We start from the raw sequence: 65,775 nt of genomic DNA, 5'->3' as shown, positions 1-65,775 counted from the left end.
ATAAAAACGACAGAGAGAGAGAGAGAGAGAGGGCAGGAAAAAGCAGGAGGTGGTATGTTTTGGTAAAATGATATAGGGCAGTATATCTTAAATGTAGCCCCGCCCCTTTTCAGCACTGTGCTCATTGTGTTCTGTCTGTTTCTTTTTTCACAACATGAAGGTAAGATCGTACAGATTTTTGTGTTATCAAAAATATAGATATTTCGCTATGTATCAATACTAAAATATCTGAAACGTTTATAGTTAAGAGAAAATGCATGTTGTATAAAAGTATAGACCTTATGCACCAGAGAAACGAGGGAGCCGCCATCTTTAGAATATTGTCTTTGAACTTCCGTTTTTGCGGTTGCTCTGTATATTTCTATGGCATCGCTGTCCAGGAGTAATTAGCTGGTGAAGTTGATTTACTTATTGTAGAGTTAACGAAAGTTATCATGAGCATTGTAATGTTTATGATAAGCATTGTAAAGCATTATGTCTTAACAAATGGACCTTGGGAATTTTTTTTTTAACAAGCCATTCAAAACTACGCAAGATCGCTGTGAAAATACAGACCAGAAGTCAAAAGACAATGAGCTCAGCGCGGAAAAGGGGCGGGGCTACATAAGGTCTATATTGGATCCGTGCATAAGCTCTCAAAGTGACAGCAGCCTAATAAACCTGCCGCTGTCTGTCATCAGAGAACAAAAGTCAAGTTAATTTTAATTTCTGTAGTATTTCTTACCTGAATATACTGTTAGACCCTGTTGTTTATTTGTTCTTATTTTATTACCGACTGTGTACTTGTCTTTTTTTTTTTGTATATGTAGTTCAACGATTCAAATAAAGCTTCCCTGTGCTGTGTGTAAGCGAAGTCTAAGTTAAATGATAAACTATATAAAAAAAATATGAGACAACAAATTATCTGTATGGCAGTTTTCCACGTGGTATCGAAAATGTATCGAATATCGATATTTTTCAAGGTATCGTATCGAAGCTAGAAATTCCAGTATCCAACACTACAGTCTACTGACATTATTATGACATCCGCTTCAAACATTACAATGCCCATGATAACTTTTGTTACCTACAATAAGTAAATCCACTTCAGCAGCTAATTACTCTTCGACAGCGATGTCATAGAAAAATACTGAGCTACCGCAAAAACAGACATTTAAACACAAAATTTTAAATATGGCTGCGCACTTGTTTCTCTGGTGTATAAGGTCTACACACAAGGACAATAGCAATGAATAACTTGCATGAATAATGCTAACCCATGCAAAACTTGCTGTCATGATGCTAGGATACTGAGGTGCATTACCATGCAGTTGCTACGAAATAAGTTTTAGCAGGTAGCTAAGTTGTTGCGATTGATGTTCTGGGTGGAATTTAGATAGTAGCCAAGTCTTTTCACAAATCTTTATGATATTGTGGTCCGTAAATATGACTCAGATCCCTTCTTCAAATCTGAGATTTTCCCACCTGTTGTATAATCTGTTCGCTTAGAAAAGTAACAGCACAACTCTGTTCAACAAGCCACATGATCTGGGGTATCATTTATGCATCACAAACGAGACGGGTTATGAGCTGAAGTTTAATACTCAGCATCTGACTCCGAATATGAGCAATATTAATATTGACACTTGCCTTGCCTTCACATACTGTAGACTGAGATACTAATATGTACTGAGGTCCATGTTGGCCAACTGCGGATTTAAAAATCAAAGCTTACGTTCCTTTTTCTTTTCACGGCTTGATATGGTTCTCAGATTGATGTGACATCCACTGAAGAAACACTACATTAATTCACTTTATCAGGTGGACATTCGCAGAACTCATTAAAGGAACACTTAATTACTGCCATTTGTTGTTCCTGTCCATCCCATTTTATTATCTGAACGTATTTCACACCTATCCAAGGCTGAAAAAAAAAGAATGTGTTGCAATCACAACAACGCAATTAAACGGTTGTTATGGATAATTAAAGGGTGGATTTTAATAAACACTGAAAGTGATAAAGAAGCGGAAGGAAGAAAACATTAATTCAGAGAAATAGGAAGGGTGGGAGGAGGACAGAAAGACATTTAAGTTAATATATAAATAAATACTCGTTCAGAGCCCCAAGATGAGAATAGGTGCTTGTGTTATTGTGTGTGTGTGTGTGTGGCTCCAGGGACTTGATGCATCTTTTTTTCAAAATGAAAACAAATGGCACAATCGACTGGAAGATAAACTGCTCCGGTTAGGCTGCTATATCTGTCATCAATCCTCCTATTCCCTTCAGTTCTGTATGAGCACTCCTAAATTAACAAATGGGACGAGGGCACATCACCTCGCCAGCTGCTGAAGACTGGGACAGCCACTGGACAGAAGAAAATTCCCTCCCTTACACAGTGTCCCCTCACACTCACTTTCTTTCTCTCTGAAAGTCCACTATTCAACCACATCTCCTTATTAACCGCTGTCCCCTCCCCACCCACCCCTGTAACCAATCTACAATGGCGCAGCTGCATAACTTTGCATTCCAAATCTGCCTCAAAAAGCGAATTAAGATTCTGTTTACGTTCCAGAGCCAGAGAATTGCCGTCACTCTCTAAAAGCATCAATTTACTCCTGCGAAGCAGCGAATCAACTCACATCAACTGAGTTAACCCTGAGCTTGCTGAAAGAGCGAACACTGAAATAGGAGTCAGAAAAGAGATTTTATGAGTTCAAATGAAACTACCATCTATTACAATATATAAAATCTAAAGATTAATAGATAGGCTGTCTATCTATACTGATAGATCAACGTATACATCTGCTCTCTGTCCAAGCTGCAACATATAAGCTGATGTAAAACTATTCTTAGTGGTGAGCTTTATGAAGAAAGTCTCACTTCTGGCTAAGTAAGGGCTCTTAACAGCTGGCATTTTATTCTCAAATAACTCTTAATGGTTCGTTTCGAAGGGATAAAAGTTTGATCAAAAAGATATCTTTGAAATGTGATGCCTTTTTATTCATCAAATGTCTTCAAGAAGCAATTGCGCTCATCAAAAGACAAGTGAAATAGCTTTAGCCAGTTCATTAAACACATTCAGAGGTCCAGACTGCTTGCACATCTTGTGTCCTTGCTGTTCGTTTGTCACATAGAGACAAGTATCCAACTTGTGGACACACATCACTTGTTTGCATGTCTGTTAGCATTCTGTTCATTCCGTTCATCACACCCACTGAGACCACGCCATGTGCTCTTAGCAAGCTAGCAACTGGAACCCCAATCGAACAGCGAAGAAAAGAATCACAACACGGCCATATTAATTAGATCACTGGATGCTCTGAGATTAATCCCGCCATATGTGACTAATCAAAATCTCTTAATTAAGGACCGTAGCATTGTCTCGCAATGAGCCTCAATGGTCTGGGCTTCTTGAATTAACTTGTTACTGTATATACCCCTGATTTGCTCTAGTATTGAGATACACTTTTTTAAAATCAATTTTTATTTTTGTTGAAGTTATAGTAATAATTTTGTTGAATGTTTAGTCAATTATTAGCTTTTTTTCAGTTTTAGTGAAATAAAATAGGTTTAAGTTTTTTTTTTTACATTTTATTTCAGCTATTTACTTCAGTAACAAAAGCGTTTTTTATATATTGTTTTAGTTCTAATAACTATAATGCAAAGCACCCTGACGCAAAGGAGTTCTCCATTCGGCCACCTTTTCTATTGATTTCATGTACTATAAGGCAACATGCTCTGAAACACTTCATCAACCTTTGGCATGTGTTCAGAGGTCTTGCGCTCACTAGAGACAGACCGCCAGCTTTCCTTTCTACTTAGCCCTCCTTGGTCAGGGTCACTATCAACATGAACAACAATTTGATTGACTGAGAGCTTTAGAAAGTAATTTTGTAAATACAACACAGAGTGAGTTATATGGTGAAAACTGGACTTGTATTTTTTGTAGTTGGACCCCCAATGAGACACAATCAACTTAAAGGGGCAGTTCATCAAACATTGAATATTCTGAACAAACAAAACAGAACATACTATGAAAAACACTTTAATATGGTGTATGGTAATACTGTCCCTTTTAAATGATTTCAGTTAGCCCCTAAACTGAATATTTGTGTTTAATTTAAGCTTAGTTTTAGCCTCTTTTTTAGATAAAAATGTGGCATACTACAATATATTTAGTCAGTGGCCACCCTATCCGCCTAATAACATGAAAATACCCACAAATCCACAAAAGGCATTTCGTTCACAGAAAGGAACCTTATTACATTGACGTATCTCCATGTCCATCACTATGAGAACATACATTTAACCATCATGTACGGCCATTGTTCCAACTGTGCATATACACACGCTGGGTGGCCAGACTGGCCACTGCAAACATTAGAGTGATTGAGGAAGATAAACCGCAAAGCACGGGATGCATAATCTCTGTTAATATTTCTTCACCAAGAGAAGCCATTTTAATCATCTGCTGCACAAACCCCCTCCCTTCACTCTGCCACATGTTGACTTCAACATCATTAAAGCAGTTTTTATAGTGACTGGATGACATAGTAATCTAAATAGCTTGAAAATTAAATATAAACCACGGGTAGACTTTCTTTCGTTTATTTCATTGCAAGTCCATGTGGAGCAACAAGAAACATCAAAGTGCTACAGTGCCATCTTTTGGTTCAACCCTTTCACCTTGCATGTTCAAAAAGACACTGAACTGATTCAAATGAATGCCATGTAATATGACAACATTTTCTAATACTTTAAAAAGTACTAAAAAAAGTACCCTTTTCCCTAAGTACTAAACTTTGGCACATACTGTAGCTTGTCCTGCCCTACTTGTGCTAAGGACATCAACAATACTTTATTTGAGAGAGGCATGTGACAATCTTAGTTGTCAAAAAAATCGTATACACTTGCCCTTAAAGAAGAGAGGGACCAGAATATCAGAGTCTCAATAACCTAGTAACCACACGTTCAAAACAATCAGAACACCTAAGCTTTTTCTTGAAACTTTTCTTGAATACATTTTTGAATGGACAAGAGCAACTCACATTTACTTGTAAATGTAAATATAAATATACAAATTTGGTCACACTTTAGTTTAGGGTCTAATACTCACTATTAACTATGACTTTTCCCTCAATAAACTCCTAATTACTGCTTATTATAAAACGGTTAGTTCCAATCCTTGATTCTGATTGGCCAATAGCTGTGCTTTATTCATGATAAAACACGGCTATGACCGCTTCACCCAACGGTTCTATTTATCACTGCGCAACACTGCAGTTCCTATGTTGTTTTTGAGCTTTCACGCATATTACGCATTGGAACGTTGTTGCTGTTCACGGTCAGGGACTATTTTTTTTCTAGCGGAAGGAAGGCTTTTAGTGATTTTACTTCATGAAAGTTGCACTAATACATATTTTTTTTTACTTTAATATTTTTATTGTGTGGTAACCGTTTTATAAAAGCAATAAGGTACTTGAGGCAAGTGCTGTATCGTGAATAAGTCACAGCTGAAGGGCGCGTCGTGCCTAACAATGCGTCGTGCCTAACAACGCCCTTCAGCCGTTACTTATTCACGATACAGCACAGCCTCTCGTACCTTTGAATTTTAATGTAGAATGCGGCCTGTTAATTCTTGATAACAGACCGCTGCTAAGTATAACACACCGTTGCCATGAAAAACAGAGCGTTGCCATGGACACAGTTCTGTTCACTATGGAGGATAAACTCCTCTAAAGCAATAAACTCCTTTTTAAATCAATATTTTGTGTCAAATTATTGATTTATTTGGTAGGTAGCCATGTGATAAGCGAGATAATAGCTTCACGTCGGGGGCCTGATCAGCCTGTCGGGGTTGTATTCGCTATAACAACCGCCTCACTCTACATTATCCCTTACTTAATAGTTAGTAAGGTAGTTGTTGAGTTTAGGTCTATGGTTTAGGTATTGGGTAGGATTAAGGGATGTAGAATATGGTCATGCAGAATAAGGCATTAATATGTGCTTTATAAATAACAATAAACACCCAATATCCCAGTAATATGCATGCTAATAAGCAACTTGTTAATAGTGGAATTGGAACCTAAAGTGTTATCAAAAATTCTATTTGAATCTTAATTGATCTTGATACTTTAATATTATGTATTGTTGATTTACTTGTGTTTTATTGTCTGCCACTAATATAATACGACATTCACACAAGACAACAGATGCTTAATATGCAATCGCTTGCCATTGCCAGGAAAAAATAACAGCCATAAAAACAGCCATCATCTGCCTTTTGGGAATCGCAAAACCGCGTTGCATTGTTAAATCTTCTGTTTCTCAGTCAACCCCAGAGGCGGACCAAAATAAAAATGAGCTTTGAGACTTGTGCCTTTGTTCTTCTCTTTGTGGGCTGTCTCTTTCTCACTACAACACTTTCCCATCAAAAAAGATGCCAAAGCACTTGAAAAAGGTGGCGATGAATAAGCAGTTGAGAGGCAAAGACGCTCATTATGGTGGGGTTTTAAGGAAACAGCCCTGGCGAAGTGCTATTTGAAGTAATTATCTGCAATTAAATTCAGCTGATGCATCAACGGCTCATCCCCATGCTGTTAGGTGGCTTGGCGAGGACAGAGCAGAAATGTACAGAAGCTGACGACAAATTGGTCCCTGGATATTTCCTCAACTTTCTGTCACCCCCAACACGTGCACACTGAATTCGATTGGATAAAAGCAGGATGGTCAAAGAGGCAGTTGGGCATGCTGGCATGGCAGGAAGTGAGTAATAGCTAAATAGAGGTCTGGGCTATTTGGCCCTTTGTGGCTCATGTCTTTCTGCCTGGACTGGAGCAGATGAGCAGCTAAAAGCTCAGAGAGTATGCGTGACCATCTGCCATCTCTGTTTTGCTCTCCGCTTCATAGATCTGGGTGTGTATGTGAGTAAATGAGACGGGGAGGGAGGTGATGTGACGAAAAAAAACTAAAAAAATAAGAGAAAAAGCGAAAGCATATCTCGCCTCCTTCATCACGGACTATTTCCCCATTTCCTTATCCGCTTTCACATACATTTACGTGCAGGAGCAAGACAGAGGTAATAGTCTCTCATACCAATGAGCTTATGCTGTGGCATTCTGACAGTTCCAGCTTGTGGCCTGAAATTGACCCCAGACTCCAGCTACAGTCTGAAAACCTCCATTTACAACACCACAGGCTGCTACGCAGAGCACCATCAAACACAACCGGCCAAAGGCAAAAACGTTGCAAAACCACTGCGCTTCTCAAGCGCAACACTGCCACCTGTCGGAGGGAAATCTATCAGCTGCTGTTAAGCGTGTTATTTTTTAGAAGAATCAAACTGTTTATTTCCACACAACCAGGGCCAGTTGCGTTTCCACAACTTTTGACATATACAGCGCCATGAATCTATTACAAGACAATCCCACTGGAGCAACCTGGGGTTAAGTGCTTTGTTCAAGGGCAAGGTGGTAAAACCTTCCCAAACCACAATATCACATCATCATCAAAAGACTATTTTACAAGAGGAAAAAAACAGATCAGTGGCACATGATTTGTTTAGGTGTACAAAGGTGAAAAGGTTTAATTACTGCTTATGGTAATATTATATTAATGCATGCTAAAGGAGAATCTAATTTTCCAGCCCGCACTGTGAATGATTACTCAGTTTATTAAATAAAAGTATAAAAAGTTTTGAGTGTCATTAGTTTAGTCAGATTATGTTTAGCTATAAATGTGAGCTGAATAAAGATCATATCAGATTGTATGGAGGAATCAATGCAGAAATCGAAATATTTTGAAAGGGTTCACAAACTAATTCTTTCCACTGTATATACAGTATATATAAAGGCATTTTTGATATATAAGACTATGGTCCTAAATCATGGTAAACTCCATAGTTCAAGGTGAAGCTGATCGACATCAATGTATACGACTGCACAATACAACACATTAAATAGGCTAAACTTCTATATTGCCCTTCACATCATATTAAATAGTGCATCTAGCCTGACTGAGTTCTAAGAACTAGAGATGACATTTTCCTGACTGAAAGCCTACAACCCTGTAGGAGCACTACCTCTCTTAAATGTGCTACAAGCTCAAACCAGCAGCAGAATATTTAAATGTCAAGGAATTACAGACTATTTGACCCATATTCGCTGCACAGTTGAAAAGACAAAGGTATAAGTGGTATAAATCTATGTGTGTGGCAGAGTAGGAGGTTATTTAGGTGACTAACCAGCCATGTCTTCCTCTCTATTTAGCAGCACATGGAGCTAGAGTGACGCACAGAGCTAAAGTGATATTGTTTTACCTCCTCACAAGCAGACTACTTCACTGACTGCCACAATTTACACAGAAGGGTGCAGAGAAGAGCAGACTGGATTCACTGCAATCTTTCTCAGATCACTGTGAATGAACAAATTAGATATAGACGTAGAATTGATGCTGTGCTCTTGCAACTACAGGAGATTCTGAGTAAGAAGCAAACAAGCTGTGAGAGCTGAGTAACATCAAATTATAACACCTGTTCGACTGTAGGTATATATTTGACATTTTTATGGTGTATATGCACATTTAAAAAAAAGGCCGCATAAAGCAAGGTGAATAAATAATGAAATTTTTAAATAAAAATAATTAGAATAATAAATAACTTGGGTGAACAATCCTGATAACCCAGACACTCACTGGGATATGACAATTAATTTCACCACCATTTCCTGAAATTCATGTTTGAAAGGAAAATGTAAAGGTGTGTTAAGTCATAACAAGTGTATGCAGGTTACCAACCCTAAGAATATTATGGATTTCTTTCCAACGACTAGCCCACTGTTTTGTCAGCTCCTGAACCTGAGAAAGAAAAGAGAGATACTTTGGATTATTTCTATAAGAGAAAATACAGATACAGAAAAAAATAAAATGCTTCTACTGGACTGTGAATGTAAAGCTGCCACATTCTTTCATCACAATAAATGGGACAGAAAACAGCATTCTGAGTGTTGGGATAAATACAGCACTCTAAAATCCCAGTTGCAAGTCATGCATATTTACATCCAAACCTAAGAGGAAGACTAAAGTGCAGCATAACATAAAATAAAGATAAAAACAACAATGCTGCTGCTGACCTCCTCTAGCACAAAGGCTTTAATTATCTCCCTAAATCAGCATGCATCACACTTAAACAGCCATGAGCAGTGGGGAAATCAAGGATTGGTTGGCTGCTATGCTCGGTTTTACCCAACATTTAATCACTAGAAGATCTGTAAAGTAGTCTGAGGATGTGCAGTGAAATTGAGACACTTACTCTGGCTTCATCCTGATGAAGCCTCTCCTCCACACTCGACCCTAAATGCTGCTCAAATGACACCATCTGTAAGGATTTAAGTCATGTGACCACTGAGAAACAAAACAAAGGCTGTACAAAAGTAGGTACTTCTGTGTATATGCCAGTATTACGTTTTAATACGGCATAAAACGTCTGTAGAACTTTTCATACCATAAAAGGCTGTGGGCAATAGTATCCCAAAAAGCATGCAGACTTTGTAACAGTATGTAGTCCGGGCCATTTTGACATTATAATTTCAGTGATATGATTTGGGAGGCACTAAAGAGGAAAAAGTTATGGCTTAAAGGTATGGCTTTCATAGCTCAGGAGAATTGGTTGTGTGTTAATTAGGTAAAACTGATCTCTTAAAATGACTTAGGATAAAGAAAAATACACACAAAAACAATTGCTCATTGATAAATTCAAAAGGCTCATACTGAAATCTCAAACTTTTGTCAAAATCTGAGTAAAGTTTGAGCCATCATTCAAAAACTCAAGAAGAGACTAAGACCCTACTCTGTCTTATTATGAGAGATATGAGAAGCTGGAGATTTGCGATTTTTCATTTCTTTAAACTAATCTTGGCATACCATTTAAAACTGATAATATATAAATTGAAATTCAGCCTGTGATGTCTGAGGAGGATGAAGTCGAACTTAAATCACCTGATTTCCTGCAGACAGCAGCGCTTTCAGGCGGGCAATCTCAGCTCGCAGCTCTCTGATAATCTTTACATTGCTGTCCTCATTCACAGTGGGCTTGTTTAAAATGTTCTTGGCACGGCTGGCATAACGAAGAGTGTTCAGAGTTTCGCTGTAGTTCACGTCAGCAGGTGAGATGGCTAGAGTGAAAAAAAAGATAAAAGGAAATTAATCCTTAATACATAATCAAGGCGAGATTAGCTCAAATCTCCTTGCAATGCAATGTTAATTTCAATCTGCCACTTTTTCGTGGCTTTTTAGAGTTGTTGTATGGAAAAGAGCAGCATGAACGTTTCGCAAAATAAAGTGCGTAACAAAATCTTGCATGTTAGGAGAAGCTTGAGGGTGCGTGGAACTATGACCACAGTGATACGTGTGACCTCTGACATACTGGCTATCATGATGGTTTTGGAGTTCCCACCAAGACTGTCCTTTAGGAGCCAGGTAAGCGCAGAGTCTCGATATGGAACAAAGTTTTGTTTCCTTTTTATTCCACCACCAATGGACAAATCAGCTGTGACAACAGATATAACAAAGAATATCCACTGAACAACCTCATAACCATGTCAGTCAAAGTGCTTGAAACCTTAAGCTGATACGTATTCTTTGATTGTTGGTTTACCTAAAGTGGAAATGACGATGCCCAGAGTAACCAGAGATCTATTGATGTTGGCACCTTCCTTCAACCTAATGCCAGTAGCCTGTGTGGCATCAGCTCTTTCACTTCCTGCTAGGTCAACCAGGTGTACCTTACTCACCGTCTCACTCGGTAACTCTGCATCAAACATGGCCTATAAGGACATATTATGGTAGACGATACAGTCAGATATTTCTCAATCCGAAATTCATAATGTAGAACCATAATGCGACAGGGAAAAGAAACAAGCTAAAATACTTGATTGAAACACAGGAAAGTAAGATTGGAAATGCTTAATGCTGCATGACATCCTATCCCCTGAAGTTTCTGAAATTATTATGAATTTATTAAAATAACTGGATTATAACCAACAGAGCCAACTTATAACCAAGAGAACCCTGTTGAGTTTTAAATATTAGTCTCATAACATGGAAAAACTAAGAAGAGACACAGAATATTGACAAAATATAGAGAAAAAAACTGAAGAAAAAAGGCAATGTTTGGAGCAGCATACTATCATACTACTCTATATCCAGAGAGAGAGATAAACTAGAAGGAATATCAATCTGTTTAAATAAAAACAGAATAAAAAATAAAAATATATATTTTCAAATCCCTTGGAAGCCACTCAAAACATCAAATACATTTCTTGTGGAATGATGCCTCCCGATTCACTTTTTCCTGATTATAAATAACCATCTATTTTTTAATATATGAAATGCTGTCCAAAAGGCAGTAATCTAGTATTCCAAAACATAGCCATTGACACATTAACATCTGTGTATCATTAATACCCAGACATCCCCAACATCCACAGAAAATGGAGAAAGCTCAGTGGATAATACAAACAGGGAGATGATAACTTCAAGCTGCGAAGGCTATCTGCACAAATGTACAAATAAAGAGGCAGATGGCATTCAGCAGAGGGTAAATGGACTTGTGACCTTGATGAAGCGAATAGTGAAGATAGCGTGGGATCGGCTGCTGACATGGTTCATGCCTGTGCTGGCAGTGGCACGCCTCCTGTTGCCCTCGTGCATTAGCTGGCCAACCTCAGTATAGCTCTGCACATGGTGTCTGGAGAGGGCTGGACATAAGAGAAACATAAACAACTGTTTTTACTGGATTTCTGATAACGTTGTTTGAGCAATCAGTAAAGTAACATTAAAAAGTGAGCAAGTTTTCAATCATCATGATGTGAGGTGTTGTTTCTGTAGTAGTCATTTTACCCTCCACATATGCTCCATCTTTAGGATGTTCTCTTACTCTCAGCTCACAGCCTTGTGTCTCTGTGCTGGGAAGAAGGTCTCGAACTCGCTCATTGTAGATTTCAAAGTAGCTGGAAGCACAAAGCATCAAAGACAAGAACAAAGCAGTGATAGTTTGCTCTTGAAACGTTAGCTCCTATTTTAGAATATAATGGGATGAAATTGTGCTGCCACAAAAACTTCAACAGTGACTCAGTCTAGATTAGTCTGGTTTTAAATGAGCCACATTCCAGCAGTTTTGCTAAATACCACTGATTTAGTTTATATTTTGGTTTAATAGCTCATTTGCTAGCTTATTAAATTGCCTTTGTTTTGCTCGTGAAGCAATTGCCTGGAAAACTCAAATCAATTACCTGCCGCTGTTTGAATCTCATTGTACATGAATAAAATTAGCGAAAATGCTGGCTTGATGGAACACAACGACTTGACAAGGAATTAGAGGCTACACATTTTCCCTAAATCTGAATAAGCTCTGTTGTTATATACTGCTGCATATTACAGCAATCGTGTGGGTGAGGGGGAGAAAGTCTCGCCAGTCAGAAAAGAAATAAAATCCCACAAGACGATAAACCTATTTCGAGCTGTCTGAGAAATGTGAATGTTTAAACAGGCTCCTGAAATGAAAGACAGATTGGTCCCTCTTCATCTCCTAATGAAGCTGGAGGGAGAGAGAGAGCGAGACAGTATCAGTTTGAGCTCAGTACAAACCAACAGTGAACTAATTAAAATGTGACAGTCAGACATTTTGAATGCCTCTACTGCTAGAACTGTCCCCTGTGAATGAGCACTGTTTAAAGGAGGGAATCCAGGTAGTTAAACTACAAAAACTCTTGCAGGCATTTAGACACTAATCACATGCAAGAGAAGCCAAGGGTAAAGTATCAACCAGGTTTTTTTTTCAATTGATAAAGACAGGTCTCACTCAGGGGTGTGACTGGGCTATTGGGTTTCAGTCACTGATATGTTTTTCTTTGTTTTTTTCTACTGCAGCAATCCAAACTGCAATGGCAATCGATATAATACACAATAACAGTAATTTAAGACCTCATTTACACCACAAGCAAAAGACATGACTCAGTAGCTTCCTTTATTACACGTCCAAATGTACTGTAGATGCAAACAGTCAATATTTTGCAACATGCAACAGAAAATATATTTTACAGTTAATTATATTTTTTGAACAATATTGTTTCTTGTCAATATTGTTGTTAATCAAGGCCTCTGGGATACTACATAGCTGAATACATTTCATTGTGGACTTTATTAGCTCTTTTGTCAAACATACTAACCTACAGCCAATTTAACAGACATGCACTGCTGTTTAATAGTTTGGGGTCTGAACATTTTGTCTTTTTTAAAATAAATTAACACTTTTATCAATCAAAGAAATTTCTTTTTCAAATAAATGCTGTCCCTTTTGAACTTCTTATTCACCAAAAAATCCTGAAAAGAAGTATCACGTTTTCATCAAAAATATCAAGTAATCAACATTGATAATAATAAGAAATGTTCCTCGAGCACCAAATCAGCATTTCAGAATCATTACTGATGGATCATGTGACACTGAAGACTGGAGTAATGGCTGCTGAAAATTCCATTTTAAAATCGAATTAAAATAGAAAAGTGGTTTTAATAAAAAAAATATTGTGGTCAAATTTTAGATTAAGGTCCAATTCTCACTATTAACTAACTATTAACTACAACTTTGCCTCGATAAACGTCTAATTACTGCTTATTAATAGTTAGTGAGGTAGCCTAGTTGTTAAGTTTAGGTATTGGGTAGGATTAAGGGATGTAGAATATCGTCATGCAGAATAAGGCATTAATATGTGCTTTATAAGTTTTAATAAACAGCCAATATTCTAGTAATATGCATACTAATAAGCAACTAGTTAATAGTGAGAATTGGACCCTAAACTAATGTGTTACCAACATTGTAATATAATATTTCACAATATTACTGTTTTTACTGTACTTATTTACTACTTGTACATTTAAATTAACCTTACCAACCCCAAATTTTTTAACAGTAGTGAATAAACATGTTCAGTGTGTAATTGAACTGAGATAGCCGGTATATCTATGCCGTTTAAAATAACATGTAATGGGTCTAGTGACTTTGAGGAAATTTTCCCACCGGTTAATCGACGTGTGACAACAAGGTGATGCAACACCGGTTACATCACTTGCCCACAGCAAACCTAGTCTAGTCACACCCCTGGTCTCACTTTCTGTCTCTCTCATCTCTCTCATCTAATCTACCGCATGGGCTGTTATCAAGAAAAAACTATGATAACTGCTTGAGGCGGAAGCAGACGGAGGCTGAACACTGACCTTCCTGATCATCTGGTTGTAATTAGAGTCCTGCTATCTTACAATGCCCATAAGAAAGGACAAGCTGCCAGAATGGACACACTGTAATATGTCTGTCCTTCTCCCTGGGATTTTAATGGGTTCATTATCCTACAATAAACCACCATGGAGCAAATGATGGCCGTTGACAACTGTGGTCATGAATGTAGCTCTCTTGACACGTCGGAATTACTTATGTTACTCACTTCTATGGAACTTTTCCTGCAGCAATGGTTATGTCATTACCAAGAAATATTGCGCTCATACCTGACCTCCATGTGAAACGATGCCTTATCTCTTTGCAACACTCCACTGATGTGGTGGAACAGCCCCTCACAGATCCGTGGAATCAGTCCATAATCACCCTGAAAGAAGGAAATTAGAAAATTCAGCTCACTTAGCTGTTAAATGTAGTCAGGTGGTTGAGGAACTAGACTGAAAGATAGCAGGTTTGAACCCCATGAGGGATAACCCATGTTATGATCTTTGACAAAAATATTTTTAAGAATGTTTCAACAGCTTTTGTCCATTCAATGCATTTTGGACCCCATTGACTTTCATTGATAATTTCTAAATATCTTCTTTTGAGTTTCACAGAAGAAAGAAAGCCATAGAAGTCTAGAATGGCATATGGGTGAGTAAATGATGACAATTTACATGTCTTGGAAAACTATTTTATCAGGCAAGACACCGTCTTTGAAATAAATAAGTAAATGTGTGAGCTAAATGTGGTTAAGTTGTATATGTATTGAAAAAAATAATAATTCAAAACACAGCATGGAACATATTATACACTGGCCATTATAATGTCAATAAACCAAATAAGCTGCAAAGACAGCGCTAAGCTTGACCAAGGGCAGAAGTATTGCTAGAATGTACATTAGACATTTAGTACAATTTAAGAAGGACAAGCAATGACGTGACTGCAATAAAAACCTGGAGTAAAAAGAATCATGTGAAAGTGAAGCATGTGATTTATGTGGCATTAATGTAACTTATTGTCTACAGTTTTGTACATTAAGCTACAATAGGTGAAATAATTCCCACATCATCATCTTTAAAAGATAAAAAAAATCTAAAATTATAGCATAACACAAATTTTAAGACAAAGAATTGATGCTTTTGCCCTTCAGACGTCCACACACTTGAGACAGTTTGATTTCAGCTCTCTTTCTCTGCTATTTCTTCAATCTGCACTTTTCACCAGCACTCTTGAATAAATAAGAACTCCATAAAGTCTCCACACTATTTTCCCCTCTGATCTGCAAAGGCGGCTTTTAATTACTATCCACGACAAAGAGGGGATATCAGACAGAATAGAATAATTATCATCAGTACAAATCTGAATGAGTCTCTCGAACGACAGACCGATACCCGTTATAATTATGTGTTCTTCATATGCTGCCCTTTTCACATTTTCTGATTACTCATGAGAAGCATGCAGTGAAATAGAGGCTCTGCAGCCACTGGAGTAGTGTGTGCATCTGCCATCTTCTGAAGAGTGAGAGTGTGTTATTAGCTGTGATTTGTAGGTTTTGAAATTACACTTGAGAGGGAGACAGTGATGAGATGTGAAGCTTACAGAGTTGCCCATCATGGTGTAGGACTTTCCTGAGCCTGTCTGGCCGTAAGCAAAAACGCATGCATTGTAGCCCTCAAAAGCAGCTTGCAGGACATCGGTACCAAGATCTTTGAATATCTGAAATGACAAAAGAGATACAGAGTTACTATTTTTAGCACTTATTCTTGGAATCTCTATCTGCTGTAAAAAATATTATAATCATTTTAATAATTTTGGATTTTAATTCACTGACGAGATCTTACTGGTTTCAAAGCCTGTGGTTACAGCTCAGCTAGTACAATAGCAGATCAGATATTATAAAAACATTATCAAAGTTAGGCATTTATATTGTTCATGCTTCCACTTGAAATTAATGACACTGAAAAACAGTCCTTGACATCTACAGTAAACGACTCGTAAGAACAGCTAGTTCTATGGGCGCTGGAACACTTCTATCATTATTACTACTGGTCACATGACAATTGTAGTGGAGTTTGTACCTTTTCCTGGGTCACAAAGTTTGGACTTGTGCTGTTCATTGAATCATAAGAGAAATCATATGAGAAAGACTTTCCTCTCTCTCCAAACGGTTCTCCAGTCTCCTACAAAGCATAAAACACTTGCTGCAACTAGTGTCAATAAAAGGTGATATTTGGACATTACAATTCATTTGACCCTAATTAGGTTATTTCTAAGACATACATTGTGTTGTTCATTTATGCCAAATAGTTTAAATTAATAGTAATCACTACAATAGCTAAACCATAATTAAGGCCTAGAGTAGGAGATTTAAAAAAATATTATATTTTAAACAGGTATAAAAAGTCATGATTGATTTTTGACACTGGTTGATTTTTTAACCAATGCACATAAACAAACATGCATTAAATATCAACTGCATGAGATACCTTTGCGTTAAGGACAGAGGTTTTATGTCCATTCACATGTATAATGACTTTGGCTGAAAGGTCCTTCTCCCTGAGAGAGGAAGATAAACAGACAGATAGACAAATATGAAAATAGTATTTCCAAAACAGCAAACCATGATAAACTGCCACGGACTTGTATAATATCAAATAATAATAAAGTGAGACATGCTCTCTTATGGAAAACAGTTAGTGGGAGAGATTTATTAAATAGACACATGAATACTGCCATGTTGTGCCAAATTGCCAGTAAATCAAATCTGTACCAGGCCAGCCCAACGTTTATAATGTTATCTATTACAGTAACATTATGTGTAACTTACTAGCTTATGTTGATTTTGAGCATTCGGACAGGACTAACCTTTGGCTCAACGGACGGACCCGCACCGCCACACGCACAGACGCCATGGGTCATCGGTGAAAGGACACTTCACCTGCTTCACGAGTATTATATATCATAACTGTAATTGCGTGCGCTTCCATAGACACCATAACGTTACCTGTAACGCAGGCGAGAGTTCGACTGTACTCATTTCTCTCCACTTCAACAGGTAACGTTAACGTAGCCTAATATACCAGAGATAAGAAAATAAACTCTGAGCAAAATAGGTTTGTTGCTGGCAAACTAACAAGTTCAGTTGAGGGTTTATCTCATGAATATTAATATATTGACAAATATCAACATTGTTTGGTAACCAATGGCAAATACTTTCTTAATGAATATGAATTGTGTTATGGCGCTAAAGGTCCAACGATTGGCTGATCAATTCTGTCACGTACTTTGAAAACCTATCACTGAAGCAGGATTGGCTCATGAATATTAAGATACTTCAATCCCTATTTTACATCTGTGTTGGGCACAAAAAAGATAATCCCCCAAAAATGCCATAATGTATAATCATTGTAGAACCACTAAAATGTGAATTAATTCCTGTTTATCTGCTGTACCTGAGCCCTGGAGATAACAAGTGAATACAGCATTTCCGGGTACAATCTAGTAAGAAATTGGACTGTACCATTTTATTCAGAAAAAGGGCTCATCATTCACCTGGTCACTTCTGTACTCAGTGTATCAGTTTTGTTAGGGTTACAGTTGTATGTTAAGTTAGTGTTTGTTAGGGTAACAGTTGTATGTTAAGTTAATATTATTGTGAAGTTTGTTAGCTTTTATTATTGAACGATAGCCTACTTCGATATTATTACCTCTTTTGTTTCGGTGGTTTAAACAGGTGAAGTTCATGTCCTGTAGATGGCAGTCTTTCTCCAGTTATAAGGTTATAAGAGGAAGGCACATAGGCCTACTTGCACACACACCAGCGAAACCTGTGGTCTAATTATACTCTAGGTCATATTTTCTTTACTGTTTATTATATTCATTAATATATCTGCTACAGCACTGTAAAAACACTAATTGCTACATCTAAAAGAACTGGCCTATAGTTGAACTTACTTTCTATTAGGCTATACTTAGCTAAGGCGCACACACACACACACACACACACACACACGCGCGCGCGCGCGCACACACACACACACACACAAACAGGCGCACACATCTAGTGGGGACTCTCCATTGGCGTAATGGTTTTTATACTGTACAAACTGTATATTCTGTCCCCTTACACTGCCCCTACCCCTAAACCTACCCATCACACACAACTTTCTGCCTTTTTACATTTTCAAAAAACATTACTTAGTATGATTTATACGCTGTTTTCCTCATGGGGACCGCTGGCTGGTCCCCACAATGTAGGTGATTTCAGGTTTTACTATACTTGTGGGGACATTTGGTCCCCACAATGTAATATAAACATGAACACACACACACACACACAGTGTCACACACAAATCATAATAAAAGACAACATAGGCCTATGACAACTGCAATATCCTCTGTACCAACTACTTGGATGACATTGCATGAAACATGAGAGCTACAGCCCTATCTGTTTCACTGTCACACGCACACTGAGCCATTTCTCATTTCATAGATATTAATCTTAATTAATGTTTATTAAAGTTTATAAAAGATCACTCACTACCAAATTATATTTTTGATGGGCGAAGATTCAATCAAAATTTCTTTATAATTTTTTAATCTGTCAACAAGAGTGATGTTGAGGAGCTAGTCATATGGATGGTTTTGTAGTGATTTGGTAGTGTGTGAGTGTATATCAGAGATCAGTGTAGGTCCAATATCTATCCTATTTTGTATTCGCAACCCATGTCACATTGACACAGGCCTTCTGGTTTGTTTGAGAGACAAGGCCATGTTGGGGATGCTTTGTTTATCTTTAGATCTTTCTTTCGTTCTACTTTCTTCTCCAAGACTCCAATCATCACAGAAGAATAAAAGGGAAGGAAGTTGTCAGTCACTGATCACATGGTGCACAGACTCTCCTTCTGTCAGATGAAGCATTTCCTCTGCTTTTCCCACCACATCAGATCACAGCGGAAAGAGTTCCTCACAGCCACTCAGAGAAGCTCCAGCCCATGAAGTACAATCTGCTGCTTTAGCAAGGCATGGTTTCATTTTTGAAAGGTATTATTGCCAAAAAAATTTGTACAAAAACTTCAAGAGACAAGTCCACCAATTGAATTCATGGGCCCCAGGATTGTTTTTATGGATGGTCCCATCCCAAATATTTGTGGAAAGATGTGTTTTGCAGGCCTCTTTCATCACAATTCCCAAGACACATTCCTGATTGTCCTCCCCTGACGGTCCAGAGGTCCTGAGAATAGTCACACAGATATCGGTTCTGGTCATATATGAGGAATGTTTGAACACTTCAATCTGGATGAGAGATTGGAGATTGACATAAGGTCTGGACTAATTCAGTAGTCTGTAGAGCTAATAACTGGAGACTTGAGCCAAGTAGGGACACCGATGACTTGAGACACCAATGTCTGATGTCAAAGAAAGTTTTCCACACAAGATCCAGCTAGCGAGAAAGACAATATTGTCTGTTAATTGTCTCAACGGAAAATGTAGCCTTTTACCATCTGAACTGAACTGTAAACGGTTTTGTTTTCATTTTGAGAGTGTAAACATGGTATAGTTAAAACTTGAATCTATTAAATCTAAGAAGACACTGTGCCTTGGATTTTTCGATGAAAGCCAAAAAAAAAACAGCAAACAAATAAAAATATCTTAAACTTGATCATGGTAAATTAGGTTGGCAAAAAAGCGTTCAGCTATTCCTTTTTTACTGTATCAAGTGCTGCCAGAACAAACAAGCTTTGTACCATCAACTCACTTACTCCAAGAAACTTAAAGCAGCTCGTATTGTTTTCTTCTCTCTCTCTCTCTCTTTCATAAGTTAAACATAATGTTTAAGTCTCCAGCCTTATATACACTACTGCACTAATTGAACTATGGTGTTAGCCAACTCAAATATCATTAAGAGAACAGATGATTAAAAGAAAGTACTTGTTAGCTGGCAAATGTATAACCATCTGGATGCAATACTTGGAGGAAAATGTAGAAACCCTTCCCTTTATAAGCATTGAGATTATGTTAATATACGTGTTTCTAAATATTATTTTTATAAAAAAAAAACAGTTCTGATACTTTTGCAGAAAGTCTTTGGTAGCCAGATATTGAACATCAGAGAGTGGTGAAATTAAGTGATATTACTTCAATTGTTTCCAGATGTAAAGGTCAACCTCAACCCATTTAAAAAATGTAGAAATGATTAGAAATGTTAGCACAGCTACTCATGAAATAAATACATGGACATGAAATATTGATTTTGGTTGAAATTATTTTAAAATTTTAGCTGTATTATCCTATATTATCCATTTGTAGGAAACAAGAGAGACTCAATCTCATGAGAAAACGTAACTATGTTACGAGGTGGCAATTTCGTATGAATTTGTATGGTAACATGCGATTATTATAATAAGTGAACACTAAAAAAAATCCCGTTGTTTTTACGGAAAAAAACTGGCAGCTGTGGTTACCAGAACTTTACCGTCAAAAATACGGTATTAACGTTTTTGGTTTTACAGACTTAACTTAAAATTTACAGTAATAAACCGTAATTCATTATCTGATATAATGATAATTTACCAACCTTTTGAAGTATTAATATCTGTACCATTTGTACCATTGTAATACACTGACAACCAACAATCATCACAGCAGTGATGAGAGTCACATGATAAATCAAAGCTCATCACAAGTAATCTACCACAATGAAATTAATACCATTGTATTGAAGCTGCACAGAGTGTTATTCACACAAACATTAAACACCATCATGGTAACACACATGACATTTTAAAAATGCAATAAACATTAATTTAACTACATTAAATGTAACATAAAACCCTAATGTACATAACTGATTAGAAAATAACTAAGAAAACTAAGAAGAAACATTGTTATTTCCACAAAAATAAATCAAATGTGAAGTGTCATGCAGGGAATTGTGGGAATGTCAATTTACGGGTTTTCACTGTAAATTATACAATGAGTTGTTCTTTTCACTTTCAAAAACTGTAAATTTAACGGTATTTTACAGTACTTTACATTAAATGTACCGTTAGATCGCAGTTATTTACTGTATATAGTAAGGAAACTTTCTGTTAACCAATTAACAGTTTTGCACTGTAGCATTTTGACAGTCTTTTACCGTTAAAATCACAATCATTTTTTACAGTGAAGTTCACAACGTAATTTCGGGAGGAGTGAACACATTTCAATGAACTGCCGGAGCATATAAGCAGCCGCTCACCTTGCTCCGGCATCAGCTGTTTTGGCATCCCTCCACCTCCCCAACTCCACCAACATAATTTAAACATCTTGCTACCATACTCATCATCCAAGCATTAGTCCCACTGGGGGGTATAAGCTCGAGTTGAAGCTGCTTCCTCGAGCCCTTTCATTGTGGACAGCAAGCCAAATACGCTTAACCTTATTAGCTTAAAGATTATATGGGCACAGGAACTCGTGAAACATAAGTATGAAGGTCCACCCCTAACCCAGGGGTGTAATTTATGGGGGGGTTGGGGGGGAGATAACCCCCCCAATATTTATACCATGATCACATGAAAAATATGCAGAACAATTTTTTTTTAACCATATTAAACATTACAACCCCCCCAATGTTCAAACCAAATCTACGCCCTTGCCCTAACCCCATCCCTAAACCTAACCGTCAGTGGCGTAAGCAGATCGTACAAAACAAATGAGATACAAATTCACACAAAATAGTTGTGAATTACCGTAAGATGTTGATTTAAACTAATTTGTACCATTTTAGATGTTATTATTGTGTCAGGGTTACACATTTATTAAGTCTTGTTTTTTTTTCATCACTTAAAAAGCACTGTCATTCTTTAAGTCAGTAAAATTACGTATTTTAGACAATTGTGTTCCCGACAGCCTTGGAGCACATGAATGGCAAACAAGTCTATAATGCTGATATATTAAGAACAATCATCCGAGCAAAGACAATTATTTCAGCACCAATAAATGCCATATCACTGAACAAAGAAACAGCAAGAGTGAAATCCATCACAATACACTACATAGGAAATAATAACAACAGAATTTGCTTTAGCTCTGACAGGCCAGTGTAGCTTAAAAAGATGTGTGATGTATGAACTTGATCACAGAATGAATTCTACAATTAAATCTGAACTGAAAGGTGGTAAAAGTGTGGATGATACAGTAATATTAATATCGGATATTAGTGTCAATTAATCAGTTAATTAAGCAGCTCTCTCTCTCTCTCTCTCTCTCTCTCTCTCTCTCTCTCTCTCTCTCTCTCACACACTGTATTTAAATGGTGTATTTTAGTTGATTTTAGAATGTTAGCAGAGAAGAAACCTACTTATTTGATGTGATACCAAATTGTAAAATGGAGATTACAATTAAAGATATAAGATTACAGTACTGCAATCCACACTTTGAGACACACTCTTCTAGCCGCAATTTAATGCATCAATTGTGATTTTAGCTGTTTAATGAAAGGCTTTTTAATAAGAAACCTATTCAAACCTAATCTTGGATGTTGTTGTGCCTCATAGACTGCTGTCCCTTCTCCACAGTGCACCAATGGGAGTAACAACAATAACCTTGAATTAAACCAAGAATTAACTTCTTGCTGGCATCATTTTTTGATGTTCTAAAAAAAGTCTGTTTTTCAAACTGGGGAGTCATCCGTACTTGACTTCAGTCAGAGGACGTTTATGTAAGCAAATAGTCCCAAGAGGAGTGTTTTCAATTCCACTGCCAATGCTGGTTTACTTGACATGACAGGAAGAGCATCTGTTTAGAATAAATAACACCAAACAGTGCTCAAAGCCTCACATAGCATGTGGATGTCCATGTTATCTGTTCTGTGTTCTATCGATCTTTCTTTGCATTCTAATTTGAAACCAGACAATAAGATGTAATACATTTATTTGCAGATTTAATATATGGTATAATTTTAGTTGCACATTTTTAAAGTCCATTATTTTGTTATTGATCTATTGACATATTTACCATTAATAGATTAGGCATTTTTAAAGACTATAATGGCTTGAGTGACAACACTTAAAATACAGTGAGTAGCAACATAAATGTTTTAGATAATTCACTGATTAAACACACTCTGTAAAATGACATATGCTTCGTAAAAGGTATGTACAGTACTATTTTCTCTTTAAAGTACATAGGCTACTGCATGCCCTATAGTTCCACAAGCAGATATAATTTTATATTATATATTTTTGTTAAACATTATTATACCTATTGTAATTAAAGTAACCTTTACGTTAAACAAATACTCAAAAAAAGATTCATTTTCTGTGTAAAAACTGTTGTCCTTGTTTCTTTTTCTGTTTGATGCAACGCAGTTGATGACTGTGCCGCAGGGGGGCGCTGCTGTAGTCATACGGTCACATGTGTCACTGAACCAGGAAGTATTTTGGTGTGACGAGAGCACATGCGCCGCTCATCATCACATCACATCACAATCATGCAGCAGACAGACATACAACTACAGTCATAATTTAGTGCAATCTGTATGTGTATGTTGTTATCAGTAGAGACGCTGAACAATGCGTACTGTGGCGCTGTTCTGCCGTCATGCACCTGAAGTCTTCATGCGAGTGAGTTTTGCAGTCTTCATTCTTTCATTCTGTTTTGTAGGACTGAAATTGGCAGTAGTTGATGTACTGTAAGTAGGGCTGTAGTCAACCAAAGAAATCCTTAGTCGACCAAAGTCCTGTCCTGCGCAACGATTAGTCGACTAAAAAAATACAAAAAAATACAAAAAAAGACGCGACGTTTTGATTGAACATTTAACAATTGTCATAGAACATGTATAAAACAACAACGAAAAAACATCAAAAATACATAAAACTATGATAATAATACAATTCTTTGAAAATTAAGTGATTTTTTTTAACTGCAAAGTGAGGAGCACTGTCCTAGGTCTATAGTAACAGTCACAATCGCGCACCTGACCACACCACACGCTACACAAAATATAACTGCTATCTGCCACAATGAAAAATCCTAACAAAAGCTCTCGTTTACAGGCTGTATAATATATTCTTCTTTACTTGTCTTTCAAAGCTATGGGTTAACTTTTGTCCAGCCGATCAGGGAGTTTTAAAACAAACACAAAAAAAACCCCAAAGAGCCTAAAAAACAATCCTAATAATAATAGGCTGTATTGTAGGACCGCATATAGGTTTATTTTCGTTTTGTTACATTATTTAGGCTATTTTCAAATGCGTCAAGTGTACAAATAAAAACAAAAACATATCAAGAAAACACAATCTATTGAGTCAGCATGATAAAGCCGTTAAAGGGACTGCTCACGTCTTTTGCGCGCTCAAGTTCGATTTCAAATGTAGGCGCGCGGTGCGCGCTCATGATGGAAGCAACGCGGTCGCGGTGCGACGCGCTCTTTTTTTTCCAAGTGCGTCCACGCCGCATCGAGATAAAAACATAGTGTATAAAAACATAAAAACCGAAACAAGTAGCGTTCTAACTGAATGAATACAGCTAAACTACCTATATCCCTTACTGAGCGCGAAGCAGCAGCGCAGCCACAGGTGCGAACCGAGTGTTCTATGTGTGTGCGCTAAACTGTGGCGCTGTTACAAAATAGCCTAAATTAAAGCATTTAAAGTTGGGGATAAACCATAGGCTAATTATATTTAGAATACAGTAATATATAACTGCTTATAAAGGAATAAATATCAAGGAGTAAATCATTGAAAATTTCTTTCTATTGGTAAAAAAAAAAGAAAAAAAATGCAACTGGTCGACCAAAAAGAATGTCAGTCGACCAAGACGGCATCGACCGATTAGTCGACTAAACGACTAAAGTTGACAGCCCTAACTGTAAGTTATATAAAAAGATTCTTAGCTGAGTGAATGTAATATACATTTTTTAGCATACTGAAGTTATTTCGTTTGTGTTCCTCGAGGCATGTTTCTTATATGACAATGACTTAAAGACAAAGTAATAGACTTCAGATGAAGAAAATGTGAAGGGATGCATTAAATTAGTCAATGTTGTCATTGTCAATGTGTATGTCATTATTACTAACTTAACTTAACTGAATTAGATATAGATATAATGTAATAGCCAATATTACTTTATGTATACGTTGAATTCTGAAGGTATGATATCTCACTCTCTTTTCTTTCAGGACTTGAAGAATTGTATTGGAATTCTGAGTGAATGATGGGTCAAAATGCAAGCTCCATTAATTACGGGTCATGGAAAAACTAGAAAACTCGACAGATTGCAAGGGGACTGTGTCTCCACTAAACAATTCAGGGTCTGCACTCAACAGCACTGTCTCCCGTCATGAAGCTTTGGGGTTTGTGCTGGTGCATGCAGGTGAATTTAGACTGCGATTCAAGACATGTCTGCATAAACATGCTTCTGCGCAAATTTAGATGTTACATGTGCAATGAGTAATTGTGAAGATTCCCTAAAAGGAATAGGTCCCTGAAATTTTTTACATTGTCATTATTTTCTCACCCTTATGTCTTTCCAAACTAGTATGTTGTTATATTTGTCCATGGAAAACAAAAGGAAAGGTTTAAAGAAATGTCAATTTAATAACACTTCATAATGGTTAGTCTGTCAAACTTCAAAAGGAGCCAAAAAACACTGTATAAGCACAATGAAAGAAGTCAATATGACTGTATTCCACTTCTTCTCAAGACATACAAAAGCTTAACAGGCTATTATTTGAAGTTATTACTTACTGATAATTTAAGCTGTGCTCTCAAATGTCATTCTCCATTCTGCATATTCAAACCAGCATGCCTCTTGAAACAATGGCCAGTGAATGGAATTTGAGAGCTTTGAATATTATCTGTCGATAACAGTTAAATTTAGTATAGCTTCTGAAAACTTGAAATATAAGGACTATGTGTATGCTACTTTTTTGTGGTTTTTTTGTCTTTTCGACAACTTGACAGATTGTCACTATGAACATTGTGTGGAAAAGAATGGAAAAAATAACAAATTGGTTTGGATAGGCATGAAGGTGATTAAATAAGGACATTAAACTTTTTTGGTAAACGGTTTAGTTCACCCAAAAATGAAAAGTTTGTCATTTACTCACCCTCATGTTGTTTCAAACCTGTATGAGTTTCTTTCTTCTGTTGAACACAAAATAAGATATGTTAAAGGATGTTGGTAACCATACAGTTGACTGCAGCCACTGACTTCCATAGTATTTTGTTTTCCTACTATTATGGAAGTCAATGGGACCCATCAACAGTTTGATTACCAACATTCTTTAAAATATCTTCTTTTGTGTTCAACAGAAGAAAGAAAACTCATACAGGTTTGGAACAACATGAGGGTGAGTAAATGATGACACAATTAAATTTTTTTTTTTTTTGGGTGAACTATCCCTTTAATGTTTAGGATCATATAGACTTTTCATGTATGAAACTTACTTTATTCGCAAGACTTCTAAAAAAAAAAAAAAACCTCATGTGTCATATAAGCAACTACAAAATGTTAACAGCTGAAGAACCTCACTTGTAAGAAATGTCTGTCTTATTTTTTGATGATTTTATCTCCACAGGGGCAGGGTATCATTCAGAATCCAAAGCCAAGGAATACAAACATGTGTGCAAGAGAGCTTGCCAGAGAGTGAGTTGCATGTGATTCTTTATTCAAAACTTGATGCCTTAAGGTACTTCTGCATTTCTGCTGTGCCCTGAAACCTTTGGATAGCTCTGCCAGAGGTCACGTCAACAAGATGTCAGTTCAGTGATGTAGTCAACTTTCATTCCCAGCTCAGTTTGCATGATTTCTGATACGTATTGTGTAACATTTTAAACACAAAGATGAATTCCTTCTTGCTTACATTTGCAAAATGTTATTACATTGTCAATATACAAAATCTAAGATATGCTGACCAAATTGTAATAGATGTTTTAGCAGCGAACAGTAATGCATAGGTTGGCAAGTTGCAATGCAATGCTTTTCCCAGTCCAGAGTGCCGTGTAAAGGATGAAAAGAAGGGATCAGGCTTGAGTAAAACACCTGTGCCAGGGAATTTGAGTTATGTGTTGATAACATGACACCAGCAGCGACCCGCGAACTGCTGCCCGGCTTAATATACCATTCCACGCTCTCAGCTTGAAGCTTGTCAAGTGGAAAACACTGCAGCTTTATTTGCTTTTTAAGCTCTTGGTATTGGATTATCACATTTTTAATGTTTTGTCTAGATTATTTCAGTGTGATCTTTTCTGCATAAAGCTCTAGAATCCCGAAGTAGAGCAGAACACTCACTGAGTTGGTTTTAGGCACTGGCAGACATGAGGTTGCTGTCATCAGTTGTGATTTAATGTGTTTCAGGCTGTGGACAGGCTCAGAGCTGGAGGACTGGCACTGGAGGCAGTGACAGCAGCTCTAATAGAGCTAGAGGTGATAGTGGATCACAACAACTCACAAAGAAAATGGATAGGAAAAAATATATAGTAAACATTTCAGATGTTAATGGGATGACAAGCAAGTCAAATTATAAAAAATATATATTGAACTAGCTTTTATTTGTACAATTTCAGTTTTCTTTTTAGCTTTTGTAATTATTACTCATTTTTTGAAAAATATTTCTTTATAGCTTTAATTTATTTTCGTTTTGGTAGTTTTAGTTCTAATTCCAGTTAGTTGCCAAGCCAGCATTTCTAATTTATTTAAGATTTTCATCTAATTATATATTTTATTTCAGCTTTATTTCAATGACCCAAAGCATTTTTTAGTTTTAGTTTACAATAACACTGAAGGGATTCTACTGTTGTTTAAAAAAATGCCAATTGTTTAGCAAAAAGCTTTCAGTATACAAAAAAACCCTATAAAATTGTTTTAAAAGTGTGAATTGTAAAAATGACCTTTATACAATGCATGCCATTGTAAAGACTGTAAGTGTATCCTCATAGTCTCGTATCCATCTGCGTAAAATTCAATATTCCGTCTAGCCTGACTAAGGTCTATGACAGACAGAAAGTCTACACACATTTCCACAAATTTCTTCAGTGTTTTTTGGCACTAACATGCCATTAGCTGACATGTCAGACCACTCAAACAGGGCAGTGCTTTGAAAGTGCCATAGCGTTTTCAGGGACAGAAACCTATGAATGACTTACTTATAGTTGTATCTGCATATTAAGCTGGGATAGGAAAACATCAAATTTAGCATAAACATATTTCAAAACGAAAATGTGACAAATTTAGGGATTTTTCTATGTTTTGTTTCCAGTGGTGGACAAAGTACACAAATCAAGTATTTGAGTAAAAGTACAGATACCCTAATACAATAATACTCCAGCAAACATATTAAGTACTCCTTTTCAATTTTACTTGAGAAAAAGTACTTGATTTTTAATATACTGGAATAATGTAATGTACTTACATTACTCCAGCAATAAAAAGTACTGATTGGTGAATGCCAGCTCAGTCTAACATTTATTATGAATTGTTATAAAGTAGCCAGCACTAGTCAATAAGGTCAATATTATGTTGACAATATGTATTGGTCTGCAAATAATTTTTTTGATTTTTTTATTACCAAAATTTGTCATACAGTGATAACTACTCTGATAATTACTGATAATGCAAGTGTGCAAACAAGTAAAAATAACAAAATCTACCATATTATATAGAAAAATGAGGAAAACTGAATGCGCGTTGACAAATATAAACATACAGTACAAAAACACGTCACATAGGGCAAAATGTGTTAACATTTTAAGAACGCTATGGAAACATACTAGTTTCACATAATTTAAAACTGCTACGACATAGGGGAAGATGCATGGGCATTAATTTGCTTTATTTTTAACGTTATTTTTATTTATTTTACCTAAAACCTACCCCGTTCAGACGGAAAATAGACAAATGTGGACATGTCCACATTCAAGTATTTTATGCTTAAACAGCTCACCCCTTTACAGCAGATATAGTTCACAAACAACTGACAGTCATGACCTAAATAAAGTTTTCATTTACAATAATAAATCCTTGGGAAATGATTAAAAAAAGCCTGCATACTCCATCAATGCTTAACCAGGAGCCATCTTAAGTTGTCACATGATTATATGCACCACATGGTCAACCAAACTGGGGTGTTAACAACCAATTTTCTTTTTTAACAGAATGTATTTTTAACAGAATGTACAGAATGTTTATACATAAAATGAACTTCACTTCAAAATAACGAGGACGACATGTTTTCATGACATGTAGCGTATTAAAAAGTACTATATTATGCATAGGAATGTAGCATTATGGAAGTAAAAGTTTTCCTAAATAAAAATACTCAGATCAAGTATAAATACTTAATAAATGTACTTAAGTACATTAATAAAGTCTAAATATTTTGTTACTGTCCACCACTGCTTGTTTCTTATTATTTTAGAAGAGAAAGAAATGAACTTTGAGGTTGATGTTTATTTTTAGGACTCCCCGTTCACCAATGCGGGTACCGGTTCCAACCTGAACCTCTCGGGTGAGATTGAGTGTGATGCCAGCATCATGGATGGGAAGTCCTTAAACTATGGAGCTGTTGGAGCCTTGAGTGGTGGGTGCTGGTTTGAGCTTTTTGTCATGTGATTAAAGGTGCCATTTGAATTTCAAGCAAATCAAATAAAGGCCAACTTGCAACCTCCTTAGCCCTTTATAGGAAATTGGCTAATTGCATTTTGTGCGTGCAAGAATGCTAAAATGCAAGACTAAAATATGTTTTTTTCATTTGTTTCTTTAGAAAATAAATGTAAATGTTATACATAAATAATTATATATATACGCTACCTCTTTTCACTCGAAACTAATTGAGGCACAAAACAGGACCGATTTGACCCCATCAACCTGTTGCCATGTTGGTTAAAACTAGAAAAACTTGATTTGACGTGCAGTGTCTTGAAATATTCTGCTAATCCACATAGAATATAAAGGAAGTTTATTTAGTGTAACACTGATATTAGTGAAACATTGTGTTATTTTTAATTATATTTTTATATAATATTTTATATTTTTCTTCTTCTTTTTTTTGGGTGCAATGAACTCAACAAAAGTGCTCGAGGAAGCCACATGCAGGTTTCATCTACCATATTTAAAGCCTTGAGCAAAAGTGATACTAATGCTGCTCTTTCTCTCAGGAATCAAGAACCCAGTGCTGGTAGCCAGAAGATTATTAAGTGAAACTCAGAAGGGGAAGCTATCAGCTGGCAGGATCCCTCCCTGGTGAGCCAAGCTCTCTGATGTTGGCTTTCTGGCTATCAACTTAGACATATACACAGACTGACATACTTCATTGATGCCTCAGGGCAAATATTCTGGTGTAAAACAGCAGCATTTCAATCGCAGTATCCACAGAATATACAAACAAGTACTAACTTTGAGCAAGACGAAACATGCTTGGACTAAATGCATTTATCTTGTTGTGACAAATGTAGTTAGTGTATTTTCTTAGCTATAGGAAACAGGTGCCAGTCATAGATTAAGACATATTCTGTAGATCGCAGTGGCCCCAAAATATATTTACTTGTGCCAGATTCCTTTGATAACTAACTATCACACTAAGTTGCGTTTATTTTAAGATAACACAAAAACACTTTTCAAACAAACATTTTCATATTGGCTAGGTTTTAAATTTATAATTAAAATTAAAAAATATATATTATTCAGCAAGGATGCATTAAATTATTTCAAAAGTGACAGTAAAGACATTTATATATGTTACAAAAGCTTTCTATTTCAGATTATTGCTGTTCTTTTGAACTTTCTATTCATCAAAGAATCATGGAAACAAAACCATGTTTTGACAAACTGTTTTCAACATTGATGATAATAATAATAAACTTTCTTGTATAATACATTTCTTGAGCACCAAATCAGCATATTAGAATGATTTCTGAAGGATCATGTGACTGGAGCAATGATGCTGAAAATTCAGCTTTGCCATCACAGGAATAAATTGCATTTTAAGATATATTCAAACAGAAAAGTGATTTTAAAAATATTTGTAAAAATATTTCACAATATTACTGTTTTTGCTGGGGTTTTTTTTTTATCAAATAAATGCAGCCGATTTATCTTCCGATCTAACTTATCTTTTGCTGAGTTCAAAATTAAAACAGGAAATCTCCGGTATAAAAGTAGAACGTTTTGTAGTGTGATGCAATTGCTCCTTTTATGTAAATCACATCTCTACTTTGTCAGTTTCTTAGTGGGCAAAGGAGCAGAACAGTGGGCCATCAGCCATGGGATCCCAGCATGCCCTACAGAGAAGATGACCACCAGTGAGTGTCAGACCACCCACACTCTTCTTTCAGCTGCTTTGACTGCAGTCTTTTTATTAGATTTGTATGTAGTAATAATAATACAGATCAGGACGCATCTTTCTTTGGATTACTGAATATTGTACTGAATATTGTGATTAACAACTTAACCACTCTCATTGGTGAAAGAAGCTAAAAAGTTCACATAGAAATTGACCTTTCGCAGGCCCCTCCCCCAAAACAGCCATTGTCCAATCAAACATCATAGCAACTGTTACTATGTGAGCAGGTCCGTCAAACATTGACTCCAAGCAAGATGCTGAAGCGGTGCGCCCACGGCGTTTGTAAATCGGACACTAGGTGCCCCGAGAGATTGTCTGGAGGAGTTGTGTTCTTTCCGTTTCCAAAGCCGAAAACACAACGTGAGCGGTGCCTACAATGGATAAAACAGTGTGGACGGCCCCACTCCCAGTTAAATGTGTCGAACATGGTTAACTCGCGTGCAGCGTGCGTGAGACTGAGACACTGAGATCAGTCAAAGAAACATGGAGAAAGCAGATCAAGAGGATCCACAAAGGAATTACGTTTTCTAAAGGGTTGTTGTTAACATGATATTTTTGGGGGAAATGAGCAGCAGTCAACTAGCAGTGCAGCACCGTAGCTACAGTTTAGAGGAGTGCACGCTCGCAACGCGGAAAGCATGAAGCTTACTTGACAACATCAGTTCATATGTCAATATCGTAACGAATAGAAATAACCTTAAATAATGTATGGTTATCTGCATCTTTCCGTCTCTTATGTATAGTTACTTTTTTAGCACGAAAATCGCATTTAGCATGACACGCAAGCGGTTGCCATGGTAATGAACAACCTGCTTGTTAGAGCGAATGTATAATCCTGTATCTGAGGCAAAATACTAAATATGCAGCGCGAGTTATATATGTCTAACTCCAAACATTAGCCACTGAACCACCTTATAAAATCTTCTTCAAGGCTGTGCTGGTTGCATTTGAGGTACAGGTCATGGGGTTTCTCAGATTTCGCTTGAGACCGGTAAACATTAGCCTCGATAGTAGTCGTGTCTCCTTCATTGCGTATTTTTATATTTTTTATGTATCCCTCCACTGCATACTGTAACCCCCTTTGCCTCGATCTGGAGGATATCGCTGAGGTATTGCTCCAAAAAAGGTCACTGACACGCACGGGTATACCTCTTCCCGTCATGGCAATCTGTCGCGCTGGTCGTGTTTGACCATTTGTTTGACGGCCGTAGTAACAATAACTAGGGGGCGTGGCTTTTGCGAACGCTCAATTGGAAAGTGATTTTAAATAATATTTTTTTACATAATTAGGGGAAAACAGGAGGTAAAAATGTTAAAATGCTCATATATTTTCAGTAAAGAAGCACAGAGAGGCTGTTTTTAAATGAAATGAAAGGTCTTATGTAAGCAACAAGATTACCTCCTCTCTCTTTGGATCTGTAAGGTGTGACTGGCATCCAGATAACTTTAATAGAAGTGTTTGCGGTTTTATTCTCTCATATAATGCAGTGAGGTTTTGTTTGAGGCCTGCGGTGGAGTTTTAACCCGTTACACAACACTTTCACAATGACTATTATTTGCGCTTTCTCTGTTGCTGTAACCAGTATTGTTCTCAATAATTAATTCTATTAATACATTATTATACAAGAAATTTGTTTATACCATGGAGTTTGTTTTTTATGCTAGTGAGACATTTGCTAGTGTGTAAGACTTCCTGCTAGTTTCACATAATGCTAAAAATGAAAGCGAAGGGTGCTTGACATTGCTATTTTTATACAAATGCCTACTATAAAATAAAATGTTATTGTTGTAATGTATTTCCAGATATTGACTGAAACTGTGGACAGTGATTACATAGAACAGAATCTCCTAATTATCGGCCGTTGAATCTGTTAAATCTGATTCTGTTGCATAGAACTGAATAATATTGATATTTAATCATAAGATATTTTCTGTCCAATTTTAGTTTTACTTTCAATAAAAGTGTGGTTATTTTATTTTATTGGCTTGTATTTTTTAAGTCCAGTATCATTAAAATGATTGAATTTTATATAAAAAGTCAATTATACAAAAAAAGCTGATTTAAAATAAATAATAAAAAAAAAGCTGTTTTGGTTTTCGGCCAAGTGCATCCAGAAATTTTCGGTTTCAGTCAACTGTTTTTGCGCAATAATGTAGAATAATTTGTTGTATGTCGAATGTTTAAGACGTTTTTGTTTTATAATCCCCAGCATTTATATAGTTTTTATTATTCATTTAGGGAATTAGGTGTGATTAAGTTACCTTTGAAGTCGCAGAATTGTATTGATATTCCTGAAACATTCTGTTTAGGAGTTTTTCTAAACCCCTAAACTTTTACACTTCTGCACTTAAACCCGAAACTTTTAATTTTATACTATCTATTTTGTTTTTCATTTTATACTTATACTTAAAGTATTTCGTAGACTTATACTTAAAGTATAAGATTAAAGTTTAAATAGTTTACCATTGACGTAATTGTTCATTATACAATTGTTACTGGCAGCAATAGTATAATCGTAAAATGTGCATGCTCACGTGCAATTCGTCTTCTCTCAGACTCTAGTTTGGATGCTGAATTGTGATTGTTTATATTCATTGTATAAATTTAACCATTTAGCTACATGTTGATTATTGAGTGAAACCGACCGCAAACACCTCCCACTGAAGTGGCTCTGATGCAGCATTTTATTTCAGCAGTGCCTTGAAAGCACTTGTATTTCTTTCAGGGAATCCAGTTCTTGTATAGTCCTTTAACTGAATTCCCACAGGTTACAGTTTTAATGAAGTATACTATATGTGTAATCTGTTATATGTTGATGTTTTTACCAAAACCACTGCCTTTTATCTCGGTTGTAAGTCTTGACAGTTGCACGTAATCATTTCATTGAATAATGACTGGCAAGACGACATGTGATCTCATCTGTTGGAGTATTTTTAAGCCATTGACTCAGTGTTATTTTTACCAGCCCTAATTGCATTCCATCCAATTCAGAAAAATGGCTTAATTGTGCCCATTTCATTGATTCATTTGCTTTGATTAAGAGATTTTCACAGGAGTGGAATGCAGTATTTGGTAAACATCGGCTTCTATACTTTAATAGAGGGCCCCATGCCGACTCCCAGTGTGTGTCAGACAGCGATAGAGTGTGTGTTGTCAGTGTTGGAAATGATCTGATGCCAAAACCATGACCTCATTCCAACACATGTCCCATTATTTAGGGAGACTTTGAGGATTTCAACCACATTTCCACCAATAGACTGATTTATTATGAGAGTAAAGGCTCCCCCGCCAAACACACACCCTTGCTGCAATATATAATCATGAATAATAATACTAATAATCTAAGCAATAAGGCCACAGGAGCAAAACATTTGTCAGCATTTCGTAGATTTCATGACTTAAAACACAGACAAAAGTTTTTTTGGATTGGAAGTCAAAGCAGTGGAGTAAAATCTATTATTGACTGTCATGCCTTTTTCAACACTCAACAGAGTTCAGTTTGTCAGGCTACAAGAGGAACAAGAGGAAGATGGAGCTGGCAGAGCAGGTTGAGACAAAGAGGAGAAGACAATCTTGTGGACACGTGAGTGAACGTGCAAAATGATTGAGTCACCTCTCTCAATTTTGTGCTTATGTTATACATGCAATGACATCCCATCCAACCAGGGTCTAAACTTAATACATGCTCAACACCAAACTATTTATAAAATTAATAATAATAAATAATATTACAGTTGTAATTGAAATTATTCAACCCCCATTGCAAATCAGGTTTATTGGCAAAATTTACAGACTTTCAGTGGTGGTGGCTCTGTGATGCTTTGGGGCTGCTTTGCATCCTCTGGCACTGGAAACCTGCAGCATGTGGAAGGCAAGATTGATTCATTTCTGTATATCAGGAAAGAATATGTCGTGCCTACACTGAGGAAGCTGAAGCTTGGGCGTCGTTGGACCTTCCAACAGGACAAGGATCCCAAGCATACCTTAAATTCCATCAAGGCTTGGTTGCAGAAGAAGTCCTGGAAGATTCTACAGTGGCCATCACAGTCACCTGACTTGAACCCCATAGAAAATCTCTGGTGGGAATTTGAAGAAGGCGGTTGCAGCACGCAAACCCACGAATATTACTGAACTGAAGACCATTGCTCATTATGAATGGGCTAAGATTCCTCAGAAACACTGCCAGAAACTGGTGTCTCATTATACATCTCGTTTGCAGCAGGTCATAACAGCAAAATTATGTTCTACTAAGTACTGAAGATGCATGCCATGAAGGAGTTGAATAATTTTGAGACTGCAGAAGTCTTAAAGGTGACCTATAATTCAAAATTGAATTTACCTTGGTATAGTCAAATAACAAGAGTTCAGTGCATGGACATGACATAGAGTGAATCTCAAACTGGACTGTTTTCGCGTTCTCATTTAATTCACGTTTATGAAAAACACCCCTGAAAAACGGTCGGTTCTCCACACAATACCGACTGTGACGCAATAGTCGGGATCATTAATATGTACGCCTCCAAATATTTGCATAATGCCAGCCCTCAATGCCAGGCGGAACTGCGCAGCCGAAGCATGGCAGTTGCTCAGTGTGGGTGTACACATGAACACAAAAGTATTTTTTAGTTCCTTCATCTGAGCCTCTGAAGAAACAATAGGTTAATTTTATTTTCTCTGGAAATTTCCAAACATTTCACCGAGTGTTTCCTCAACTTGGGCCAATACAGAGCTGGCCTCGGATCGAGCTACCAAGCAACACTTTCTGATGTGTAATTGTTCAAGTTCAGACAGGTAATCTTTCTCTCAAAATCGTTCAATACTGTTTATGCATCAGTAAGTCAAGCCAGTGACTAAAATATCAGCTTCACATCGTTTCTTTTAGTAGGATGAAAATAATCGTATTTAAATTGTGAACAAATTATATACAAAGCGATCAAAGAACAATCTTTCCACACAGCGCGAGTTTATCTGGACACTTGCCAAACTCGTTATGAAATCAATGACGCACGTTACTGCACAACGAAGCTCTTACTGTATTTACATCATCGTGTTTGCATTGGTGAAAGCCTTAGAGAGAGTGCAGAAACTGCTTTGCAATGATAAGATCTTCATTCTCGCGATCAACACTGTCATCTGCTCAATGCTCATCACGGCAACTTTTTATGTGATGGGAATAGATCTAAATACTTTAAAAACATCTCACGATTCGTTAATCTCGATAGCTGTTATAGTAAAAACGTATAATAGCAGTAGTAAAAGTATTCGGGAGAGAGTTTCACATGTAATGCGTTGCTATTTCATATGCAAGCATGTCAGCCAATCACAGCAGTGGCCGCGGTTACACTGAATCCCACAGCAGACACGCCCCTTCAAACAGAGTGTTCAAATCAGAGGCTAAAAGCAGGCTAGGAAAAATGCCATTTATTTCTAAATTATGATTATTTTTTATCTAAAAAACATACTAACATTATAAGGGTAACCCAGGAAACATTATAAAATAATAAAAAAAAACATTCTAGGGCACCTTTAAGTTTCAGTTTCAGTTGACTTTGGGGAAACCACTTGACATATTTGTCGTGTTGAGCCATTTCAGTTACTTTTGTTTGATTTGTTCATTGCAAACCGCTGAAAGTCTGTAAATTTTGCCAATACACCTGATTAGCAATGGGGGTTGAATAATTTCGATTACAACATTATTATTAACCAATACCTTTTAATTATCAATATATTTAATTTAATTATTATATTAACAAGTAAATGCTATAATATTCATATTTAATATTCAAATATTTTATTATTTATATACTATGTTAATATAATAATCATATTTACCTGGAATAAATAATGCAATTGTCATATGGACAAAAAGATCAATTTTGGACCCTGAGTTTAACAGTGATTTTTAATCAGGTAGCATTCTTCTCTTCACACTGAATGCAAAACCGCTGCATGACATGAATCAGTCACGTCCATATTTTATATTTAATATACTGTTATGTGGAGAGGACCAATGACATTTAAGTATGGGCAGGGCTACCCAGCCTTCAGAATTAGAAACCAAGCTGCCGTCAAAATGCCATGTCCTTTGTCGGTCTGGATCAGACATGATTTTAGGAGTTTCTTTTTTAATAAAAGGGAACACTTAAACATTCAGGATATGCTCTTGATTTTTGACATATGCGCTCTTTAAACTCTGATTAAAAAAAGACAGAACTAAATATGCAAGTTTCTCCTATAAATGCTCCATGATCTATAGGTTTCCACCCTCCCATTCAGTGCAACACATTTAATTAGGCCTAAACACAGTGCAGCGGAGGCATTTGCTCTGACATTATTACTCGACTGATAACAGGATCTGCATCTGTTCAGTCCTCTAATTCTAAACCACCACATATACCCAGAGGAGGAAACCCATTGGGTAATGACGACCTTAAAGGGGGGTGTGGAGACCTCAATTACTCACAATCACAGGAAACACACATACGGATACTTACTGCACTGCTGACATGGCACTGCACACGAGGAATTTAACTTGGGTGACACAGTTCTCTGATGCTCTTTTGTAGCTCCTTTTTGTGGACCATTTAGGCCTTATTTTTAAGGTACAAAAATCTATATATTTATGTGTTTGAGGCCTATGAGACATTCGTGCTTCAGCACCACCCTGCCGCCCAATTTCCCACGCCAACATCTTGAAGTTATTTCACCGAATTATTTCCCGTAATGTGCTTGAACATGTTAGCATCTCTCCTACTTTTTTGGTGAGTTTTCAAGGAAGTGATTTGACAGGTACACATGGAATGCAGGTGTCGAGGGAAAATGGCTTCCAGCACAGATCCATCCGTGATGTGACGCTTGTGTGGTCCCAATGAGAAAGCGAAACGTGGGTCACTCCTGGGTCATTAGTTGCAAATTACATGGTCTGAATGTGGGCGAAATGTTATTTGACAGGAAAGACAAATACGTCGCAGCCTAACTTGGTTCGGTATATGTGGTATTTGTGTTCGGAGTTCGAACCTTGTACGGTTTGTTTTAAAGATAGCATCAGTTTGAAGTGAGTGATCGCTGTTGGCTCTTTCTGCATGAATGAACTGTGCCTCTGGGATGCCACATGGTCTTTCTTCAGTTCAGTTAATTTTTCTTTTTCCAAAGCTATGCATTAAATGGTCATTTAGATAACAACACATCTCCCAGTCTCCTCTCAAGTGGCCTGTGGTTTGTTTGATTTTATAAGTGCCATATTTATTGTTTTACTGGGGATGTAATGCATTTGTATGGCATGGATGGCCTGGGGTCTAGGGGTTCTCGCTCAATTTTAATGCATACTTCTCAGAATTAAGATGTTTCTGTAACTTCTTTTATGTGAGTGAGTGGGTGCACTTGTGCTTCATAGAAATATGACTTTAGAATTGAAGGTTTCCCACAGTTGTTTTGTATTATATCATTACTGTTTTCAGGTGTCTGAATTAAGTGAGGTCTTAATTTCTACTGTAAAAAATAAGAATTGTTAAACAATCAACAATGGTTCCTGGTGTATACATTAAAGTCTGCCTGAAAAGTCACCATAAAATAGAGGGACTCATTGGTCAAAAAGTATTAAGAACCCTGACAATTTTTTTGTTTTGTTTTTTACAGAAACAGATTGGAAACAAGTTGATTGAATATTTTTACCAGCTGCTTTTATGACACACCGAAATAGAGACAGAATATTTTTTAAGACATAAAGGTTATACAAACAGCTACCCATTAAGGAGAAAAAAATTGATGCTCCTCTTTGGAAAGGTCTGTGAGAGCAGATGTTGTTCTGAAGTTGATTCTGTCAGATTTATCGCTGATTGTGAGATCAATAATAATAACATTCTTTTTTAGCCTGTTCACTCATATTTTTGAAAGTTCTGAAGATCCATGGCCTAGTAATGACACTGTTCATGGGAAGATGAAATTATAAATAAGTCATCACGTCCCCTTCCGCATTTTCCCAGGATCGGCCAATTTGTCAAGCGGCTCCACATGACTCTTTCAGTCCACATCAACTTTCTTTCCAAAGTACACAGCAATCAGCAAATGAAAACAGTCCTTTTAAAATGACCACTTTACTCATTATAAATGAGAGCATGAGGATCATTTTTCAGATGCTGATATGTAATTGGACTTTATTTGCTCAAGCTAGATAGCTATGTGTATTTCAGTTCCCCAGTTTGACAAAGTTCACGTTTGGTTATGGTAGCCAGCTGGGTCTGAAAGTCTACTTCATAGACAAGAAAGAAAAAAGAAAAAAACATTGCAAGAGAAGCAATGTTCAGTATGTTTCAATCTAGTATTATTCTGGGCTTCGGAAATGTGCGTTTTTTTGAAGTTGCCAGTAACCACAGCCTCTTTGTTCCTCTTTTTTGGCCCACGGTTTAGCATGAAGATACTTTGACACTTACATTTTATTTTTGATTTCACTGTTTAAATGAACTCAGGAGGTTAGACTGCAGAATAGTGCTGTTTATTATCTGTGTGCGATTGGAAGTTCTAATTGAATGGCAATTGTGTGCGCAGGAGAACGATTTAGGCTGCTTGGAGCCAGTAGGAGACATCATGGTGGAAGGTGAGGAGAATAACTCAGCCTGTCTGGATACAGTCGGTGCGGTTGTAGTGGATCGGGAAGGGAATGTGGCGGCTGCGGTATCCAGTGGAGGTCTGGCCATGAAACACCCGGGTCGGGTTGGACAGGTGACCTTTGGTTTTCTCCGGAGTCTGACCATATTCTATTTGACCATAATGCTTAAATAAAATAGCATTCTGGGGATGTAGCATATTTTAAGCTCTTTATTTATAGGGGACTTTTAATAATGAAGGCCTATTCACACTGAGCACACTTTTTTTAGCACAACATGATGCATCATTACATTACCGGTCAAAAGTTGGCCTATCATCTTATCTTAAAGGCTGCATTTATTTTTTCAAACATACTGTAAAAAGAGTAATATTGTGAAATATTACATTTAAAATAAGCTTTATATTGTAATATGCTGATTTCATGCGTTAAGAAATGTTTTTTGAATCAATTTGAAAACAGTGTCTTAATATTTTTGTGGAAAGCATGATCATTTTTTTCAGAATACTATATAAATAGTATTTTTGTAACAATGTGAAAGTCTTTACTGTCACTTTTGATAAATTTAATGCATTTGTGCTGAATAAAATTATTTTTTTCTTAAAAAAAAGAAAAGAAATCTTACTGACCCCAAACATTTGAACAGTATCATATGTTGCAAATATTTGCACTGAAATTAGATCTTTTCACAGTGTAGGTTATAAGTGCTTTATAAACAGGTTAGATGTGTAATCAAAAATGTTTTTATTTAATTAAACTGCAGCCGACATTCTTTTTCAACATGTTTTTCTTCATATCTTTCTGTCTCAGGCTGCTCACTATGGGTGTGGCTGCTGGGCTGAAAACGCTCGAGACGTCAGCCTTTACTCTACAGCTGTGAGTACCTCAGGTATCAAACACACCGGAGTCATATTAGTGTGACATTACTGTACATTCACTGCTTTTTGACAGGTTTTGCAAGGGTTCAGTCGGTCACTTTTGAGTCATTGTTTAAGAAATTTGTGCACAATTACAGTCGACAAAAATATCTAATTTCTATTGCTTTGTAGTAAAAAATCTATATCATTCAAGCTCTTTTTGTCATTTTCTGTTCATTCTTTGGCCCTGATATAGATGTCAATCCGTCCCTCCAACATCTTATTGTCGTTAGCCAGTGTCTTAGTAGGGACATATTTCAAAAGCAAAAATGTCTGCTTTACTTGGGATTCCTGCCGTGAGCGGGGCCCAAGGCCGTACACTTCGCGTTTTAAACTAATGCTTTCTGTCACATGAATAAAACAAGCTTTTATTCCTTATATTGCCTGTGCCCAAGTCAATAGTCCACAGACATGATTCACATCTCCATACAACACATACAAGCCAGTCCATTGAGGATCCATCCCATAGAGGATGTCTGGATTTCTTAAAGCAGTAATGATGAAAGACAGATTGTTATTCATGGGTAGATGTGGACGAGGACAAGACGATTGTTTGAATTGATGCTATAGGAGCTATTCTCTTCAGGTCAAGATAAAAGAAAAGATGAAATCTCTCTTTGGGTGTATACGTCGCATCACAACACATCACTTCCTTTCATGTATGTACAGTATGAATATCCTCTTAGCAACTAATGGCAAGATTCGGTCAGACATGCTTTGGCTTTGCTGATTGGGAAGGAGTGAACGTTAAGGGTGATGAAGGAATATTTTCTTTAACTGATATAGCCATAGTGAGTGCATTGTGCATTACGTTGATGTTACATTTGTTAATTGTTTAATTTATCCCATCTCCCCTATCCGGTGCAGTAAATTTGCACATACTTTAACAACCATGACATGGTGCATAACTGCACCTGTAACTTTATTATAATATTTCACGAGGCAGTGACATTGCTTTAACAGCCAGACACCTTGTAAAAAGCTCTACTTGGCTTTGAATTGTCGAACTGTAGCCTCTGTTAATATGCTTCCCCATGCCATAATCACTTACACAACTTCCAAAGAGTGTTAAATTAAGATGAAGGCCATATTTCTTTTCTTTTCCTTCATCCTTTGTTCTGCGGCACCCTTGTGTGAAAGCACCTTTGGCCTGGCCTGAGCCCTGCAGTGAACACACACCTGGCCCATTGCAGAGAGACTGGGATTCATTCAAGCTTGGCATGTTGCACAGGGGTGCAGCATGTATGATTTCCTCTGGTTAAAAAAAAATAAAAAAATGTTGGTGGTGTTGGCCACACAGGCTTTTTGAGAGATTTTGCTATGTCTATTGCAGTTTAGTGTGTGTGTGGTTTTTTTTTTTTTTTTTTCACCATTGGTATCTTCAGTTCAAAAATTAGAATTATTTATATACATATATGCACATATATCCCCAAAATGTTTTTGTTCTTTCTATTACTCTGGATGGCAATTCTCCATTTGTTCTCATCACCGTGATAAAGTAAATTTAGAAAAATTAAATAAAGATGTTTTTTTTTAATGATGTAATGAGAATTCATTGGAAAGTTTTTGTCATGAAAATGAAACCTTTATGGAACAAATCTTAATGGTATTAAAAATGAAAATTTTTATTATGCAATATGCAATTTCTCTCTCTTTTTTTATTTAGATGGGAAATATTACTCGGACATGTTCTTGATAGGTTTTGTGAGATATCCCCGATTGCTTGCTTCAACAGGTCTGAAATATTACGAGCACTGTTTTACACGTGTGCTCCCTGTTGACATTTTTACTTTATAATCACACAAACTTATGTGCAACAGGCACGGAACTTACATTGTGTTTTGTGCCTCTTTGTTTTTGATCGTCCGCCATTCTAAAAACAAAAGCAGAATCACACATTTTATCACCTTCTCCCCCCATGGCTGTTTCAGCATGCATTTCTCTTTCATCCTCCTCAAAATTGAAAACTCATGGTGGTGAGGACAGGCCGTTCGAATGTGCGCTCCAGCGGTGCACCTGCTTTTCATTTCCCAACTTAAAAGGCGTTCCTATCAAAAGGAGGAGAAAAACAATCATCCTGGCTTCATACTGACACAAAGAGCTCGTTTTCTCCCAGGTCAACCATGTTAGTCTCAGCAGTGCTCGCTGTGGTTTCGCTGAGGGTCAGTGTTGATTCCTTTTGCCACGTTTGCCCCTTTTATGCCATCTCTGGTTTGTTGTGTTTTATTTACTTTCCACTGGAAATTGAGTTTGCACTATTATGGCACTGTTTGCTTGTTAAATTAAGTTGTGATATTGTTGCCAGTAACATCCATTTCTCAAGAGAGAATGAGAGGGTTTACGGTAACTTGAAAATAGTGAGCCAATGGTGGAGCCAGTCGTTTATTCATTCTTTTGTTAAAACAACAAAAAAGAAGAAAAGAAAAGAAATTAGCATCTAATTGTCATGGCAACAAACCCGCACAGAGTTTTGTTGTAGTTACCTGATATTTTACGGGGCCCACGTTTGTGTTTACAGAAACAACACGGCTATTTTCTTAAGGCTTTATGGTTTCTTAGGCTTGAGAGGCTGCCAGACATTTTGTGTTTAAGGCATTTCTTTACACTCCCTCCCTTTTGAAAACTGGCTGCTGTACACCTTTGCCTTTGAAAGGCAAATGACTGTGACTGTCTTTAGTGTCTTGACAGTGAGATTTACTATTCTTATATTTTACATGTTCTTTTAACTTAGTTCCTGTGGGGACACCTGACTTGCCAAACAAATATAATACATTTAAAAATGTATTAAAGCGCACACACACACACACACACACATATATATTGTATATTATATACAATAATGTTTTAGATGTTTATGTATTATATATATATAGTATTTTATGTAAATATCATAGTTTATATAAAAATAAAAACCTCTTTCATTTCAGAATGTCCTTTACAACATCTAAAGTGCATTTAATTTCATTGTTTAATTTGTTTATGTTTTCAAAGCCAGTCTTATAGGTATTGGTTTGTTCTTAATTACCATTCAGAATTTTGCGGTCAGTACGGTTTTATTCAGCAAGGATGCATTAAAGGGACAGTTCACCCAAAAAGTAAAATTGTAAATGTAAAGTCCTTGGTGATTCATATAATGCAAGTCAATAGCTAAAGTCACTTTGAGAGTAAAAAAAACAACCATATACAGGCAAAACAAAATGAATATACCAGTGGGTCCTGACAATTCATTGAGGTCTTAATAGGCTTTATGCCGAGCGTCACGTGATCAAGCCAGAAAACAGATCACATCGCTTCCGATTCAGGTCTTTTGTATGTGCTTCATGAAATTTTTTGCGGTTTTACTCAAGATAACTTAAAAGGAGCCAGCAAAAATGAACATAACCAATGTCCCTCGCATGTGCAGATTGATATTTAAAAGTTTTTTAATTTTTCTTCTTCACACTAACGTTTAGATATTTAAATAGCTTAAAACACCAATAACAAAGTGAACTTAGTAGGTTAGCTGATTACCTTAAAAATCCATAGATATCGTAGTTAGTTCTTACGGCCGTTAACACTTTCTCTGACAAGCGGATGCAATGAGACCCGTTTTCCGGTTTGGTCACGTGACGCTCGGCATAAAGCCTATTATGAAGCGAAACGATCGGTCTGTGCAAGAAACTGAACATTATTTACAACATTTTTACCTGTAATCCACAGCGTCAGCAAACAGTTCTGAGTGCGTTCTTGGCAGTCTGGAGCATGAGCTTCCTGTCGCATAATGACGTAAACTTAAATGTATACTTGGGGTTGGGAAGTGGCATCAGAAAATGGTTTAAGTTTCATGACTGAGAAACAATATTATATGTAACATTGGTTCTACATTATGGAGAAAACTAAACCGTAATATTGAGCATTTAAAATATGAATTAAGCGCTCAAGTGCACGGATTAAGCTATACCGTTCGAGCGAGTGACAATGTAAAGTGGCTAACTTTAGGCTACTAGCATGTTTCAAATGATAAGCCATGTTTGAGGTCGATGAATGATAGGTGAACTTTTGGATTTCCTGCTTGACATAATTACCACATAGACCAGCCATGTTAACAATCTGTTCGTCATGCCAATTCATGTGGAGTTTTTTTATTTTTATAACTGACTAATTAAAATTTGGTTCACTAAGCCTCTTCTCGTTGACTAATGTTCATTTGACTATTAGGAGGCAGCTCTAAATTCAATATGCAAATACACAGACAAATTGCAATTCAGTATGAAAATAACATGAACTCCATGAACACAGACAACCAGGACTGGAACTAACAGTTCCAAACATGAAATTGTAAATTTACAAGCATTCGTACAATATACATAATGACTTATTAGGTTTTTTATATTTTTTATATTAAATGATTGAATGTGGGTCTTGTCTGTACTGTTGCAGGCTCTGGAGAGCACCTGATTCGCACCATGTTGGCCAGAGAGTGCTCTACCTCCATGCAGACTGAAAACGCACACCAGGCCCTACTGGAGGCTATGCAAAATAAATTCATCAGTGAGTGACTCTCAGAGACTCTCTTTCCCTCCCTGTTATCCTGTTTTCATGTTTCTCTCTCTTTCAGCAGGCTAGCATCACTTCACCACAGTATGTGTGAGTAAGAACAGCTCTGAGCTAAAACTAAACAACAAAATCATTAACAACTTGCTTGACTGGAAATGATCGCTACAAACATTCGGCAGCCGCAACGTTTTTTTCTGTATGTTTGGATTTGTGGATCAATAACATTCTTTTGAATGGGCTCCACAAGTTTTTGGTTAAATCATATTTGTGTGGCCACAGTTATTTTCAGATGCCATAAATACTCTGTTGACAGTGCATTTGAAGATGTCGCCTTCTTTCATGTTCAGAAGCTTTGCTCGTTTGGTTCCCATTCTGGGCTTGTGAAATTGGGTGACTGCTTGGATTTTATATTGAATGTAACACAAAGTACATGTGGGAATATTTGCTGGTTTTGGCCTGTGACCTTTATAGTTTTGTTGCACGGAAATCCTCAAATGTGAGATTTTCTTGATTATTATTATTTATTTATTTAATTGAGTTTTATGTGTTCCTGCAAAGCTTGGGTAATCAACATTATATTGACCCTCATAAATCAACATAAACACCCAAAACACAACGTGATGCGATAGGATTCCTGATGCGACCAAATAAATCACAAATCGCAGCCAATCAGAAGAGCGTGTGGTCGGGCTCTCTCTGCAAGTACAGTGCACAGCTGTCTCGCACTTGCAATAAAATGGATGTTAAAAAGTATTTAATCGATTTAATGAAAGTTAAACCATTTTAACATTATTCAAAATATTTAGTGACTAATACCTTTCATTTGTTTTCAAGATCTGAGACAAATTATCCATTGTCACGTTTATCGTGGCTATATTTAAGTTGGTATATATGATATCCAAACTCAAATCAAACTAAAATGTTGTGTAAAACTCACAAGCACATGAGATAATTATTGTGCTGTCAGCCAAAAATAGAACCCTTGTCGTTTGATGTCTCTTGATTGTCTCTAATTAACATGGATATGACGTTGTGTACTATGCAGTTTCCGTTTTTTCAAACAGCGACCCCTAGAGTCTCGCCAACGAGTGAAAGCCTGACCGAGTGGGACTCTTGTCCGGTTCTTCACGTGGTCAGTTTCTTGTTTTCTTTTCCTTTACTCTTCCGACCGCGCTTTCTTCGTTTTCTTCGTCGACTCTCCCATGATTCACGTCTGAAATGCGTGCTATTGTCTTCCATAGAGGCTGCTTCATATGTGGTTGATGTATGTGACGTCGTCCCGTAAAGCAAGTCGTGATTCTCGCAAGATTTGGCGGGGTGCCACCTCTCAAACTTTCATTGCTGGTTTTGCCAGCGGAGTCCCCCCCTGCTTTGCTATCGGGATGATTCGCCCTACTATGAGTTAGTTTATACGGTGGCCCAGTAGTGCACAACACAACGAAATTTAAAAAGCAAACATACGTTCACAACACAACGAAATGAATCCACAACGGAAATGAGCCACAACACAACGGAAAATGTACAACACAACAGAAATGAGCCACAACATAATGGAAATATGCCACAACACAACGGAAAATGTACAACACAACGAAATAAAGCTTCAACAAAACGGAAATGCTCCTGACCACTAGAGGGCTCTCAGAGCGCGGTAAAGTTATTTTTTCCTTGCCATTGTTCAGTTGTGGCTTAAATTTATTGTGTTGTGAACTTATGTTTGCTTTTTAAATTTCGTTGTGTTGTGCACTACGGGGCCACCGTACGTTTACCATCGAAATGACTTCGAAGCTGTTATATTAAGGTACAAATCTTGCATAGTGTGCCTTTTAAAGGGACTATATGTATAATTCAGAAACCCTTGTTATTAGCGACACCAGTGGCCATTAACTGTACTGCAGCTTTCACACGTAATGTACAAGAGTCTGAATGTGATTCAATGCTCCGATATACACGCAGCAAAGTTCTTTTCGTTCTTTGCTTAGAAGTAAAAAAGTTGGAAATACCTTTGCAGCGATATACTGTTAACAAACATCCTGACGTCAAAATGTGCTGCATGCTTTCCTCAATAACATTAAAGGGTTAGTTAACCCAAAAATGAATTTATGTCATTAATGAATCACCCTCATGTCGTTCCAAGCCCGCAAGACCTCCGTTCATCTTCGGAACAAAGTTTAAGATATTTTAGATTTAGTCCGAGAGCTTTCTGTCCCTCCATTGAAAATGTACACTCACCTAAAGGATTATTAGGAACACCTGTTCAATTTCTCATTAATGCAATTATCTAATCAACCAATCACAGGGCAGTTGATTCAATGCATTTAGGGGTGTGGTCCTGGTCAAGACAATCTCCTGAACTCCAAACTGAATGTCAGAATGGGAAAGAAAGGTGATTTAAGCAATTTTGAGCGTGGCATGGTTGTTGGTGCCAGACGGGCCGGTCTGAGTATTTCACAATCTGCTCAGTTACTGGGATTTTCACGCACAACCATTTCTAGGGTTTACAAAGAATGGTGTGAAAAGGGAAAAACATCCAGTAACTGAGCAGATTGTGAAATACTCAGACCGGCCCGTCTGGCACCAACAACCATGCCACGCTCAAAATTGCAAAGAATGGTGTGAAAAGGGAAAAACATCCAGTATGCGGCAGTCCTGTGGGCGAAAATGCCTTGTTGATGCTAGAGGTCAGAGGAGAATGGGCCGACTGATTCAAGCTGATAGAAGAGCAACTTTGGCTGAAATTACCACTTGTTACAACCGAGGTATGCAGCAAAGCATTTGTGAAGCCACAACACGCACAACCTTGAGGCAGATGGGCTACAACAGCAGAAGACCCCACCGGGTACCACTCGTCTTCACTACAAATAGGAAAAAGAGGCTACAATTTGCAAGAGCTCACCAAAATTGGACAGTTGAAGACTGGAAAAATGTTGCCTGGTCTGATGAGTCTCGATTTCTGTTGAGACATTCAGATGGTAGAGTCAGAATTTGGCGTAAACAGAATGAGAACATGGATCCATCATGCCTTGTTACCACTGTGCAGGCTGGTGGTGGTGGTGTAATGGTGTGGGGGATGTTTTCTTGGCACACTTTAGGCCCCTTAGTCGTTTAAATGCCACGGCCTACCTGAGCATTGTTTCTGACCATGTCCATCCCTTTATGGCCACCATGTACCCATCCTCTGATGCCCACTTCCAGCAGGATAATGCACCATGTCACAAAGCTCGAATCATTTCAAATTGGTTTCTTGAACATGACAATGTATTCACTGTACTAAAATGGCCCCCACAGTCACCAGATCTCAACCCAATAGAGCATCTTTGGGATGTGGTGGAACGGGAGCTTCGTGCCCTGGATGTGCATTCCACAAATCATGCAAGATGCTATCCTATCAATATGGGCCAACATTTCTAAAGAATGCTTTTAGCACCTTGTTGAATCAATGCCACGTAGAATTAAGGCAGTTCTGAAGGTTAAAGGGGGTCAAACACAGTATTAGTATGGTGTTCCTAATAATCCTTTAGGTGAGTGTATGTACGGTATATTGTCCTTGTCCAGAAAGGAAATAAAGACATCATCAAAGTAGTCCATGTGACATCAGTGGGTTAGTTAGAATGTTTTGAAGCATCGAAAATACATTTTGGTCCAAAAATAACAAAAACTACGACTTTATTCAGCATTGTATTCTCTTCCGGTTCTGTTGTCAAGCTGCGTTCAGTGATGCTGCTGACGTGTTATCAGTGCGCCCGAGCTTCGTTCACAGTCTGAAGGAGACACACACTGTAAACAAAACAATCTTCGCAAACATGTCTAAGGATTTCGACACAGGAAGACTTGCATTTTTTTGCCCAGCCATATTTATTTCAACCCGAATACACAGACCCACCAGATACACGTCAGCAGCGTCACTGAACGCGGTTTGACAACAGAACCGGAAGACAATACAATGCTGAATAAAGTCGTAGTTTTTGTTATTTTTGGACCAAAATGTATTTTCGATGCTTCAAAACATTCTAACTAACCCACTGATGTCACATGGACTACTTTGATGATGTCTTTATTTCCTTTCTGGACAAGGACAGTATACCGTACATACATTTTCAATGGAGGGACAGAAAGCTCTCGGACTAAATCTAAAATAACTTAAACGGTGTTCCGAAGATGAGGGGACGACATGAGGGTGAGTCATTATAATGACATAATTTTCATTTTTGGGTGAACTAACCCTTTAACAAAATAAACAGAACAAAATGACAGGCGTGAATTTGGAGAAGCTCTGAAGGGAGGGTGGGATCTCATGCTTTTAAAGCTATCTTGCTATTGCTAGCCTCTCTGAAAATTGCCTACCCTTACTTTAAGGGCTTTGTTTTGTGAAAATGATCAGATGACTGCATGTTAGCACTTTGATTACAATTATTTACCAAATAATTAAACAGGCATACATGAAATATTGATCTAATTTAATGTGAGAAGAGAGACTCTGGAGTGCCACTATTTCTACTAAAATATTTGACTGCAGAATGCTGTGATTAACCAATATGAATCAAGTGTTTCTCAAAGCTGTGTAATCTGATTAAACTGTGCAGATACTTAGATGAAACAGAATGAGGAGAATAAAAGCCTTTTTAATGGAATATTGGATTAAGATCTGTTTTAATGTCTTTTGAATTGTGGTAAGACATATTCTGTGTGAAGGCTGTCCAGGTTTTAATTAAGAGGTGTTATAAAAAGAGCCATGTTCAGTGTAAAAAAGCTGAACACAACATGATGTGCAAAATCAATATGGCATTAATGAAACAGAGCACCTATCTGAGGTGAAACTTAAAACTTCCCTCCTGTGGACTGATGTTATGCTTGAGTGCTTCAAACCTAGTCCGTGTCCAGCACTCCTTTGGTTTTGAGATGTAATCATTTGAATGGGCTTGAAGCCCGTTTTGCAGCGCAAACTCTTTCAGTTTTTTTTGTATTTGCCTGCTTTTTCAATAGAGTCTCTTTATCAGAGCTCCGTGAGGGGTTACAGAAATAACTCATTCCATCATTAACCTATTAAAGAGCGAAAAGTGGCTCTGCTCCCAATTTTTCTCATTTGGTTAATAAAACAAAAGCTTTGGAAAGAATAATTGTTTTCAGTCGTTTAGGTTGGCAGGGGAAAGTACGGAAATGTACTGCTTTTCCGCTCATTTCATTAACTTCTCAGAACAGAGCATAACTAATAAATCATTGACCGAATCGCTGGATTTTCTTAGATGTCTCCAACATGCTTTCATTTTGATTTTACATCTAAATAGACTGATTGTAGTGGAAAGAAGGTCACGGTTGAAATGCAGTTGGCTTGTTTGTGTTTAAGGTTCGCCGTTCCTGGCTGGCGAGGACTGTGTTCTGGGTGGGGTGATTGTTCTGAGGTGCTGCACATGTGGAGAAGCCCAACGCTCTGAAGACATCCAGGCTCTGCTGGGTACGTGCTCCTCTGTCCTGCTTCAGCTTAAATTCATTACACCCGAGGTCCAAAACTGTGATGATTGTGCATTCAATCAAAAACATCAAAACGGAATGGATTGGAACAGAATGCAGGGATCACGAGACATATTTTAAGTGCATTAAAAATAATAATAATAAAGAATACTATAAAGCAGGGTTCCTCAAATCTTGCCCTGCAGAGTTTAGCTCCAACCCTAATCAAACACACCCGAGCTAGCTAATCAAGGGGCCTTATACACCCGGCGCAATGCGGTAAGTGTTTTTTGCTAGTTTTAGCCCGGCGCAGTTATCTTTTTCACGTCCTGTGCCACGTTGTTTAAATAGCAAATGCATTTGCGCTAGGGCTGGGCGATATGGCCCAAAAAAATTATCACGATATTTTTTTTTATATCAGTCGATATCGATAATTATCACGATAAATGTCGAATCTTTATTTCTTTCAAGTTTAAAGGCAGATTTTTGCTCCTAAGTGAAAGTTGTATAAACCAGAGCGTTAATTGTGGTTTTAACTCTTTATCAGAACAGATCATGACAAACACTTGACAAACAGTTGAACATTTCACAAATCTGAGGTAGTAGAACATTCAAACATTTGTCATTTTTCCTTAACAAAATTAATATCTGAATAGAAAAATATTTCTTCAGCAGTTTGCAGTGCAGCCTGCAATATTCAAATTACATGTTTTGTCTCGAAATGCATATTTGACAGTGAGTTGACAGTAAATCGGCATCCTAACTCAAGCTAATACTACTGTTAAATTTATGTTCATTAACAAAAACAGTAACATCTGTTAAAAAAAAATAATTAACAACCACATTTTTATTTGGTAAAATGTAATATTCTGACTGTTTGACTTTTATTAAAATTAACCATTGGTCATCCAGTATCATGCATTTAGATCATGATAACCACAGATAAAACCAGGCATAGCCTAGCGTTATAAATTAGTACCTCACTATCATGGCAAAACGTAACTTTATGGTTTCTATGGTATTTGTATGAAAAACAGTAGCCTAACAGTTAAATACATTATTAAATACTATAATTATATTCCATTAGACATTTAATACATTGTCTACATTAATAATATTATACAATTCAATATGTATCCCACATTTCATGGTGCAGTTAATATTACTAGGCTAACCTTACAGTAAATCCATGGTAGGCTAAATGGATTCAGTATCAATTCAGATTCTGACAGTATCGTTGCGCGCAGTGTTTCTCCTGTTTGTCAGCGCTGTTTCATCTGCCTTTAAACATTTGTGTTCTTCGCTGAACTCTAGCACTTCACACTGGATCTCGTGAGCGAGGCGATCAGAGTAAACGCGTCTGCTCGAGTGAGCTCGCGCTGCTGTTTGGACTTTGAGCCGAGCGGATAAACAGTCCGTGAGCGCGCGAGGTTCAAATGAGTTTCGTTCCGCTTTTGGCGCATAAACATTATCGAACATTTATCGACCTCTTGATATCGTTTTATCGAGAAAAGTTATATCGCGATAATTATCGTTATCGTTTTATCGCCCAGCCCTAATTTGCGCCCATGGTCTGTAAATGAGGTGTGTTTAGGCGCATTGTTGGCGCATTGCTTTTTTGAGGCAACTGAAATAGACTGCGCCATTGACCAACAAAAAACTTGTCTAAAGTCAATGGGGCAATATTTTTTTTATTTTTTATTTAAAGCTGCAGTCCGCAGTTTTTCCTCTTTGTCGCCATCTCTGTTCGAAATCTGCAATTGCAGTCATTCGCGGAATTATCAACTTTACGTGAGTTGTACTTCGACACGGCACAGCGCGGATGAACACAATGTTTGAGGAGAATGTTCAGCTGTCAGTCACCGCGCCGGTGTCGATACTGGCATTCAGAATCACAGATTATTCTTTTTGGAAGTATGACCAACATAAGAATTTTCACCGGAAAATGTAATCTGAACTAGTAAGAAACATCCACTTTTATTCTGGTTCTGACATTACAGTAAATCGCGCTGATTAAATCTAACAATTGAACCTTTCTGGATCTGCCATCAAATTTAATTATATCAAGTGCTGTGAAAAAAGGCTATAAATCTCCACCGCAAAGACATGCTCGAATTTCCCGCGGAAATCCACCAGTACCACTGGAATTAAAAACATTATTACAAGCTTATCGCTTTGAATCAAGGTAAGGCAAGCAGATAGTTTTGAACACTGGCTGGTTATGTATTTTCTCAAATAGGTATTTTGGATCATTTTTAACCCAAAAAAGCTACGGACTGCAGCTTTAAAGAGCGTGTTAGTAATGTGCACTAGAGGTCTTCTCGGGTCCTAAAAACTGTACCCGACCCGAATCGACCCGAATCACTACTTACCCGAACCCGACGTGTATAAATAATTTTTTTTTAAAGAAAAACCCGACCCGAGACAGACCCGAAAAAATTAGACCCGAGTCCGACCCGACCTGACGCCATTTCCTTTAGAACCCAACTGGACCCGAACGTAAACGGCATTTACATTGTGCACAGCCTGCAGCCCTGCGTTTCTCAAAAATGCACTTAACTTAGACGCGCAAGTGTAAGCGTGCTGAAGTGCTAAAATGTCAATCACACATCACTGGAACCCATTACGTCCTATAAAATTTGGCATAATGTTATTTACCGGACCATACGATGATTAGAACCACCATTCGTTTTCCCTGATGTTTTTCGCAATTTCTGTTATCGCCTCCATGCTTTTCTGACAGTGTCGCGTATTTTTAAAATTGATTGACAGGCCTGGCTTAACGACAATTCAAATACTTGCATTTAGTCAAACATCCATCCACATGATGGCGCACTAGTTCTTCTTGGCAAAGGGAGGGGTTGGTTTATGTGGAGCGAGCAACTGAGTAAATAAATCCGGAGGCAACCGTGCTTATGCTTATAGCCCATTTGCACGTAGAAGCGTGGATTCGCTCTCTCGCTTAGAAAAAGTGAGAGAACGGTGTCATAGTTGTTGTAAATACTGCAATTTTCTTAAATGCCCAACATAGTTTAAAAGAATTCGGGTTTTCTCGGGTCCATTTGGAAAAGGCATATTTATTTTAAATTACCCGAGACCCGAGGCCACTAATACCGAACCCGACCCGTGTCCGAGACACTCGTCGGAGTTTTGGACCCGAACCCGCTCGGGTCTCGGGTCGGACCTCGGGTTTTCGGATCCAAGTGGACCCATGAAGACCTCTAATGTGCGCCTATAGGTGGATCCACAACGCACGTACACTTTGTCCCGTAGATGGTCTGCTCGCTAAAGAAGCGTTCAGTTTTTCCGTTTGCAAATTCCGTCATGTAAATAGCGAATCCGCCATGGCGCGAGCGCAACTGGTTTTTAAAGGGAATGTGAGATGAGACTCTGATTGGTTTATTGCACGTTACACCCAAAACACACCCATTACTACAACCCTTTTAGACCATGCTCCGGGTGCGCCGACCATTTTTCCTGTCGTTAAAGTAGCAGAAGTGGATTCGGACACGCCCTAAGTGCACTTGCGCCGTGCGCTTTAGACCATGTGCTTAAAATGGGGCCCAAGGTCTTCAGGATCACTAGAAAATCACAGATAGGTGAGTTTGATCAGGGCTTGAAACTCTGAAGGGCCGTGGCCTCCAGGACCGGATTTGCGGACCCCTGCTACAAAGCGAATTTTATTTACTACCGTTCAAATGTTTAGGGTCCATAAAGTTTTTATTTAATTTGAAGAGTTTCTTATGCTCTTCAAGGCTGCATACATAAAACAGCAATATTAAGAAATATTATTATTTTAACTTTTGATGGCAAAGCTGAATTTTCAGCATCATTACTCCAGTCTTCAGTGACGCATGATCCTTCTGAAATCACTCTAATATGCTGATTTGGTGCTCAAGGAACATTTCTTATTATCAATGTCAAAAACGGTTGTGCTGTTTAATATTTTTGTGGAAACCGTAATATTTTTTTTCAGGATTCTTTGATGAAAAGAAAGTTCAAAAGAACAGATCTTTTGTAACATCATAAATGTATCTAGTATCACTTTTGAACAATTTAATGCATCATTGCTGAAAGTGTTACATAAAAAGATGGCGTTATGGAGGATTTTTGGGTTTTTGGGAGAACATCTGGGTCATTGAAGATTCCCTGAAAGTCATTCGTAATGTTGTCCCCCCCCCCCCCCAAATTCTCCCCCCCCCCATATTCGAACATTCTTGTCTAAAGATGCTGACTATTTTTCCAGGCGTCTTTGTTTAAACATTCAGGGATAAACATGGCAGCTCCCTACATTCACAAATAACAGAATAAACAGGTCTCAAAGTGTGGTCGGGAGAATAGAGGCATTGTTATGATTAGGGCTGACAACACTCAATGGAAGAACACATTTCAGACAGATATGAAACTCACCTTTTCAATATCTTTGTCTGTTGTGTTCATTAACCGTTCAATCTTGACTTCAATTTAAGGCCAACTCAGAAGGCTGATTCGCCATGGGTGCATTTTGGAAGTTCTAATGGGTTTTTAGAATAGCAGTTTTCCATTTATGAGTAAAATATTAGAGGTGGGAATCTTTAGGCACCTCACGATCCGATCCAATTCAAATTCTGGGAGTCACGATTCCCTTTTTTTTTTTTTTTACTTTATTAAACAGTTTACTGACTTTAAATCTTACAAATTTAAAACAATTTTATGTTAAGAATTTAACTAACTAAATATGGTTTCAAAACAATAGATTTAAATATCAAATAATAACAAAGGAACAAAGAAACACAAACAAAGATGACATCATAGACAGCAGGAGATCTAAAAATAGGCTGCATTCACACTAATGCACAGATCTATTTTGACAATACAGATGTTTTGTCTTGTCTGTGTAATCCCTTAAGACATAACAGACTTTAATTATGTTAATTTTGCATCATAAAAGCATTTATCGAATAGCTGCAAGCGCTATTCGAAGGTGTGTGTGTGTGTGAGAATTCAAAGCAAGCAGAATACGGTTGTTTCTAGAGCACACACAATACTATCGCGAATGCTAACTCAGAATTGATTCAGAATCTTGGAAGAGAGAATTCAAAGATTGCATTGGAGCATTTAACCACCTCTATAAAATATGCATCGTGGTTCACAATATTATTTGAGATTTTATTCTGTTCTAATATTTCATTCATTAAATAAAGCGCTTCTAAAAATCCATTTGAAACTCCTCAAGATGCTAATTCTCTTCCAGGTATATAGGATGTGTAATCTTCTAAGGACTTTTTAGTACCTATATCTCACAGTTATTGTCTCTCTTTTATTCACAGTGGAGTTTCTATGGAGCCATACTACAGAGAGTATGTGTGTGGGATACATGTCTGCCCAGGACAGTAAACCCAGGGTAAGAAGTTCCCACATCAGAACACCCTCATCAGAGGCTCTTCACTGTCTCCGCAATTGCTAGGGCATTCTGGGTGGTTAGTCTTTATGCTTTTCTGGTTCCTAGATATGGCTTGGGTCCCTGCTTCAATTTAGTCATTAGCATGGCAAAAACATTTTTTTTTAATCTGTTATAGTAATAGCACACCTTTCTTAAATAAGATTTCAGGCATCATGCATGCCTGTAACACCAGTGGTTTGTGTGGAGTTACATGCCAAAATATAATAATAAAGGTGTGGTAACTTTGAATTTTATTCTGTGAAATATGCATTTCCATGGGTGACCATGTGATGTAGCGAAAGATTTTACCACACAGGCGTATCATGTTCAAGTTGGTCAAGTAAATTTACAGATTTGACTCACAGAAAGATGCTTGGTTTGAAAGTGACTTCACTGCGAGCTGTGCTTCATACATCGTTACACTATTGACCATTGATTTGTGGGGTTTGTTCAAGTGTGAGCAATAGTAATAGAGATGCTTGTCTTTGCATTCCTCACAATGAAGGTTTGTTAGTGTTATTCAAAATTATTAATAAAGTATTGCCAAAACTCCTATTGATTTAGCTTTGACACTTGGCAGTCATGTCCTAATGCCCGAAAAGTGGTAAAAGCATGGCAACATGCACAAATATACTTCTTATATTTTTAGTATCAGTCCACAAGTTTCTGGTATGTAATTGGCAGCAGGTACTCATAAAATGAACAATCCTGCTGAATTGTGACGGGTCTTTCCATCGACGACTGCAGCAGAAAGACACCAACTCATTCCTGTACCATTCCAGAAACATTCCTCCCATTCCTTCATGCATTGTGCTGCTGTGTATGTGTGTGTGTGTGTTTGATGAGATGAAAGCCCTGAGCTGATTGGCAGCTCAGCGAGATAGAACACAGTCCAGAGCTCTAGGAGTGTGTGCCGTTTTAACCGTTTCTATTCACGCTAGTAGCTCAGAGCGTGTCTGGAAGTGTGCATTGACCCATTTTAGAATAGTCCTTTGTTGGGTTTGTGCTCTGAACAGGGGCTCTAGTCAGTTCTTGCAGAAGCCAGTGTACTCTTTATCCGGTCTATTGTCAGTGCAGATTGGCTGGAAGCGGACCCTCTCTGTTGCTTCAAGCCCTTGGGCTTTCATGCCTGGCATTGATGAATCTTTTACATTTAACAAGCCTCTTTACCTCCAGATCTTCTCAACCTGTTCAGTTTGTATATCTGTTTGCACAGTTGCAATGTTAGGCCATATTTAATTTAGCTTTAATAAAAATAAAAATAAAATGTTATCTATACATTTAAAAGAATTGCATGATGTATACTTTGCACAGCATAAAATTATAACTATGTATACAGGATATTTGTGGTCATGAAACTGTACACATAGGATACGGATGAGCCTCTGTGTTTGGTGCACTGACAAACATTTTGTCCGATATGTAGCCTGGAATGTGGATTGCATGTTTTCTTTTTTCTGGCAAGATTTCAATCCTTCCAGCTCAATTCCCAAATCCACACGCATCATTGCTGTTGGAGAAGAGCTAGTTTTCTGATGTCCTCTCATCCTTGCTCTGGGATGCATTTCCTGTACAGTGATGTAACTTGCTGATTAACCACCATAGTATGATGCATCGTTGAGGAAACTTACCAACTTGTCATGATTGTTTTCCAAAGCTGTAGTGACTCTTTTGCACCTCTGTCTTTGAACTGCATTGGTTCAACAATATAGGACTGTCGTAATTGACGACACGTGCAGCTGGATTAATATTTTTCTGCTAAATAATCTATTGAGATATCCGATAGTCTGCTGTAACAAATGGTGGCAGTCACTAGGGCTGTCACTTTTGTGAAAAAATCCTGTTCGATTTTTGAGACGTAAGTGTTCATTGAATCGATTGTAAAATCGATTTTCCATGTCTAAAGACGTTTCCATTTTCATCACCACATATAGGCAAATCCACGGACAACTAACAGGCATTAGGACGAACGTAAAGAGGGCGCTTGAGACGCGCACAAGTCAGCAATATTTCTGATGATTTATTGGCGTGAAGTTTCGTGCACAATGATAAACAGGAGCGCAACATTCAGAGATTGAAATTAACACCCTCCAACTCGCCAAATGCGGATAAAAATGAACTGGCGGGTAACTCTGTCAAATCACGAGCCAATCTGGCGTGTTTCTATGTTTACTCACTCTCTTAGCTGGGGAAGTTCGTGTAAGCCAAATCTGCGCGGATTTAGCGCAAATACTCAACTCGTGAGTCCTCATGATATATTAAATACAGTGTATAGCACAGAATCTGCGCATTTCTGGCTTACTTGAACACACACGTCACTGAGCAAACAAATAACGGTGTGCTTGTTCACTTGCATTGAAGTAATAGCGAATATTAAAAAGCATTTGGTTTACAGAAAACACATTGTTATTTTCCGACATCCTACATGTTCTGTGCACTGTATTGATCTGTCCACCTAAAACACATTTTTGGTAAAAAAAAAAAGGCCGTTAAAATCGATTCCCTATTTTCGTTTTCGATACTTGTGTTGGCTGGTGCAATCGATTTTCGAACGTAAAGTGACAGCCCTAGCAGTCATTAATGACTATTTCACTGTTTTTGTTACATGTCATTTTGCTTTATTCACGGGTTCATTCATTCAAGTTACACTTTATTTGGATTCAATGATTTATTAAGCCACGTTTCCACCGAAATTCCCCCCCCCCCACCCCCAATAAAGCCTGAACCTCGTCGTCGGTCCATCTGCTGTATTTTTTAAACTCCATTGTTGATTCGAAAAGCAAACAACTGTAACTGCACGCACAGCAACAGATAAAAAAAAAATCTGCGTGGAGTCAACCAATCAAAATGCGGCATGGACTCAACCAATCAGCATGTTCAGCGCCCGAGTCCCACCCCTGAAAAAGTTCCTAGACTTTGAAAAAGTACTACCTCGCAAGCAGGGACTTTCGGAGGGGGGAATATTTAGCACACCGAGTACCATCCCAAAGTCTCTAGTTCCTGGGGAAAGTTCCTGCGGTGGAAACGCGGCCTAGACAACAATTGTGTATGTTGTTGCTCCTTCCGCCACAATATTTATATAGAATTTACTGAATGTTAGCTTGCTTGTTAGTGCCCAAGAGCATGATCTATTTAAGTCCACATGTTATTGAACAATAAACTGTTTCAACAACGCAAGTTTGTGATGCTGTTTGTGAATGTTTGCTAGAAAATCGGTGAAACTGTTGTTAACGTCGGAACTTGCGACCATAGTTGGCTAACAATGCTTTTGGGAAACGCATCCTTGGTTGCTGATTAATTGGTTACACTGCTCACTCTTCCCTTTTTCCATTTAGCCCCTCGAAACAAGGGATGGCACATTGTGGCTGAGAACAAAATATGTGAAAACCACAGCTGAAGCATGGCCATTGTCATATATATGTTTTTACACTGCGGCCCCACTTCTGGTTTAAACATTCTGGTTTTCAGCTCTTTAACACATCATACACACATTTTTACATGGCAATTAAGAAAGAATTTTAATGGCATACTTTTGGTCTCAAACAAAGCATTTTTCTGATTATATCCAACTGCTTAAATGTTTGGCTTGAGTCTAGATGTCCATCTCAGTCAGTGAATCTCTGGTTTGCCACACAGAATCTTTCACAGTCTAATCTTTAGGTTGCGTTAAGACTTCATGATTATTTCCAGCAGTGGTAATTCCAACCACATGTGAACCATTCCAGATAAAACACCATCAAGTAGATTGAAATGTGTTCAACTTCAAAACACTGTTGTCATTTAGAAGAAGAATAAGTCCAATTTACACTTGACGACTGCAAGGGAAATTACATTTCCAAGTCAGAATTGCGAGTTATAAATTGCGAGTTACCTTTTTATTTTTTATTCAGTGGTGGAAACAAGCTTCCTTAATAACAGAACACAAGACAAATATACTGAATCAATTAAATGTAATTACTCATAAATTTAAATTAAGGATACAACTTATGATTGAAATAAATACAATAACAAAAATTATTAAAAAAGACTGAAAATCCGACTGAACTTATGCTACATAAATCCGACTGAACTTATGCTACATAAAAGTTGAACATAACTTTAAAGAAAAAATGTAATTCACCTCTCGAATTGTGAGTTTATATCTTGCAATTCTGACTTTATTTTTTCGCAATTGTTTATATCTCGCAATTCTTACTTTATAACTCGCAATTGCATGTTTATATCTTGGAAAAAAGGATGTAAACAATTGTGAGAAAAAAAAGTCCGAATTGTAAGACAAAAAGTCGCAATTATCTTTTAAATTGTTTTCTGTGGCGGAAACGAGCTTCCACAAGTTATGTGTTGAAAAAAAGATTCACATAATTAGTTGCTTGTTAAGTGTATCTCACTCTAGACGATTGTGCTACAGGCTTTTGAGAAGATGTGTGCTATTACTTTTCTAAGTTACGGTGAATTATTTTCGAATGAAAAAACAAGGGAAAAACCACATAGACTTCAATAGAAAGGGGGACCTGAGCCATTAGTTGAGGACCACAATATCATGGAGACTTGGGCCAATAAGCAACCACCCAGAACACCCTGGTAACCACATAGCATAGTGCTAAAACCCACTCTGAAGACATTGGCATCTCCCTGTTGCAACCACTCCTAGCATCTCACAAAAACATCTTGCAGAACTCTAATGGCCAGAATATTTGGGCCATGTTATTGCACAAATTAATGTAATGGGCATGTATAAAGGAAGGCTTTATCTCTACATGGAAACAACATTGGAATAACGTTCCATGGGGTAGCAAAAAATGTGAAAAGTTGTGTTATGATTCCCCTTGTATTCTAGTTCCCCTCATCCTTTGCAGTAATGTCTGAATGCGTTTGGGTGTGTTAGCGATTAGCAGAAACATATTAGAAAGTTAGTGTTCTATGCCTGTTACTCATCTAGATTTAAATCACGAGCTGGGACTCAAATTCGCGTCACCCAAAGTTATGTGGCATTATTGCTATGACAAGCTACACCGTTTGTAAAACACAATGTTTCAGTTGGGGTTGTTGTGTGGACTCCAATATACACTAGATTGTTGGAAACAAGTTAAATGCCAATTTTGAAGATCTTTTTTTTTTTTTTTTTACCGATGATACAATAAATCAACAGTCTTACTGTACGTTCACACCGCCGCCGGCGAGAGCGGCAAAATTCGCTCTTACCGCCCTGCCAGCGACGCCGTGGATAGATTCGTGGACGCTCTGATGCTCTGACGTAGATCGAATGTTTGGTCTTTTTTTAAACTTTATTTAAAGGGGCCGTAAAGCAAACAAGCATGTTGATCGTTATTTTTGCAGAAAATTGATCGATGGAAAGAACTTAACAATTATACTGACATGTTTGCTAACGAAATAAACCAATTAAAAGCCATTTGTGTGGTGTGGCTTTTGTGTTTTGGTTAAGTGCTATTCTAATTTGCATTCCCGCTGAAAAACAAGCGTTCTAGCGTGAAAATCTTGCCTATAAATAGTGTTGCGCGCCTTCTTATCAAATTCAAATGATAAACCTCTCCTCTGTTTTGCTTGGGAACTAATGTGGTCGGAACCAAAGTTACTTGACTGCGTTCTCTGGAATCCTCTCAAACGGAGCACTTCTGCATTCCGATTGGTTGCCGCCGGTTGCCGCCGAACCGCGTCATAGCTCATTACCATAAAGTTTAGCTGATTTCAACTTCTCCTCGCCGCTCCTCGCCGCTCTCACCGTCCAAGACGCGCCGCGGCGCGCCGCCCTCGCCGGAGCTCGCCGCCGGCTCTCATTGAAAATGAATGACTTCCGGCCACTTTGACGCTCTCGCCGGCGGCGGTGTGAACGCACAGTTATGTAGAGGCATGGGTTCAGTACCATTTAGGTCATTTGTTGTATTTATATAATTTATATTTATTTATATTTTAGTGTTCCTGTTTTCATTTATTTATTTAAAAAAAAAAAAATCTGGATTCCATTTTATTTTCCCATTTTAATTTTTCTGGATTTATTTGGATTTATTCATCCAAAATTTGCTAAATTTGAGACATCCTGTGTGATACTGTAAATCCATTACTGGATTCCCTCACTCCATCTGTTTTTTCTGCGTTGCGGAAATCATAGGGCCCTGTATTTTAATTATGTCATACATTTATTTTGTAATTTCATTATTCATTTCCTTAATTTTTTGGATGGATTTATTATTACTTTTATCTTTTCTCAGAGTAGATGTTCGCTTGTGTTTGTGTGATGTTCTATTGTTTAGTTTGAGTTATTTGAGTTAGTTTTGAGGTATTGTCTTCTAGCTTGCTAGTAATCTACCTGCGCTTGTGCTGGAGGTCACATAGACTGTGTGAGTGAGATATGGATCACTATCATAGCATAACTGACACACATGAATGTGCTGAAAGGGGTCACAGTTTTCCACTGACTCGTCACCCAGTGCTTCCAACAGGTGGCCCGGGGAGCTCTGGGATGATACCTTCACTTCTATTCTCCTCACACATGGTTCTGGCTCCCCGAGGGCCGCTTATCGTTGCCCGACAGAGAGCGGGACCAGGGTATGTGCCTGAGGCGGGTGGGCGGCAGCTGCCTTTGATTGCAGTGAGGACACCTCACTCCCACTATTCAACAGCTGTGTGCTTCTCCGCCACACTCATACTTGACTCTGTAAACACTCTCTCTTTCTCTCTCTCTGTTTGCCAGACTCACATATCCAGACTTCCTCCTGGGGCGGTGGCCGGACAGTCGCTGGCAATCGAAGGTGGAGTCTGTCGACTTGGCACCGTGAGTGACTGACGCGGTGTGAAATCATCCTCTATTTCTGCAGCATAATGCCAGCGGGATCTTTATAGCAAGAGCTTGATGTTGTGTCATCGTAGCACACAATTATAAAGGGACAAAAAGGTTGCAATATGTCTTTTCTTCCATCTTTTCTTTATTGCACAGATATAAAAAACATTTATTCATTTATTCACAATTTCCTTTTCTAAAACATACCATGCTACTTTTGCGTTCCATTCTTGGGCATAGCATAGACAGTGTCATCTGTTTGACTGTCACTTGAGAGGGGGGGACGGGGACAGGGTTAGCAGGGTAATTTGCCTAATGCTAAGAAAAGGACATGCCAAGTGCACTTCAGGACTAGTGCACTGCTCTGGTTTTAGTGGGCTTCCAAAGAACTCAGCTTCTAGTATGTGCTGGACAAGACTTGATGCTCCATTTCTATTCCTCTCTTAAACAATATGCACCGTCCTTTTCGTTGTAAATAAGCTAGGGGGTTGTTGAAACAGGGTGGCCATTAATGTAAACGGCTTACTTGATGTTTAATATTACTTTTACTATTATGTTTTATATATAGATAAGATGCTTGTTTTGTGCAAAAGTTCAGTTTAGTAATTCATATTATAGGTCTGAACATTTCTGAGTGGAGATATTTGACATGTGTGCTTGATGTGAGTCTGGTTGAGTCGCAAATGCGTACGCAGCGTGGAATACAGGATAAAATCCTTTTTGAAATTTGCAAAAATTGCCTTTTCATTTGACTTTTTTAAAGCTAGGAATAGCAGTTCAGAATAAAATTTGCCGTTTACTCACTCTCATGTCATTCTAAACCTGTACAGCTTACTTTCTTCTGCAGAACACAAGAGGATCCTTGTCATTGTTTTCCTTTTAGTAAGCGTTAAAATATTGAAAAAGATTCAAAGTATCATAAAAATGGTCCATTTGACCTGAGTCTTTAGAACTCTTACTGAACTCGTGCACGAGTCACGTGATATTTTGGTGCTTTTATGTCCATTTTACCCTGAAAAATGAATGCCCCATTTCTTGAAATTGCAAAGAAAATAGCGATTCTTCTGAAATCCAACTTTCGATCTGAATGACACGAGGGCGAGTAATGGGAGAAATTTATTTTCAAGTGAACATTTCCTTTAAAGAGTGGGACTATTCTCAAATCTAATGATATGCACTGTTGAAAATATGTTGAATCGTGGTTGTTACACTTTCACCACAAAGTTGATGGCAGTAGGATCTCAGAAAGATCTTCTGATGAGACTAGATGCACACGCACTTTTGCTCAGCGTCTTACTAAATAAGTGCACTATGACTAACTGCACTGCTCGTGTGTAATAAGAACATGGCGCATGTTTCACAATCCAAGTATGCATATCTTTTGCGTACTTTGAGTTCACTTGACCTTATTTGAAACCTGCATAGTGCACTTCTGTGATTAAGCTGTATTAACATGTCAACAGCTTTGTGTGTTTTCTAATACCATGTGTAGTGCTCAGGAGATGATCATGAGACCCCCCAAAAAAGCAAGCTAAAAAAATGACTGTTAGTCCATCTTTGAAAATGCAAAGTATATTTTAGGTCTGTATTTTATAATGGCAGAAAAATGAGAGGATCTCTAAAATGTATTTATAAATTACACTGAATCAAATATGTTGACGGTTATTGCATTGATGAGGGTTTTTTGGCAGGGCTATTATTTCAAGTTCCGCAGTTGAGAACTTTTCTTTACTTAACATTCTTGCATTACTATAAAAAATGTATGATATATATGCTTATTTTAGTTTTACTTGACCCTGCATTTATTATGAAATGTCTGTGAACGTTTCCAACAGCAGATTGTACTAACCTCTTGCTATTGTAATGCTCAATAAAACTGAGATATGACGTGCAGTTCAAAGTGTCGATTGATTCATTCATTCATTCATTGACTGTCTCCTTTTATATGTACTAAAATAATGAATGCATCAATAAAGGCTAAAAAACTGTTGTATTCTACATAACATGGGCTGCCCTATTATTGTGGCTGTCATGTTGAGATCACATATCCAGCCTTTTATTACCATTTGAGTAAAAAATCAAACTTCAGGAACACTTACCTTGAACTGATGTTTTTGAGAGCAAAATGTAAAAAATCCCTAGTTTTGGAGAGTCATCTTTGCCAGAAAGACAAATCAATTAAAGGAGAACTCCGGCGCAAAATGAACCTTTGGTCTAATAAAACATTGGTACCTAGTCAACCGTTCTCTGAGATTTGTTTTCATGATAATCGAATGTAAAGAGTTTTATCTCTAAAAACTGTTTAGCGTATAACGCCAGTAATAGGGGCATTTAATAATTAAAAAGAAATCGCTAGTTAATACCACTAACAAGGCTCAAAATAGCCCCACACTAACAGTAAAATGAGGGTCCCTACATGCAAAACGAAGCATTGAGAACTTTGTAAGTGTACAGACCGTTTAATAAGAAGATATTTT

General features: G+C 37.5%; 2 protein-coding genes across 3 annotated transcripts; one reads left to right on the top strand and one right to left on the bottom strand.

Moving 5' to 3' along the window:
* Positions 1–8,699: 8,699 nt before the first annotated feature.
* Positions 8,700–17,377, bottom strand: LOC130088301 (kinesin-like protein KIF16B). Its single transcript, XM_056255021.1, has 12 exons — positions 17,115–17,377; positions 16,736–16,805; positions 16,328–16,429; positions 15,849–15,965; positions 14,534–14,631; positions 11,876–11,985; positions 11,591–11,733; positions 10,632–10,800; positions 10,401–10,523; positions 9,974–10,149; positions 9,288–9,353; positions 8,700–8,833 (listed from the first exon to the last, which is right to left on the bottom strand). The coding sequence occupies exons 1-12, from the start codon at positions 17,159–17,161 to the stop codon at positions 8,741–8,743; spliced, it is 1,314 nt and encodes a 437-aa protein (XP_056110996.1). The 5' UTR covers positions 17,162–17,377; the 3' UTR covers positions 8,700–8,740.
* Positions 17,378–23,680: 6,303 nt separating this feature from the next.
* Positions 23,681–64,310, top strand: tasp1 (taspase, threonine aspartase, 1). Of its 2 annotated transcripts, XM_056255019.1 has the most exons (14): positions 23,681–23,857; positions 25,415–25,608; positions 26,816–26,883; positions 27,595–27,663; positions 29,695–29,815; positions 30,393–30,477; positions 31,456–31,535; positions 35,069–35,160; positions 40,122–40,295; positions 40,990–41,068; positions 45,516–45,626; positions 50,977–51,084; positions 56,390–56,463; positions 63,212–64,310. In XM_056255019.1, exons 2-14 carry the CDS (start codon positions 25,485–25,487, stop codon positions 63,302–63,304), a joined length of 1,278 nt encoding a protein of 425 aa, XP_056110994.1. In that variant the 5' UTR covers positions 23,681–23,857; positions 25,415–25,484; the 3' UTR covers positions 63,305–64,310. The 2 variants fall into 2 exon arrangements, with proteins under 2 accessions (XP_056110994.1, XP_056110995.1); XM_056255020.1 differs by lacking the exon at positions 27,595–27,663.
* Positions 64,311–65,775: the final 1,465 nt, after the last annotated feature.

Source organism: Rhinichthys klamathensis, unplaced genomic scaffold (assembly GCF_029890125.1).
Source record: "Rhinichthys klamathensis goyatoka isolate OS25496 unplaced genomic scaffold, OSU_Roscu_1.1 h1tg000115l_1, whole genome shotgun sequence".
In the NCBI taxonomy this organism is placed as follows: domain Eukaryota; kingdom Metazoa; phylum Chordata; class Actinopteri; order Cypriniformes; family Leuciscidae; genus Rhinichthys; species Rhinichthys klamathensis.
Note: the sequence above shows the minus strand (reverse complement) of the source record. Positions and strands in the feature narration are given on the sequence as shown.

Bases quoted from the DNA above. Each gene is read 5' to 3' on its own strand.
- LOC130088301 (XM_056255021.1), bottom strand. From the start codon at position 17,161: ATGGCGTCTGTGCGTGTGGCGGTGCGGGTCCGTCCGTTGAGCCAAAG. The intron at 16,430-16,735 runs GTATCTCATGCA...TATGCTTTGTAG, and splicing joins CCTCTGTCCTTAACGCAAAG to GAGACTGGAGAACCGTTTGG. The intron at 9,354-9,973 runs GTGATTTAAGTT...AAATCCTTACAG, and splicing joins TGCTGTCTGCAGGAAATCAG to ATGGTGTCATTTGAGCAGCA.
- tasp1 (XM_056255019.1), top strand. From the start codon at position 25,485: ATGGAAAAACTAGAAAACTCGACAGATTGCAAGGGGACTGTGTCTCCA. The intron at 26,884-27,594 runs GTGAGTTGCATG...AATGTGTTTCAG, and splicing joins GCAAGAGAGCTTGCCAGAGA to GCTGTGGACAGGCTCAGAGC. The intron at 40,296-40,989 runs GTGACCTTTGGT...TTTCTGTCTCAG, and splicing joins ACCCGGGTCGGGTTGGACAG to GCTGCTCACTATGGGTGTGG.